Below are 72,089 nucleotides of genomic sequence, written 5' to 3'. Positions count from 1 at the left end.
ATATTTGGCAATTAAAATTTGATTTAATAACATTTAAGTCACTCATATAAACAAGCCATCTCTTATATTACTATGTTCTGTAACATAAAAAAAATATAGCTGTAATTTTGGAAGTTAAACTTTATGGTTAATGATAGGGAACTCATCATTGATGATAAAAGTTCAACAAAACAAAAAATTTTTTACTTGTCAATGTCCAAAAAATTACTAATTGCTTTTACCTTACATGTGATCTGATTTGTTCAAATCTATAAACCTGTCTTATAACGCAAATGCAAGCAAATATCAATTTAATGTTTAAAGTCTTGATTGTGAATATGTTAATGAAATGCCTTTATTAATAGATAAAAATAGTGCTATGCTAAGAAAATACTAATGTATAGGCTGTGAATAGTGGACCAATAACTGGCAAAGTTAATCCTAAAATTAGATAACTGAAATGTAAAAGTAGCTCAAAATCATATGTTGCTTTGTTTCTGAAATTTTTTAAATTATCCAAATTTTTATTTATTTCAAAGACTCACTAAAAAAATTCTATGATTAGAGAAACAAAAATTTTGTTGCTCTTTCTTCTCTAGTTTTTTCATGACTACTGGGAATTTTTTTCATGAGATATCCAATTGAGTTTTACATCTGTGTTCACATAGTATACCTAGAATTATATTTTTTTAATAAATATTGGTTTCAGATAAATAAAGCATCATTATTAGTGAGAAAATCTAGACTAGAACCTATAACTAAATTAATATCATACATGCTATGGGATAAACAGAATTCCACTTTCAGAAGCTCTGAAGTACCAACTAAGAGTAATGGACTCAGGACATGAAAATAGGCCACATTGACATATAAGGAATATATTTGAAATGTACTATGATGGGTTGTCAAATCAGGCTTTTCAGTCAGACATATAGACATTTCCTTCTCTCATTTTCCCTCTACCTTCTCATCTATCAAGCACAATCCTTGGTCTCAATTTCTACCTAAAGACTTTCTTGACAACTTTGAATTCCATTATTTTTTCTCTTCTCTGTTCATTATTTTATTTCTCAATTTTTTGGTGTATGTTCATGCAAGAGATAAATGTTTATTAAATTTCCTCAGAAATAAATAATAATAAAGAAGGACAAGGTAGGTTAGGACACTTTTAGCTACAAATATCAAGAATCTACTAAAAAATGGTTTAAAAATAAGTAGACTGTATTAGCTCACATAGAGGAAGGCAGGGTGATTACAGGGCTCTTTAATTCAAAGATATTATCAAGGATCCAAATGTGTTTGTTATTCTCTTCTACGTCTGTTGGCCCGTTGGCTAGAACCTCTCATTCATTCTAACAGCTGCAAGAATTCCAGGTGTCTTTAAGCCTTTTAAGTCTTTTTACACGGTAAAACCTTTTTCCTCTAACACCTGTAACTTGCAGGAAAATTTCTTGATCCTTCTTAGCTTTGCTCTTAAAGCCACTGGACAAAAGTACTCTTATGAAGGCTTTTAGGAATACCAGTTGCTAACCTTGCCCACGTTTTTCTCAGATCTCTATCCACTGTTCATATCAAACTTTCGTTTCTTGATGATTGTTGATCTTCTTTAATGATTAAACTTAAAAAACTCCATAAGCAATTTGAATGACCAATAGACTTAAGGTTTCTGATTGGTCATCAATGTTTTTAATGTATATTAAATACAATAGATTTCTAGTTGGTGAAATTGAAAGGAGAGATATCTATTAAAACGGTTCCGGGCTTCCCTGGTGGCGCAGTGGTTGAGAATCTGCCTGCTAATGCAGGGGACACGGCTTCGAGCCCCAGTCTGGGAAGATCCCATATGCCGCGGAGCAACTAGGCCCGTGAGCCACAACTACTGAGCCTGCGCGTCAGGAACCTGTGCTCCGCAACAAGAGAGGCCGCGATAGTGAGAGACCTGTGCACCACGATGAAGAGTGACCCCCGCTTGCCACAACTAGAGAAAGCCCTCGCACAGAAGCGAAGACCCAACACAGCAAAAATAAATAAATTAATTAATAAACTCCTACCCCCAACATCTAAAAAAATAAAAAATAAAATAAAATATAAAAAATAAAAAAGAGGTGGAGTCTCTTTAAAAAAAAATTGTAAATGACTTCCACCCCTCTTCTTTTGCCCTTGTTATTATATTAAAAGTGATTCTGTAGCCAATAGGCCACACTAAAAGAACATATTATTCCCTGAAGTAGATTGAGGGCATTATTTTGTATTTAATTATTTTATGTCATCCTTTGCTACCTCACTGAAGATTGTGAACTGTTTGAGGTCAGGCCTCAGACAATTTTAAAATTCTGGTATTTGTTTTAGTAGGATACTCTCTAACACAAAATAAGCACTCATTTAGTCTCATTAAGCTTTCTTTCAAATAATTAAAATAGTTATAATAAGAAGTATTTTTGATGGCAAGAGATAATATACCATGCCAATTGCCATTTAAATAAGATCCTGGCATTCACATACAATTTTCAATACGTTTAGAATAGAATATCCTTACAAGATATTGCTTCCAATGTTACACTTCAATCTACACCTATCTGTTGATATTTTAAGATAAACAATTAGAAGATGCTAAATATCAACATATTCTTGAAGGGTATTGTAGTATTTTTTTTGTGAAAGTGATTGTAAAAATAGATTAAATAATCAGCTCTGTTTTGCAATTGAGACTTTGGATAATATACCCTGGAATGATTTACAGGAATTATTTATGCAAAGTGTTCTTTTCAGCAAACATTTTGTTGATTGTCCAAAACTAACATTCTCTTGAAACAATTTTTAAATGAAATTAGATTCTCCATTCAGATACTGGTTGAACAGGTTTTGGTCCAGGCAATCACTCAGTTTGGAAATTTTACAAAATTAATTGGATCAGTCTTCATATTGTGTGAATTGCTCTGAACACAAAGAGCAGACATTTACCACATTAGAATTAAAAAAGAAAAAAAAAAAGAGCATCTCCTGACATTCAGAAGATGGCCTGGCATTCACATCTAGGCTATGTTATTTTCCCATTAGATATAAACAATCTCACAGAGCAGCAGCCTAAGACAAGGTTATTCTGAAACCATGATAAAATGAGACAAAGAGAGGCCATAATTTTATCTATGCACAGACAAAATCAAGATTATTGTAAAACCTCCAAAATACAAAGCACCTCCCCCACTTTCTAGGCAAAATAAATGAATATTCCTTGACTAATTACAGTGTAATTCTTGTCTTAATCTCTACTTTCTGTAGATAAATTTTATTGAGATAGACAACTACAGAATTGCCTCTGCTTCCTGACAGCATCCAGTCTAGAGGAAACACTTGCTTCCTTACATCCTCCCTCAAATAACCCAGCCAAAGCCCCAAATCATTTAATAGGTCCTTTCTAATACCTTCTTAAGGAGACACCCCATGGTTCACCATTATCTGTGTCTCCCTTGCTGCAATGAGTGATAGATTGAATTTATTTAACTATAGATGTGTTTTTGGTGATCTTTGACTTAAGTATATTAAGGGAAAGTGACAATATTTATGGTAATGTGGCAAAGAGAAAACAGCCATGGTCATCAAGTATCTAAGTTATGCTTGCTTTCTTATTTCAAATTCTCTTATGCCTGAAAACAAACAAACACACACATGCAGAAAACTATCTTTAACATTCAAACCAGAGGAAAACAGCAGAAAATGATATGAATTTACCATCATTATGAGAAATTACAATGAGTAAGAAATAATGAGAGGAATCATATGAATAAAGAGATACTTTTGAATTTGAAAAGTAAAATTAATGGTGTTTTCTTAGTTGTTTTTTCTTCCAAGAACTTGATGTGTGGGTGTGGTAGGATGAAAAACAGCCTCCCAGTATGTCCAATTTCTAATCCTTGAAATTGTGAAAGTGTTACATTATATTTTACAAGGGATTTTGCAGATATAATTAAGGTTATGGACCTTAAAACAAGGAGATTATCCTGGATTATCTGACTGATCACAATTTAATCACATGAGCCTTTCAAAGCAGAGCATTTTCTCTGGCTGGAGGCCAGGGGTGTAGCAGAAGGAGAGGGAGGAGGTATTGGAAGGAGAGAGAGACTTAACTTGCAGTTCCTGGACAGAGGCTACTTGAAAAGCTCTAGAAGGAATGTGGCAACCTCTAGGAACAAAGACTGCCCTTAAACTGACAGCTAGCATCGTAGTGGGGACCTCAGTCCTACAACCACAAGGAGGAACTAAACCCAGCCCACAACTCGAATGATCTTAGAAGTGGGTACAGAGCCTCATGAAAGAAATGCAACCTTGCTGACACCTTGATTTCAGCTTTATGAAGCTCTAAGCAGAGGACACAGTTGTGTGAAGCTATATCTGGACTCTGACCTATGGAACTATGAGATAATAAATGGGTGTTGCATCCAACTGCTAAATTTGGAGTAATTTGTTATTGCAGCAATAGAAAACCAAAAATTCTGCTTGAAGCTCATGGTTAAGGAAAAGATTTTGCTCTGCACCCTTTTGGGAATAATTCTTTTAGCAAGGGTGATTCTCTAGATCAACATCTATTTTTGCTTCATATGCCTCTTTTCTTTTCTCTAGAATCTATAATTCACTTTTATAAATTAAAAAAAAATTACAGTGTATTTTTATTTAGGGAATGGGAGGTAAGGAAGGCATGTGAGACCTGCCTCGAGGAAGTATCTAGGCAACATAAAAGTGTTGTAAAAGAATAGAACGTGCAAGAAATTTATCCAGGTATAAATTAATCTAGTGTATGAATGCAGATATAAATTTTATTACTCTAAAGCACTGAGCACAAGAGAGAAAAATCCCAGAATTGTTGTAATAAGTTGATGAGGAGATGAATGGATTCTGAGAAAGCTATCAAGCATTTGAACATGATGAAGGTAAGAAACTAGGAATAAAGTACTGAATCTTGGTATGTGTGGTTAGAAAGTTATCAAATCTTCAAAGGAATGAATTCATTTTGAAACAGATAACTCTTAAACAAGATGCATGTAATTATTTATGAGTATTAACAAACAAATTAAAAAGACCCAGTCAGCCATAGCTTCCTATTTATTAGGGAATCATATAACTACTTCATAAACAGAAAATATTTCTAATTTGACTTGGCAAGATTTAGCTTTCATCATTTTCTTAAGGATGGCTTTTGAATTTAGTGTGTTTTCTCATGTTCTATATATGGCAAAATTAAAAAATACTCTTTTTCATTAATGATATTAGAATTTGTTTAGCTTCTAATAAAATCTACAAGATCGTAGTCCTTAAGTCTATCTCCAAATTATTTTGAAAATTTCTTAAAATGAGTAAATTCAGCTTATAGTATTTTGAATCATTTAGAGATTTCATTTAACTATAGGTGTATGAAACACCTGACTAGAATGGTTTAATCAACAGTAGATTTTATTTTTCATCTACCATGTCTGAAAGTAGGTGACCCAAGTCTGTTGCAATGACTCCACAATTTCTTAAATGTCCCTGTCACATACTATCATTCAGTTACGGTACCTTTAGTAGGTGTGCTCATGATTGTGAAATGTTCACAAAGATACCTCAATATTTCCATCATTTTTTTGTGTGTGCTACACAGGAAGATGATGAAACAACAAATCAGACGTAGTGAAAAAGCAAAACTTTCCCAGCCAGCTCCAGAAAACTTTTTGTCTAGTTAGTTGGCATTTTGTTACTTGGATAACACTTGTTGCAAGAAATTTAGGAAAGTGCAACTACTAATCTGAGCATATAGCCACATTAAAAAGAGAGAGCAAGCTATGCTTGGTGAGGAAGAACTAAAAAATGGATTTGGGATTGTATAAACCACGTATAAGGAGGCTTAATAACCTCTATTAAAGAGATTCATGTTGCTATCTTTAATATCTAATTCCATACCACAATTATGCATCATTTTTGCATAGATACTAATTATAATGTCATAAGGTAAATATGCAAATACTTTGATACTGTCTAAGAAGTATAACTTTTAGTGGTGGTTATAACCAGCTACATATTTGTCATCTACTTAAAAGTATTTTAAAATATAAACTAGATCCTAGCACTCAAGCTTCAGACACAAGGGAGTTAATGCCTGGTAAGTAAGTAAATAGATATTAAGTAACTACTTAAAATATAAATGTTATATTGTTTTAGATTGGAGTTCTGTCCACACAGCAGTGGGTCAATAATACAATCTAAGGAAAAAAAGTAGGAAATGCTTCTGGTGAAACACTCAAATCCATTTTTTTCCCAGGGAGGCAGTATCGCTAATGTAAGAGTATGGCGTCAAAAAGGCTTGGTGGTTTGGTATTTCTAGAAAATTCAATTCATTGGAAAGGGAAGGTAAAGGAGAGGGAAATTAGACATTGAAGAAGGCTGATGGTATTTGTAAGGTGGAATGTTGAGTTAACTTATGAATTTTTTTATATTAAGTAAGACTTACTTTTAAGTGTTTGGATTTATAGGATTGGAACGGAACAGGGAATGTTGGCTGAAGATATTCAACAGAGAATCAGCATAGGTAGACATGGTGGAAAAGCAACTTTTTATAAGTAAAAAGACAAGAAGAAGTTAAATCTATACAGAATAGCCACTAAAGGAATCTGAGAATGAGTCAGTTAATAATAACAGCCACAACCAAAACAACTAACATTTATTGAGTGCTAATTAAATAACTGGCTTTTTGTTAAGCACATTACATCATTTAACAATAATTAAAATGATTTTAATACATATAATTTTAGTGTGGATGAACAAGAAGTTCATCAAGAATGATGCTTGATGGTGTCCAATATATGAGTGGATTTTAAGAGTGTAAAATATTCAACAATGCCAAAAATGAAGCAAGAACAAAGGAGAAGAAAAATAAAATGTGCTTTTTTTTTTTACTATATTTCTTCACATTTAAGCTGAAAAAATGTTTCTGTAAAACTGCATGACATTCAATGTTTTGAAATTTTGAAAAAGTAAGCAATACTTTTTATTTATTGTTCCATTTTATTTCTCTATTTAATGCCCACATTAGTAAGGCTAAGAGAGACATTTCTGAAATTCCCAGTGTTTAATGAGTACCAAATAATGTCATATATCCAGTTCATCCACAGTTCTTTTTTTCTTAGAGTAAGTATGGGTTTTTAAACTATTGGATTGAGAACTGCAAAAAACACTTGGCACATAAGAATAGGTCCAAACTCCTGCATTAAGAGACTTGACCAGCCCTAGCATGGCTTCTAGCAGCCTAAGGCCAAGTCCCTGGGGAACCTCTGGTCCCTTTTGAGCTGCTGTCTGGCTCAGGGTTGTCAGAAGTATTTGTTTCTTCCATCCAGTACCTGAAGAAAGGGCCCTGTCCTCCTTTTCTTAGAGCATTTACTAAAAAAGACTTATACCTGTGAACCTTTCCTCTGTCCATTTGAGATGCGTGTATATCTTCCAATTCAGGAGTGTCTTTCTCAAAGACCTAAAAGCAATTTTTTGAAATGTAATCATCAGGAAGTATAGGACCTTTAGTTTCCCAGTCTCTGTGGGAGGATAGAATCCTAATTTGATAACTGCCAGCTAGCAGACACAGCTGGTCTAATGGCATCTAACACTGACCAATCGTTTGTAACTTTCCACTTCGCTGACTACCTGAGCCCTGCTTGCTCTCCTTCCCTACTCTCTCATTCTCCTTTTAAAAAACGCCCCTGTCCTCTCTGCACAAATCAGAATGGGGTCAGATTTTTCCCTACTGTCAGTAACTACTGAATAAAATCTGTGAAAACAGATATCCAGCTTCATTTATCATTGACAGGATAAACTTAAAAGTACATTGAGTTTCGAGTGCTACTAGATGCTTTTGCAATCAAGCCATCACGATTGAACAGCTTTAGGTAATCTTGATGTAAAGTCTTCACATTCGCTTCTGGAAGGCATTATTTTCAAATTTCAATACAAATCATTCTCATCAGTTTTCTCCATAATTCAACAAATTAAACTTATTTACATAAAAGAGTAATGAAGAGTTGGAAATATGTGCTTTAATACTTTTTACAAATATATAACTAGATTAACAAAAAATTTAACAGTAGAAACTAGAGAGTTTTTAATTCAAGATGGTAGAAAAAACTAAAGCATTCATTTAGTTCACACAATTCCTTTAAACTTATGGTGAAGGAAGGGAAGCAGGGCAGCTGAAATTGTTGCCTAAATTACTAGCAAAGAGGGTGACACCAAAAGAGGAAGCTTATCAGTTCAGGAGATCCTTGGAGGGTTGGACAGGATGGTGAGATGTAGGCTGATTATAGGAACAGGTGGAACAGAACTCTCTCATCTCAACCCCTATTTTACCCAGTGCACAGAACACCGGCATTTACTTATCTAACCCCAGGTGAAAAATGAACAAACAAGCTTACAAATAAATAAATACTTAAGACAAAATTAAGAAGAAAGTAAAACCACCAAAGAAAGAATATTATTTTCTAATAATGGAAAACAATGGGGAACTGAGAACTCATGTTAGTTTTGGTACTTTCTCCTGGTGGCATTTAGTGTATCCTCAACGTAATGGTATATTCGTTTCTCATGTATCCACAGCTGTTTCACAAATTCTGCACATGTACACAGACCTCCCAGTCATATTTTAAAAGTTATTTTCTGTTCTTATATGTAAATGACAATACAAGAATCACAAAACCTGTATAAAACATAAAACTCAAAGACCCAGAGAAAATATAGAAAAATAAACCCTGGATGAAAGATAGTCAAAGATGATAAGAGAATGAAATAAAATAGACAAAAATAGGAGGAAAAAAAGACACCCAATAATATAATAAAAATAAATATAATAAATATAATAAATAATAAATATAATAAAAAAGAATATATAGAAATCAAACTAGGTGATTAGTGTACTAAGATACAAGAAAGAAGTTTTAAAAATTAAATATAAACTGAGGTAGAAGTCTCTGATCTAGAAAATATATCAATAGAATCCTTGAATACTGAAAAAAGAACAAAGACAAAAAAAAGTATCCAAGGACTGTGAGACAGCTATAAAAGGGGAAATATACATGTAATGGGAATATCAGAAGAAGAAGAAACAGAGAAAAGTACAGAAGAAATAATAATGGCTAATATTTCCCCAGATTAATTTTAGACAACAAACCACAGATCCAGGAAGCTCAGAGAACACTAAACAGGATAAGGGCCCCCTAAAACTACACCTAGGCATATCATTTTTAAACTGCAGAAAGTCAAAGATAAAGAAAAACTGAAAGAAACCAGAGAGAATAAAAAGCCTTACCTACAGAGGATGAATAATAAGATTTACATCCAACTTCTCCTCAGAAGCCATGCAAGCAAGGAGAGAGTAAAATGAAATATTTCAAGTGTTGAAAGAAAAATAAAAATCACGAACCTAGAATTCTGTACTGATGAAATTATCCTTCAAAAGTGAAGGGAAATTAAAGCCTTTAGGGAATTTGTTGACAGTAGACGATAGAAATCTTAAAAGTTGTTCTTTAAAGTAGGAAAATAATGTAGGTCAGAAACTCAGATCTACATAAAGTAAGGAGGAACATCAAAGAAGGAATAAGTAAAGGTAAAATAAAAATTTTATTTTTCTTATTGATTTAACAGAAGTTTGTTCAAAATAATAATACAATGGATTAGGTTATGCATGCCATGTATATATCATACATACTGTCTGGTTCCAACTATATGACGTTCTGAAAAAAAGCAAAACTGCAGAGACAGTAAAAAAACCAGTAGTTTCCAGGGTTTGTGGAATGCGGAGGGATGAGTAGGCAAAGCATAGAGGATTTTTAGCGTAGTGAAAATTCTCCATATGATACCTTAATAATGGATACATGTCTTTATACATTTGTTCAAAACTATAGAATGTACAACACCAAGAATAACGGCAATGTAACCTATAGAATTAGCATGACTATAATATGTTAATGTAGGTTTTTAAGTTGTTACGAATGTACCACTCTGTTAGGGATGTTGATAATGGGGGAGGCTATATGTGTATGAGAGCAGAAGGTATATAGGAAATCTCTGTACTTTCTCTCAATTTTCTTGTGAAACTAAAACTGCCCCCCAAAAGTCTTACTTAAAATAAAAATAAGAAAAGAAATATAGATGGACAAATAATAAAAACTGCTTGAAAATAATCAAAAAGTACTATAAAAAGAAATGGTGTAAAGAAGTGTTGTGAAGAGTCAAAATCACTGTCTTTTGTGGCTGAGAATCAGGGACTAGGGGCAGAAATTCTTATCTATTGGGATTAGGAGTTTTTGGTTAATTGGAAAAATAAATTATCTTACTTTAACATCAAATATATAAAACTATATTTTTTCATAATATTTTGTTATAGAGCTGAGCTTCTGCTCCCTATTTTGAGGATAGGTGCCTATCATTTTTACCTTATAAACCCTACTTGCAGCATGCCTTCCACAATTCCCATTTTCAGTTTCTTTAAGGTGAGGTGAGAACTTAGAGACACTTGCAAAGATATCTAAATGCAGGATCGTCCTTAATACTTTCGGTTTTTTTATTTCTGATCTTTTACAGTTGTCTCACCCACACCTTTTCAGCAGCAAATATTTTTAGTGCCTCTACTTTGTCAAACTTTTAAAACATTCTTACTTTTCATAAGTGAAAACGTTCTTTTTCCAATCATGTTCAGCATGTTTTACAAAGGAAAGGGGCAACAAATGAGTTAAAACAAATGCTATCAAAAAGTGTCTAATGTTTAACCTTGTTTGTATTATTAGAGTTTTGTCTATGTGCATATTTTAGTAAATGTTAAAATGAATACAATATTTTAAAGAAAAAGAAAATATGCCTGATGTTGTGCCTTTATCTTATGCTACCTGGGAAGCATTCATCTCCCTTCTATTTATTCACTGTGATGGTGAACTTGTTCTGGTTCTTTATTGCCTTGGTATTGTTTATCTGATATTTCTTAGTACTTCATTCAATTTCTAAAGAACAGAGATAACCTACAAAGCTTATACTTTAAGGTAATTATTTAATACATTTCAGCAAGCAATGAAGATCTTCAAGAGCCTAAACAAAAATAAATTTCATAATGAAAAATACAATCTTAGATTAAGCTGTACTGAATTTCACCTCATTTTAATTTGAAATTTAGGAGATTTGTATGTTTAACACAGATCCTATTACTTACCGGAGCAGGTATTCATTTTTAAAATGACATTTTTGTCCACTAAGAAATTAGCTCCATAAAATCCATGCTTAATTGTTGTGCCCTAGTTTAATCCTGACCCTTCCCACAGAAGCAGGCTCCCCACGCCTCCCCCTCTTTCCTCCTCTTCCAGCTGCAGTGAGTTTTCAGCACCATTCTAATGGCAGCAAAGCTTCTTGCCACCTCCCCACAGATTGAGGTTGTGGTGCTTTAGTATCGCAGGGGCTCTGGGATTTGCTTTTGACCCTCCCGCTCTCCTGATGTTCCCCTCTTCTATGTCTGCACCACAAGGGACAGCTTTTAGTGTTCTTTCTAAACTTCTGTTCGAGCTCTCAGTGGGGTTTGTGGAGGAGGAATCTGTAAGAGGGCACAGACGCTTCAGTTTCTGCAGCCCCCATGGGTCTCACACTGTTCCACCAGCCTGCACTTGGCCTTCTCCACTGTGTCAACCATTGTACCTAAACTTTTACCTGTTGCATCTTCTCTAGGTAAGGGTGTGCTTCCTTACCCTTTCTCCTGAAGGCCCGAATTTCCTCCTATTTTTAACCTCAGCTCTCTGACGGGTTTGAATAAAGCAGTGAATTTGAAGTTAGTCCAGATTGTTTCCATTGTGAATTTGGGAAGGGAGCTAATTCCATTTTTATATCTAAGAGCAAAACCCAAAGTGGAAAAGCATAACTTAAAAAATTCCTTCGAGCGATTAAACACACACATTATTGCTAAAGATTTTGGAAGTGATGAACATTATTCTTTTTACAGTATTAACCTACTTTGTCTCTCTACTATCACTACATTTTTAACTCAAAGCTGTAAGAAGTAACATATTGTCTTGTTTACCTCCTAAAGAACTCAGGACTGTACATATAAGGAAGATAACTGCTACATGTTTATGTGGAATATTTACAAGACGTATACATTTTTAAAAATGTTTTCACATTTGTTTTTATATTTTAAGTATAAAAAGCAATTGAAGTTTGCAAAATTTTCCAACAAATAGAAAACTCTACAGAGGTGGTTTCTAAAGTAAGAGCCCAAGTATTTCTTAAGCTTTTGGGTATTGCCTTAGTTCCACAAATTGTTGTATGCATATTAGTCTTTTTCTAACTCAGTAAATATTAATATTTTTATTTATTTTATTCAGAATATGCAATGCTATTTTCCCTAATATGACCTCACATTTGACAAAAAAAGAATCATGATTATACTAAAGAAGGGCCATTAATGTATTATTTTGATTAATAAATAAATATTCTTTTAGGGCGTTCTAAATAGCAGGCACACAATGTAGTTCGCCACTTTGAGCAGGCTGGAGTTGAGCAGAACTGGAGTAAAAAAAGGAAGTGGGTTATATTAGTTTATGATAACAAAAGTGTCACACAAGCTAATGACTTTTGGTCAATAGTGGAATTTGAAGGATGAAGTTAGTATGAAGTGAGTCCAAAGAGGCATGCATGGGGAGCAACCATAAGGTACTTTAGGCTGAAATAAGGACTTTGTATTTTATTCTAAGTAAAATATAAAGCTTTTTTTTTTTATAGCAGAAGAGTGGTTATGTGATTCGTATGTGGAACCTATAGAGAATATAATCCAGAGGGGTAAGAAGAAAAGTTTGAAGATCATTAAGAAAGTGCTTTGAGTAGTCAAGTTGAGAAATAAGAAGTATTCAAAAGTAGTTTAAATATTGCATAAAATGAAAATTTGTAGGATTTTAGGATATATTTTGAAATTAAAATTGACAGATTTGCTAATGGGTTGTATATAGGGTGTGAAAGAAACTGAAGAGTCTAAGACTGCTAGATTTTTGGCCTGAAACTTACGTAAATGATGGTGTCATTTACAAAAATTTATAGCAAGAATCAATACTAAGTGAAAATAGAATTCAGTCCCAGATTTAGCAGTTGGAGTCTTGATAGTCTGTCTATATGCCTTTGTATAATCTTGCATGTTAGGGACAGTTGTATCAGGTGGCAGTGTCGGGTATAGACATCTGGGCCCTGAAATGGGTTAAGGAAGTGACGAGAATATAGTATGATGTAGGTACCTACGTTCCACCCCAACTACTCACATCTATGCTTTATAGAGAGGGACTCTATATAGAAAACAAAGAGATGCTTGCATTTGGTGAAATACCTTGTTATGAATATAATTTAGCACAAAAGATAAAAGGGAAAAATGTGTTTAGAGTTTCAGTTGCATTAAGTTGTACTATGTTTTGTTGCAGTAAAGCAAACCAATTCTGTGAAATCCAGAATAGCTAGGGACTTCCCTGGCAGCCCAGTGGTTAAGACCCCACACTTCCACTTCAGGACGTGCAGGTTCGATTCCTGGTCAGGGAACTAAGATCTCACATGCCACATGGCGCAGCAGCCCCCCAGAAAGAATAGCTATAAAAAACTTGAGGAAAAAAAAAGAGTTACTTTCACATAGCTATAATTATAGCTCAAAATTATGGAGATGTGATCTTAAAGACTAAGTAAAAGCCAAGGCAAAGAAGCAAGCATTTGAAATTTCTTTTCAATCAAGGTATCGGCTAATTCCAAAAGAGGTGACATTGAATGAGAGAAGCTAAGAAAATAATTCAACAGTTACAAAGGGCTACTAGATAAATCAGAGTCGACGTTGTCTCTCATAGTTTTGTATTGGGACAAGAAGTACAAGAGAAGTGGAAATAAGCTGGCCTCCCCAGAGACTGAAATTCAACTTAATTTATTACAATATCCATGAACCAGGAAAGATAGTTCACTAGTGACCCTAATAGAAGATAACATCATCTTAGGTCTCACAAGGTTACTACAATTTTTACATATAATTTTTGGTACATACTAATAATAACCTGGGCACAAGGAGACAGGACAATGCAACTGAAAACTAAGAGAAACAATAAAAATGGAAGACTCATAGATGTGACAGATATTGGAGCTTTCAAACACAATTTTAAAATAAATATGTCTAATATGATTAGAAAAGATAAAAGAGGAGATTAAAATTTTGAAAAAGGAACTACAAATCATAAAAAATTCAGATGGAAAATTTAGAACCAGTATTACAATAACAAAATCAACTCAAAATTTATTAGTGATGAAACTCATGGCAATATAGGAATAGAAGGAAAGTCCCTTTACATTATAAAGGCCATCTTAAAAAGTCTACCTACATCATGCATCATACAAATGTTCTCTAACTACAAAAATCTAAAAAAGATGCCTGCTATTAATACTTCTAATCAACATTGTATGAGGATTGTTAAAATGTGATAAATGTAATGCAAAGCAAGAAAAAGAATTATATAAACTGGAAAAGAAAAAATAAAACTGTATTTGCTAATTAATATGATTGTATACATAAAAATTGAAAATAATCTATTATAATTATTAGAATTTATCATCCAGTTTAGATGTTTGCTAGTCAATATATAAAAATCTAAGGTCAATATACAAAAATTGATAAATCAGTCTTAATTTTGCAGCAAAGCAACAAATGACTATATATTAATTATACAGTAATTGAAAATATTGAATACATAGGAATAAATCTAAAAAGAGTTATGTTACATATGATGAATACTGTATTGAGGCTCAATATTGTAAAGATGTCAATTCTCCTCATATTGCTTTGTAGGCTCAATGCAAGCTCAATTAAAATGTAAAATAAAAATCTAGCAAAATGCTTGTATTCTGACATTCACATCTTAAAATTTGTATAAAACTGAGAATGCCATGAATAGCAAAATCAATTTTGAAGAAGAAAGTAGGAGTATTTGTTCTACAGTTATCAAGATTTCTTACACTGCTGAACTCATGTAAAATGTGGATTTTGATATTTGAAACAAAATGATTGGAACAAAACATTGGTGTAAAATATTGATATATGGAAGTGGTGGCAATATAGAGCAGCAGGAGGAAAATGTCTGTTTTAGTCTGCTACAGCCGTCATAACAAAATACCATAGACTGGGTAGCTTATACAAGAGACATTTATTTTCTCACAGTTCTGGAGGCTAGTAGTCCAAGATCAAGGTGCTGGCAGGTTTGGTTTGTTCTGAGGCCTCCCTCTGTGACTTGCAGATGGCTACCTTCTCACTGTGTCCTCACATGGTCTTTTCTCTATGTGCATACATCCCTGGTGTCCATTCGAGTGTCCAAATTTCCTCTTCTTATAAAGACATTAATCAGATTGGGTTAGGGCCCACACTAACAGCCTCATTTTAACTTATCCACTTTGTTAAAGGCCCTATATCCTAATACGGTCATATTCTGAAGTACTGGGGTTAGGGCTTCAACACGTTAATTTGAGGATGGGGGTAACAATTCAGCCTGTAATAATGACCTTTTGAACAACTAGTTCTGGTTCCAGATCAGCTGGATATTCAAATAAAAATAAAACCTGATCCCTAGCTCTCTCCATAATAAAATCAATTTCACATGAATTGTTGATCTAGATATTCCAATTACATGTTATACATTCTGAAATTTTCCAACAGTTCTTTGATATGATGTTGGTTTTTTATTCATTCTTTTTTTTCTCTTTACATTTCAGTGGGAAATTTCTATTCACATGTCTTCAAGCCATGTACAGTCTACTAATGAGCCCGTTTCAGGTATTCTTCATTTATTATATGTTTTTGTGATTTGGGAGGTTTTTTTTGGCCTCTCCATGCAGCATGTAGAATCTTAGTTCCCTGACTAGGGATCAAAGCCACTCCCCTTGCAGTGGAAACACAGAGTCTTAACCACTGGACCACCAGGGAAGTCCCGATTTATTATATGTTTTTAATTGTTAGTATTTCCTTCTGATTGTTTCTTAGAATTGCATTCTACTTACATTTCCCATATGTATTTCATGTTGTCTATTTTTTCCATTATAGCCCTTAATATATTAATCATAATTATTTTAAATTCTCTATTAATTCCAAAATCTGTGTCATTTCTGAGTCAGATACCATTGACTGCTTTGTCTCTTCAGACTGTTTTTTCTTGTCTTTTAGCATGCCTTGTGATTTTTCGTTGATTTAAAAATGTGCAGAAGAAATGAATAGATATATTTCCAAGAAGACATCCAAATGAAAAGATGCTCAACACCGCTAGTCAACTGGGAAATGCAAATTAAAACCAATATGAGATATCACCTCACACCTGTTAGAATGGCTATCATCACGAAGCCAAGAGATAACAAATGTTGGCAAGATGTGAAGATAAGGGAATCTTTGTACAGTGTTGAGAATGTAAATTGGTTGAGCCACTATGGAAAAAGATATGGAGGTTCCTCAGAAAATTAAAAATAGAACTACTATATAATCCAGCAATCCCATTTCTGGATATGTATCCAAAGGAAATGGAAACAGGATATCAAAGAGATACACGCATTCCCATATTCATGGCAGCATTACTCACGACAGTCAAGATTCAGAAACAACCTAAGTATCCCTCATTGGATAAATGGATAAAGATGTGGATATTATTCAGCCACGAGAAAGAAGGAAATCCTGCCATTTGCAAAAACATGAATGGATCTTGAGGACATTATGCTAAGAGAGATAAGTCAGACAGAAAAAGAAAAATACTTTATGGTATCACTTATATGTAGAATCTAAAAAAGCCAGACTCGTGAAAACAGAATGTAGAATGGTAGTTACCATGGGCTAGAGGGTGGAGAAATTGGAGACATGTGGGTTAAGGGTACATATATGCATAGTAGATAAATAAATCCTGGAGAGATAATACACAGCAAAATGATTATAGAAAACAATACTGTATTATAAACTTCAAAGTTGCTAAGAGAGTAGATCTTAATTGTTTGTTCCCATCACAAAAAGGACATGATAATTACTGACATGATAGAGGTGTGAGCTAACACTGCAGTGGTAAGCATATTGCAATATATAAATGTATCAAATCAAAGCCTTGTATACACCCATAAATTTACACTATGCTGTGTGTCAGTTATATACCAATGAAAATAAATAGTTAAAAAGAATGGTGGTTAGATCTATGACTTCAAACCTCAGATGGGTCTCTAGGTTTTTCAGAATACTCTGGACATTTAAGAAAGTAGTTATTACAGCATTCTATAAATATTGGTTTAGGTGTTTGTCTTTTCAATATAATAACTTATTTTCTTACTACCACCCTGGATAGCAGAGTGTGTATTTTTATTCATTTGCGTTCAACTAAAATTTGTTAAATAAACATCCAATCAAAAATTCTGCATTTGACCTCATTTTCACCTTGGATCTGGCCGATTCTTTCATTATGTACTTACTAATAAGCAATCTAAATTTAATGGCTCTCTCCTCTTAACCATTAATTAGATTCTTTTAGGAAAATATGTTCAAGTTGTCGAGTGTGGTAATGGAATACAAAAAGTGTAGAATCAGCATTTAGCTTAGGCATCTTTAGGCAGGAAGTAAGTTAACCACACGCAACAAACTATATTATTTCAAAAAGTACAAGAGCCTGCTTTATTTTGAAGCATTTCACCTTAGTAATTGGGGACATATAGCTCAGGCCAAACAGAAATCACTAGTGTCAGCATCACAGGGATATGTTGGTAAATGGTCAATAATCAGTTGGGTGCAGTGGAGAGGAACCCTGATTTGTAGCATTTACTGATTTATGTACTCTAAATACCCCCAAAATGACTGATTTGAAGATTTCAATGTGATGTCATGAAATGTAGACTTGGGAGGATATTGGCACGATTATTCTTCGAAGGCAATCCCAGCCCAAAACTGCCTCTCATTAAAAAAAGAAAAAAAGAAAAAAAATCAGTTACAGTTGGTGAAATTGACAAAATAAACCTCTCAAATTATTCTACTTCAGATTTCATATTTAATGGCAGTCAGAAATTTGTTATACTTTAAAAATCATTTTTTTGTGTGAAACTAACATTTAAAGTTCACTTCAGAGAGATTATCATACTAAATCATTTTAATTCCACCAACAATTTCAAGTGTATTTGACAAAGGGGCAGATGGCCTAAGTGAGGAAAGGCTCTCCATATTACATAAGGACACACATAAAGAGACAGAAAAATGACCTCAGAAAAGCTATGCTTCTTTAAGTTAGTCTTTGCTTTTAACTACTCTTTTCATAGCTATAGCTTTGTTTCAGATATCATTCATGAGTGCCCTGGGTTAAGAATTACAATAGAATTTAAATGACAAGAATACTGTTTTAGTATGAAGTGTACCTAGGTTTAAATTTTTAATATATATATTTTAACATATGTTTTTGACCAAACAGCTTTAGAAATATTTTGACATTTTAAAGCTTTGCCTTTTAACTGAAAGTGTTATTTGTGGGCAAATAAAAGATATTACAGTTTATTGTTAACAATTTGAAAATTTCCACATCTTGCTCCAATTACATAGTTTTAGCAAATTCTCCAATTACTATGTATTCTCCAATGGGATGACCTGATTTATTGTTGCCTTCCTGTGTGCCTTCCAGTCTTTGGTTTGTGTGTAATTGATTTGCACTGGAACGACACGTATTATGAGGAAGATAATCTAAGGTTAGCTGACAAGCAGTAGGTTTAGTTCTTAAATATTTAAGAACTCCCATAGCACTAATCAAATGACATGACCCCAAGTGCTGAATACAAAATATTTCATTAGCTTGCATAAAATAAAGAGAGATTATTTGGTAGACACTATTAAAAATATGTTATTCTGATATAATCGTGTAGACATTTCTTACTTCTGGTGACCTACATACACTATTTCAATGGAATTTAAATTACTAAATAAAAATAGCTTTGGGGATTTAGTTTGTGCTAGCACTGGGCTCAGTTCTAGTACTGGGTCCCTATAACAACAAGGATTAGTGATTTCAGGCAATCGAAACAATTTATTCTTCAAAAAATGCATGAAACTGCATAACGTGTCTAAAAAGAATTAGCACAGGAGTACATACTTCAATACACCAACATTTAGAAAATTCCATCTCTATCATATTTATCACATATTTTAACTGAGGAAAATTGCACACATGGGAATTAAATGATTATCTAAAGACAACAGGCCAAATTAATAATTGAGGTGCATGATTTGTATAATAAAGTAAATTTATTTAAGGGACTTGATAACCCATATTCATTATCTGCACAGTGTGAAGTGCTCTACTTTTAATTCTGCTTTAACTAATGAGAACATCTTTTTACCATAATTGATGTTAAAACAATCCTGATAGATTTTACTATTTTTTATGTATTGATGTTACATAACTTTTTTCCTAAGGCAAGCATATTTAGGTTTCCTAAATATTAACATATATGACTCTATGATTTTTAAAATATTAACCTCATGTTAACTGCATATTAATATTTTTAACTTTTCTATTATTTTCCCTGAATTTCCTGTTTCTTTGTTCATTTTCAAGTGAAAGATATAAAAAAGAACAAAACTCCACAGGTTGTCTGTAAGTTTGGGGGTTTGATTTCTAAATCCTAAATTCCTAGGGGTGTTTATAAGGTTGTACTAGTTAGTTTAAAAAAGGGGGTGGGGGTTTCCCTGGTGGCGCAGTGGTTGAGAGTCCGCCTGCCGATGCAGGGGACACGGGTTCGTGCCCCGGTCCAGGAAGATCCCACATGCCGCGGAGCGGCTGGGCCCGTGAGCCATGGCCGCTGAGCCTGCGCGTCCGGAGTCTGTGCTCCACAACGGGAGAGGCCACAGCAGTGAGAGGCCCGCGTACCGCTAAAAAAAAAAAAAAAGGGGGGGGGTTGGATTTCAGATACATACAGCATGCACAGAGCCGTTAAGGGAGAAGGATTAGGGCTGGGAATGGGGATTCCTTTATGAATTTGAGAGAGTTGGTGAAAACAAAATGCTGGTGGTTTCCAGCACAGAGATTTGGTAGCAGAATAATGCTCCAACCCCAGGTGTCCTCCTACTTTCCAGAATCTGTGAATGTGTCTACTTTATCTATCAAAAGGCACTTTGCAGATATGATTAAGATAAGAATCTTGAGATGGGATGATTATCCTGTATTATCTCGGTGGGCTCCATGTAATCATAAGGGTTCTTATAAGAGAAAGAGGGATGCAGGATGGTGAGAGGGATGTGAGAAAGACTCAGCAGATCTTTGCTGATTTGAAATCAGAAGGAAACCATGAGCCACTGAATGTGGGTGGTCCCTAGAAGCTGGAAAAGACAAGTAAATGGTTTTGTCCTGGATCCTGCTGATACCTTGACTTAAGCCCAGTGAGATCATTTCTTGACTTCTGATCTCCAGAATTGTAAAAAGATATATTTGTGTAGTTCTAAGTTGCTAAGTTTGTATAATTTGTTATAGCAGCAATAGAAATAAATACAAACAGAAAGTCAGGAAGGTGAGAAGAAAACAGATTAAATGGCTCTGTGGTAGCTGTGCTTAGCAGAGGGAGGATTATAAATAGACTCACAGAGGGACTCTCATGGCCAAGCATGGCACAGAATCACATCAAGGCAAAGGATCTGAAGAGCTATACTATGAGATTGATGAGTATCTCTATGTGGACAGAAGTAAAAAATGACAGGATGAATCTGGGAACCAAAAATCAATTTCTATGCATAGTTCATGATATTATGTCTGATTTTGATATCATACTCATTTGAGAAATAATTATCAGATTCTTTGTTTAACTCATGTTTTATTCATGGACAAAAATTTACGAACGTTATTTATGTTTCTCAACTCCTAGTTCTTTTATTTATTGGCAAATCTCAAAATACTGACTTGATACTCCTTGATAATAAGCAATGCCAAAATAAAAATATCTATAATACACTTAATTTTATTGCAATTCTATTTTAGACAGGAAACCAAATACTCTGTTTTTTTCATTTTTCCTATCTCATTCTTATTTTGTTTTTCCTTTTTTTTTTTCTTGTTTCCCATTTCATTACGATCTCAGTAAAATATGGTTATGGACATGTTAAAACTTTTAACATGTCCATAACTTAATTCACAATATCATAGTGTTTGAAATATTTAGAAACTCATATGAAAAACAAAATACACATAGTAGATGGAGAGTATTTGAGAGTACACACTTAAAAAAGATCAGAGTACTTATTGGGGAAGAATTTTACCAAATTAAAAAACTTCTTTAGTTAATGACTAACCTAAGATTAATATATATAACTACATAGTTGGATTCACTTTTCTCTTAAATATTTTCAGTTTCAGGTTCTGGAATTTTTTTTAACAAAAGATAGATGAAACAAGGTCTTTGGCATTCAATCTGCTGAATTGTTAAAATTGGCAATTATATTAGAAGCATTAAAAATATCATATGTAAATAGCAAGAGCTCTCACTTAGTTTCAGATAGTTAAAACATTTGAAATGATTTCTTAGATGCATAACTTTACCCCACTCTTTCCTTTAATTTTAATAAATTCTTAACTTGATTCAGTGTTTATTTAATGAGGATTTTAATATTAAAAGAAGAATCAACTCTGCTAATGTCAAAAGAAAAACAAGACTTTAAGATTATTTGTAAGGGTGTGTGTGGGGTGCAATCTGCTTCCATTAAATCAATTTGTACAGCCCAAAATATTCTTTTCATTATAATTGCACTTTAGAATTCAGGCAATATTACCAATTTAATATATGGATAACATTTAGTTTGCTCTTGATTGCTAGGCATATAGTATTTTCGATTATCTCTACTAGAGAGAAAATAGAAAAATGGATTCAAATTTCATTTAGTGTCTATTTATTACATGGTTATACCTGCTAGCTATTCAAATTAAGTTGGTTATTGAAGAAGTTCAGGTCTTATTTTTCATACTAGTATAAAATATGAAGGAAATATTTTCACTGTAAGAATAAAGGTAATTAATGGCAACAAAATTATAATTCTATACTGATAGAGTATTAGTGATCATCTGATCTAAATTTTCTTTTTAATAGGAAAGGAAATTGAGATTGAAAAGTTTATTGACTTGCCCAAGGTTTTTAACTACCTAGGAACATTAGAAAATATGAAATTTATCCTCCCTTTGATTTTATTTTCTTCAGATTATTGCAGTAAATACATTGATTTTTACATACAATACTGTAAGAGTTTTATTGCACACAGTTTTTGAGTACTGTAATATATGTTATAAATGAGAAGTGTACATTTTATTAAAGCTGATTAATGCATTTTTCCAATCTTTTACCTTACACTTTGACTGCAAAATCAAAGAAATTTCTTGAAGATGTTGCTACAGATTACAAAAAATGTACACCAAATATCTCTATCTTTTCCCCAGTCCCTCTTCCCACACTTCAACACTGGAGAAGATAAATAGATGCAGAAGAAATAGAATGAGTGGGAAAGAGGAAAGAAATTAAAGATACCATGCTCTGCTTTATCACGTGGGCTGCCTGAATTTTAACAATCAAGTATGAACTGAAGGGATGGATGATAATTCAATTAAATTTAACATTAAAGTTTTAAATGAATTAATGTAGAAGAAGGAAGGTATCCAGGGGAGAAAGCTGGAAATAACCCTGGGACTGCATTAAAGGCACTGGTTTTAATGGCCATGTAGGGAAAAGGAGATCTTGCACTCATTCAACTGGCAGTGTTGGGACTGAAATGACTGTACAAAGCCAGGTCTCAAAAATTCAGCTTACTTAGTGAATGATGGGCTAAGGAAAAAAAAAATTAACTTGAGATAGAGGGTGACCAGAAGGGGATTACTCTATCTTGACTTCTATTGGAGCTGGATAAAATTTGAAAAAGAAAGGAAGGAAGGAAGGGAGGAAGGGAGGGAAGGAGGAAGGAAGAGAGATTTATTATAAGAAATTAGCTCATGTGATTATGGAGGCTGATAACTCCAAGCTTGAGTCCAAAAGCCTGAGAACCAGAATAACTGATGATGTAAGTTCCAGCCCAAGGCCAAATCCAAAGGCAGAAGACCAATGTTCCAGCTCAAAGACAATCAGGCAGAGAGAGAATTCTCCCTTACTCAGCCTTGTGTTCAGGCCTTCACTCAAATGTTAATCTTGTCTGGAAACACGCTCACAGCACACTCAGAAATAATGTTTATCCAACTATCCAACCATCCAGGCCCATGACCCAGTCCAGCTGACACATAAAATTAACCATCACAAGACTTATATAGTCAAGGAAACAATGAGATGGTGTTTTCAGGAAGGTGGCTTTTTCAGATGTATCTATTACCCGTTATTGACTGTGGAGGTGTTTGTAGGTTCACATTTCATGGTTCTAATGAAACTGTGAACATTTCTAGTACTGCATATCTGTATTTTCGTATGAACTTGAAATCTGTGTTGGTGACCTTCACAATTGCCTTAATTAGCTGAGTCTTACTAAGTGAGGGCAGTTCCACTGGTTTACCACATTACTTAAATATGTTCATAGCTTAACATTATTTTCTTCAAAGGAAAACTGCAAACATGCCCTTAGCTTGACCCATTCTATTCCTTTAAAAGTCTGGAAATCAAACAGAATATGGAATTAGGCTTTTGTATAAAATTGGGGTTTAATTAGAAACACATTTAGGTAGCAATGCAATGAAGCAGTGAAACTCTGAGTTTTATTGTTTGCTTTCATGATGCTGAGATCATATCTGCTGCTTGTGTATATCTATATAATATACACAGTATTTAAGCATACACAAAATATTTATGTAGTTTATTATCTGAACTTACCTAAATTGTGGGTCTTATCTTTAATAGTTTACTTAATCCTCTTTTGCCAGGGAGAAGGAGTAAACTGTGATCACTCTAATTTATTTAGAGAAATGCCTGCCTGGTATTTGCTCTACCCTCTCTACCAGGAAGTTAGGATGACACTTTGAACAACGAATCACATGGCCAGTGACAGGCTTATTCTCATGCACCTTATAAAGAACATATTTTCATGAATGAAACCTAAAAAAAAAAATTACCAAAATCAGTTTTAAAGCATTTAAAGTTTCTCTCTCTCCTATTAGGACGTTTTAAAATGTCTCTCAAATAAATTCAGGAAAGCTATTTTTTCATAAACCTAATGTGTACCTTGCACGTTGCATAAGTTTAATGGATATTAGAGAAAACAATATATGTGTATAGTTATTCCTTTGTATAACATTCACCATATGATTATATATATCTGCATATATGTGTGTATATATATATATATATATATATATATATATTTTTAAACTCCTTTAGGGCAGAAACACAATCCCCCGAGTTTCTAGTATAATTACTGACTCCAGAAATCATAATATACATAGTGAATTTTTGGCAATAAATGAATAAATGGGTGAATGAATTCTAGAAATATCAGGACTTATATTTTTTGACTTTCTAAATCAAATATTCCCTGAAAGATAGTCATTAGATGTCATGGGCTAGCTTTATTTTCTTTTTAACTTATCCCTAATCTAAACAAACAAAGTATGATATTTATGAAAAACAATTTAAAAACCAAAGTTTCCAAAGTTAATATTGAGTGAGTAGAAAAAAAATTAAATGAAAACTTTCCCATATGTTCAGTAGTAAAGGAAAAAAAAAAGAAAAAAAACACTTTAAATATGCCTTTGAAAACATGAAGAGAAGAGGAGGTCCTGAGAGCCCAAGATAGAGTGTTTCAAATGGCAGGGGGATAATATGAAAATGTGAAATGTGAAAATGAGTGAGGAACACAGTCCTTCACTCCATCAACACCCTCTGAGATGCTGTAAAAGGGACATATGGGAGCTCAGGCTTAACTAAGAAGTGGGAATTTCCTTGCAGTGATCATAATGATTTTATAACATTTCTTATACTTCTGAGGAGACAACGTGTTTTAAAGATAACAAAAAAATGTCATATTTATTATAAGCTGTTTAAATGTTTTCTTTTAAACATAACATTATTCTCATGGCATATATACATGAATATGAATATATACTTCCAATCATAATTATATCTTATATCTTATATCTTATATCTTATAATTATATCTTATTTAATGTTGCCAAAAGATGTATTTAGATAATAAATCATAAATTCTTTCTTAAAAAGTCTGTTATGAGTCCATTTATTTTACATTAAAAAAATTTGAAGATGTTTTCTGCATCTAGGGCCATCTTACATAGAAGACACTGTTGCATACTTAATTCTTGATGAGAAGTGAATAGGATTTTAACTATGTCTAATCAACTTGGAAGCACATTGTTGACACAGATACCTACAGGGAATGTGGAAGTAGGAGTTGAAATATGTGTTGATATAGTTAGATGATATAAAAAGTTAATAATGCTGAAGAAGACAATGTATATTCACAGATAACATCCCCTGCCACATCTGTTTTGATAGGTGAACTGTGGACATGATATGAGATGTATTTGAAGTAGTTCTACACAGAAGAACACAGAATATGCCAAGCTTAGTGATTTTACTCATGTCAATGATGTAAAAAAAAAGAGTGGCATGTTTAAAAATTATATATATATGATATATATATGACATACATACATATACACATTCTATACATTTAAATCTATACATATATATATATAGATTTGTATTTATATTCTTTTGTCATCCCCAAAATATTGTGAAGAGATTACTAATTGGCTAGTCTGAACTAGATTGAACACACCTGTACTTTTTATGGTTTCACTCTCAAACTATACAAAATGTTTTCATTACTAGAAAGATCACAGTTCTCAAAAATCCAGGTTATATCAAAACAAATTTTGTAAAACAAATCTAGTTTTGTAGTTCAGTTAGTGGATTCATTCATTTGAGATTATCGGGGACATATTCTTTTCACATGCAAACATGGAGGTGGTGAAGAAACCTTTGAAATATTAGGCCATTCTCCTTTTATATTGCATTTTTCCACTTGAATTCCCAAGCCTCTATCTTCCACCCAACTCCAGGCAGCTAGACCTAAGTCACTCACTTCCTCAAGGTAACTGTTGTTTCTGTGGAACCAGTATAGTACAGATGTCAGATGAATTGCTTTATATTTCATGCCGTTAGAAAAAAATACTATGATTAACGCAGTGAATATTACACACTGTCTGAAATCCCCTGTCTAGGGATATTTGGCAATACCTGGACTCATTTCTGGTTGCCATAACTGAGGGCGGAGGGGTGATGTTGGCCTCTAGAGGGTAGAGGCTATATCTGCTATATTCTAAAATGCACATGATGGCTTCTACCACATACAATTATCCAATCCAAAATGCAATAGTATCGAGGTTGACAAACGCTGGGCTGGAGGAAATGAGGAAAGAGGAACCTCTTTAACATGGGAGAAGAGGCAAAAGTAAGAGATCACCAAGTTCTTTGCACCCTTCCCCAGAATTAGGGAGGCCTGTTGGAACCCAGTCTGTTGGCAGAGAGCATGAGTCTCCATTCCTGTGAGTGCAACACCTATGCTAACAATAATTTAGCTGCCTTCTCTTTGCAAGCTAATAAGGATTTTCCTATGGACAAGCAGCAAGCATGTCACCCACTAATTGTGCAAGGAGTTCTGATGCCACTTTTGACCCCGCAATTTGTTGCCTTATCAAACAAACGCTCTATAGGCCACCTTTGTTTCGATGACCAGGACACTAGACACTTTTAAGGGAAATGCTGTGGAAGGGAAAAGCCTCTGCATTTGACCCCAGGGGTATCAGAGAACATCATCTGAAGACTGACCCTTGAGCAGTGTGCTGACCGAACACCCTCCACCTCATCAAGTACACATCTTCCTCTAAAAAAGTAAAAATTTTGCATGATGTTACCCTCCAAAAATAATTTAAAAGTCTCCATCCTAGCAAACAATTAAAAAGAGATTAGAAAATTGTATTGAAAGGAAATATTTATTTGTATTGTTGTTTGCCTTATATGCATATTTCCCTTGTTAAGTCCATCGTAATTTCCAGGAAAAGTCATCGTGATGTAATTACTTTCATGAGATTGACAGCAAGAGCCAATCTATTATAGATTTTTATGACATGCTAATTTCCCATCTGTCCAGGGCACTTCTTTTCATGTGCCAACATTTTAGAGAAAAGTTATAAGAATTGAAAGCTTGCTCTTCTTCTAATTGCAGGTTGACAATTATTAATGAAATATTCTTGCTAAAGGAGAAGCCATGCCTCTTCTTTTTTAAAAAGGTCAATTTTATTTAAAAAATTAATGTTCATTATAACCTCCAAACTGAAAATTATTTTCTAGTCATATAAGTAGGGTCTTATCCCTAATCCAAAAATGACTTCCTTTCTCACATTTATTATTCCCAGTATTGTCTGTGAAATTTAATTGACATTAAGAACCTCTCCGAGAAGACTTCATTGAAACATACCATGTAGAAGATTATAAAATTAACCTAACTCTTTTAAAAAAACATTGTGGATGCTATAAATGAATCAACCAGTGACAAACTGAATCATTTTTTTCCCGGTTATGAAAGAAAGCAAAGCAATAGGCATAGAAATCTTAAGAAATCTCAAGTCAAAGTCCACATTTAATCTACAGCAGAAAGCATTAGGAAAACTTGTTTTTACATTTCACTCAGTGTGCTCTAAGTGGATTACATTTATGCCAATATACTGCTTCTTTGTCTTTCTGAGTGGCTTGGAGGTTCTGGGATCACCAGTCCTGGACTGGTTGCTTCACATCACGAGAAATCTCATACTCTTACTCATGTATGGGACAGATGTTGTTTGAGTGAAACATTTGAAAAATGTTGAGAGGCATTACTTTGTATTCCAATGTTTGAATACATCCTTTTATTATTAATTAATTTGGGGAAAAAAAGCAACACAAGATTGATGGCACTGAAAGGGAAGAGAGGATACATGGAAAACTGGTAGGGAAACCACAGTGAAATACACACAAAAAAGGTACTACAGAAATCATTTTGATTAAAAACTATATAATGTTGTTATAAACTCATGAAGTTTTTGAAAATACTGTGTAAATATAGATTTTAAACAAGATTCCAGAATGAAGAAGAAAGAAAAAAGCTAACACTCCTAAGTACTTCAGAGGGATGGGTCTTGACAAGAGAAGCATGTATTTAAAAATGACCACACACTAGTTTTTCCCACTTAATAAATCCCTCTACAAATAAGGACATTATAGTCTTATTTCTCAACTGATTCAAGGGGAAATCCTCAGTTTGACTAAAATGCCATTAAAATGATGTGACAAAAGAGAAAAGCAATATTAGTGAGAAAGGTAAATTTAGCAGGGCTGATTAGATAAATACTCAGCTGATGTGACAATTATTGAAACCAGCATTTGCAAATTGCATTAGATCTGCACCTTTTTCATTTAATTTATTTGAATGCTCTGAATACAGATTAACTTTCTTAGCCTAATAATTCTTGGTTCATTAGCATTAAAATGAGAACTGCAAGTTCCTTGGAATAACCTTTAAATTGTTTCTTCTAACTTCAGCATAACTTCTGACAGTATCTCTAAATCTCCTTGAACTATTATTTTGTCATGTTCAACTCTTCTCAAGCTCTTTTTAGTTTAGTTTTTTACCAATGGCTAGAGTTTTAAAATTGACTTTTAAAAGCAATCCACAAATTTTGTCTTGGAGACTGGGGGCACACAGCAAAGAACTTCCAAGCCTTTATTTAGATATGCTAGCAAAACTTCAGGCCATATGGTAGCTTTGAGAGTAAGTCCCTAAAATATACCAAGGGGCATAGTCAGGGTGGTCAGACAAAATGTTTTATGCATGATGTTTTCCCCAAATCCTCAGTAGCAGAAAAGAAATTGTAAACAATAAAGTTCTTGTTACCTTCTCTGCTGCTTTTTCGAAAGACTTAGAAAGGAAATTTGCTGAAGGCACTGCACAGTATAGGTTACACCAGATACACAGCACAGAAACCAAATCGTTTCATAGAAAAGTATTTTGAAAATGGAGTAAAAAATAAAGGGAAGAGAGGAGAGAGAAAGAAAAACTAATGAAAAGTCTGAAGAAATATCTACAGGCAATGCTGGACAGAAAACAGTCTCAAGATTTTTCAGTCGACAGGCAGCTTAAAAGTATTATATAGAGTAAATCAACTATACTTCAATAAAAGAAAAAAGTATCATATGGACTACTCTCATTTAAATGCAATGACAGTGAGAATATGATCATATATATATATTTGAATAAGTGTAGTAGGGGTTTTGAAAAAAAATCTGGTTTCCGAACACTTAATTCAAATATTAAAGTGCATTTCAAACAGGCAAGCAAGTCAGATTTTCTAGGTCAAAACAATCTTCAGAAAATAAAAAGGAATTAACTTTATGAATGCCCCAATGTGAAATGGACCAATCTCAAGCTCCATGATTTATAAGTCTGAGAGAGAGTTTTTGAATGCACTTCAGGAAATTTCAATTTTATGCTTCTTTTTCAAATGTGCCAAACTAAAACAATCATTTAAAATATATCACAAAATCAAACGTTTTGACTTGAGTTATCAACAAAATTGAGAGGTAGTTGTATTACTGATATGAAATTATTATATTTTACTAAATCTCATTATATGTCTAGTAGTTCAACAATATTAATTATGTCACCTAAAATAAATTACAAAGATTATCTATAGTTTCCTTAGTTTTCCTATTCCTATTTGCAATAATTTCTAGTTTTTTATAACACATGAAACAGAATTTTATATCTTTTTCTTTTATTAATGATATTAATTCTGAAATATATGATTGATCTGCTCCAAATTAACCATGATACATGAAATTAAAGATTGACTTTTATAACAAATTCAATTTTTTATGTAAGTGAAATCTTTCAGTCTGTATGAGAATAACCATCAGGGTACACATGTCTGTAGTGGCCACATATCCTTTGCAGAATTTTATTACTTAGTAAGAAAACACAGTGAAATAAATAACTTTGTATTGTCACTTCTGGTTTCCCATTATGACGCTCACAAGGGTGTACTCTACTCTAGTCTAGTGCTAAGCGCTCAGAAAAGTTAGACCACAGATTCTACCCATTGAGAAAATGCTTTCGAATAAATTTCAATTTCTACAGAAAGAAGAGTTAACAAATATACATTTCTTACTGACCCTACTTTGAGGGAGAATTAACAGGTTTTTTTTTGTAGCGAAGACGTACTTTTTCCATGCACTACTCCGTGTGTGCTACATTGCATGCTCTACATTTCTATGCATTATATTTCACCCAGACACTTCCCATTTAGGCAAATAATTTCAAATTGATTTTAAAAATAACAGCTTGAAATCAATAAAGCAACTCTGATTTTGTCTGCCCAGAGGTAATAACATATTAGCTTGAATTTTGGCAACAATTTTTTTTTTTTTTGGTTGACATTATTCTGTCATTTAGTTGTTCCACATGTATTTGAAATAATGCAGCAGGGTCAAACTTATTTTAAATATTTTCAGATACTTATGTTAGTCATAGGACAACTTCTATTTAGTGAGTAATAAGATACAATCTTCTTCTTAACAAATAGCAGCATGTTACAAGAAAGTTTTAAGATCTGTGACTAGCAGCTCTTGTTCTGTTTCTGGATATATGAACTTTTACTTGTTGCAAGATCTTCAAACTCTTAGGAGCTGTATATGCTTACTTGAAAATCACATCTGTTATCCTTGTTAGGCAAAGGAGATGTTCATGAAGTTTTAAATCCCTGCCATCTCTTAAAACAAGTGGGCTTTTTTTTTTTTTTTTTTTTTTTTAGTAAAGTCACCCTGGTTTCTTCATTTGTGGCAGATTTGATAATGGATCCAAGGACTCTAGGTAAAAGCCATGAGTTTTTAATTTTGGTTTATTTTTCTTTGTAAAGTGTAACCTTTGATAATTATTATAGTGGCATTCTGCAAGTGGTAAACTCTTTTTTTATAGTAATAATTTAGCTATATTTGATTTTACCTGTAAATGATGGATAATTTAGATGTAAATTCTAAATCAAGAGGATTTTTTTTCCCCAACAGTTTGAATCTATTACTGCATGCTTTCTGGCACCTATATTTGTTAATGGGAAATAATGTCTTGAAATCATGTCTTTGTAGGTAATTTGTCTTTTCTCTCAAAAGACAAAAAATTGTGTTTGTTGAGATATAGTTTCAAAAATTTGTTGAGATATGGCTTCACTTCAATGAATCTATTTGTACATTTATTTTTATAAATTTTATTTAGTAATCCAATGTTTAAGATGGTATAGCATAAATTCTGCCAGTATAGGTATAGCCCACACCCAGGAGAATCAGACTTCATAAAAACTACTCTGGGGGATTATCTAAGTGTTAGCTTAAAAAACAAACAAACAAACAAACAAAAACAGTGGTTATGAGGATGGAGATTGTTGTTCTGGGCAATATGAAACTCATTTTCTAATTTTTTAGAAAGCCCAGTGCTAACAGGCTGGACCCTTGATTCTGGGTAGCTAATTCCCTGTGATAGTTTAGGTGCTGATATATTTATTCATATCACATCCAAAGATTATCTGTACATTTATTTTGCTTAAGAATCAAATAGACCTGCACATTTTCCAATCTAGTACACAGAATCACTGTAAAAGAAAAGTGAAAATATACATAATATGTAATTCCCATCATCCATTCTGTTTGGAGTGTTTTATTCTGATTTCTTTTTTTACCATTAAGTCCATTATATATCAGTTTTGCTTTTCCCAAGAACTAGATGTTAGAGTTTAACAAAATGTTCATTTCTATATTTTAGTCATTTTCATTTCTCTATCAATTCTGTGCTCTACCTCAATAAATTATTTTCCTATTTTTATTAGTCATTGTTTATTTCTATAGTTTGAAAATAATGAATATAACCAATAGACAGTTATTGGTTGGACATGGAACATTTTCATTTTCATGTGATCTCTATATCTCTCTCTGCACCTCCTCTCTTCTCTTCTCTTTACCAACCCTATCATTTTTCTTACGCATAGGGTTGTCTACCATTGTTTCTCTGACTTTTTGTATATCATATCCATTTAGATTTGCCAATTTGTCAACCCTAAAATTGGGCTCAGTCATTTAGAATATCTTAGATAAAATTCCCAAAGGAGAAAATCCAGTTCATCCATTTTTTTTCATGTCAGGCCATAGGCATAATATTCTGGCCACACTACTGTTGGGCTCAATATACCTGGATTAGTCACCTACAGCCTAGGTGACTGGGAATGGTACACCAGTCAAACAGTAATATCCTAAGGTAAGTTCAGGGAGGACAGACCCATCTATGAGCAGAAGGGCAAAAGTGGGCTTGATTTTTGGAACAGACACAATCTGTGAAATCAGGTCCTTGAGATCCTTCTGACCCTTGGGGCCTTAAGCAGGAAGTATCAGAAAAGTTACCACAAGGATAACTGCAATGTGTTGGCCAAGTGTTCATAGCACTTCTGCTTTTTAGTCCTTAGATATCAGCTCTTCATTATGAAGCAGACCTTACCCAGTGTTGGATTGCTCACCTACTAATAAGAACGTGAGGTGGGATCAGGCCATCATGAGATAAAACAGTTTTACCTGACTGATGATGTGTTGTTGACACAGTAACCCTGATCAGCACAAGTGGAACAGCAAGTTCAAGGCTGTGGATAGCACATATGGCCAGTACTATATATAAATAAAATTCAAAGTTAAAAAATTATATTCAAAATAAATTGATTAATGAAATGATCAAATGTCATATTTCTTCAAAAATGTATTTAAAATGTGTGTATACATTTTCTCATGTCTAGATGGGTATGTCTAAAGGAGAACATAGGTGAAACAAGGTTGAATGTACAAAAATTATTCCAGAGAGGAATATCAATAGCTCTTAAATGAGTGGTATGTACATTTAAGATGGAACTAATTATATTAATTAAAATAGAATAATTTTAATAAATGCATGGCAAAGACTGTGTATGTATGTGTGTATACACACTATACATTAAGACTATGTAGAAATTATTTTAGAATGCAACGTGATATAGTTTTTTTTACTATATGAGCTCACTCAATTTAAATCATACATATTAAAAATTTTTATTATGTGCAAGTTACTTTACTACCTCCTGGGGATACAATTGTAAATGTAGTAAGTACTCTTCAGAAAACACATAAATTCAGAAAGGAGTACAGACAAGTACACAGAGAGAGATATGGTGTATTACATGCTATGTTGACGAAAAGAATAGGGATTTTTAAATAGAAAAGTCTCATTAGATCAAATGGCATACCAGACAAGACATAAAATACAAGTAAAAGGTCTTCAGGTGAAAAGGAAGTGTAAGGAAGAGTATTCAAGGAGAAAATGTGATACATGTAAATGTCCCAAAACAAGGAAGAAAGATCATGAAATTGCAAGCCACAAAATATTTATGTCCCCCGAGGAAAAATCATGAAGGCTAGAAGCTAGATGGTAGTAGAGTGATAAGATATGAAGCTAGAGAGACAACAGAAGGCTAGTTCATGTAGAGTTCCCATAGGTTATGTATAGTAGTCTATATGTAAATGTATAATAATCTAAGGCCAATGGCAAGTAAAAACTTGGAAAGTAGTGGGGGGAAGGGGGGAAGAGATACATGATTATGTTTGCATGTTGAAAGCCTTCTTTATTTCACCATGATAAATTGATGAGGAAAACATCTGGGAGAGGCAGGGAGGCCAAGGGGGAGGTAATTGCAGCTTTCCATGTGAGCGTGAATCAGGAGCTTCAGTATTTTTTATGAATCATAAGCCAAATAAACAATCTGCTACGTATATTAAGAAAAGGAATATAAGTGATTTAAAGTCATGCTTTATAAGAGGATCATCTTCAAAAAATTATTCAAAATATTACTGTTTCAGAACACAAATATTGGTTATTAAGTTGAATGAGACTACCACATTTTTATGACTAAATTCAGAGCTGTCCATGTTCTTAGTAGATACCCTGCACTAGTACTGAACACCATTTAAAATACAAGCAGTTGAAAATTTCTTTGTTTATTTTACTGACATTTAATCTAATAAAAATTTCTTCTAAACAGTATTTAGGACTCTTAAGTCTATATAGGATATGTCTGCCCTTACCTTTGCCAGAGGCAAAATGTATTTCTGTTGATAGAGTGAGCATTATGCTTTCCTCTGAAATTCCCTGTTCATGGCTTATTCAGTAAGTCTTCAGTTTGTTCAAAGTACTCTTCTTATCTTCTTATGTTTTGGGGTTTTTTTTTGAATACTGGTGAGAACCTGTATGATTTTGTTTTCTGTGAATTAAGGTGATAGAGGATTCTTTTCAAAAATGAATTAAATGGAATATAAATAGACCCATCTTTTCTCAGTGACAAAGTAAAGCATTACTGGGAAACAATTCATGGGGAGAATTGTATTATGCAATAAAAATGTGTGTGTGTTCTATGACTTTAGAAAAATATAAACTGTTGATTCACAAAATGATATTTATTTTACTTTAAAATACAGTAATTAGACTAAATAGGGCTTGGTGACCCATACTTCTTCCCCTCAAATCTTCTTCCCTCCTCTTTTGTCTTCTTTCATTTTATTTTGGAAGTATTTTTAAGCTATATAAATGTAAAGACACTTGGTTGGATTATTTGTTTAAAGTTATAAAGAAACATTTTAACATTTACATCAAAATAACACTTTATGAAGGAAGTAATTGATAGACTTAATGTTAATTAATATTAAAACTTAATGCTCACCACCAGTGTGTTAATTCCATTGCACCAAATACTAACATATTAAGTAGTAACCACTTAAAAGTATAGTAATTTTCAAGTTTGCTAGTCTTTTGTTGCCATAATTTAGGATCCCTTTAAGAAAGTGAGGATATAGGTTAAGTTTATGTGATAATTCACTAATAAAGATTCAGATTTATATTTACAGTATGTGAAACAGGGAAACTACCTATTTTTCCTTTAAAAAGGAGAGTCAATAAATTTAAAAGGCTTAGAAATAAAGAGAGCATTTTTCAGACCACATTAAGTGCAAGTGAAATCAATAACAAGGGGATATCATGGGAAATACCAATTATTTAGAAATTCAGCATTATTCATATATATAATTGTTGGGTCACATAAGAAAATTAGAAAAAATTCAAACCTGATGATAATGAAAAGAATCATATAAAAATTTGTGATATATAGCCACAGTAGGCTTTAGAGAAAATCGTATAGCTTTTATTTGCTAACAATGGAGGAGAAAAAAATTTCTAGAATATTCAAAATTAATCACCCAAAATTTCACCTTAAAATATATAAAAAAAGAAAAGTAAACTACAGTCAAACCACAGAAATAGGATACTGAATACAGACAAATAGAAAAATTACAGAGCCACACGTTGATTCTTTGAGCAGATTTTTTTTAAATGCACCAATGAAAACAAAAAAAAACCATTATAAGAACCTACTCAGATTGATAAAGAAAAAAGAAAAAGAAATCCAACAAATTATAATAGAATGGATGAGAGAGGGGTTATCACTGTAGAGCCTATAGATAGTCAAAAGATAAAAGATATTTTGTCCAACTTAATACCAACTAATTGGAAAACTCTGTTGAAATGGACATATTCCTTGGAAATGCAACTGAGCAGAACTCACATTCTGTGAAATTGGAACTTGTAATTGCTCTGTATGTACTAATGAAACAGAATTCATCATTAAAAACTTTGCTACAAAGAAAATTTCAGACCCAGATGGTTTCACCATTGAATTTTATCAAATACTTAAGAAGAAAGACCAGTCTTACACAGACTCAACCAGGAAGAGGTATCCATCCCTACTTGCTTTATGAGGCTAGAAAAAGCATAATCTCCCAACCTCACAAAGACAAAAAAAGAAATTTATGAACTAATATTGCTCCTAAATATAGATGCAAAAATACTTTAAAATACTGACAATTGAATCCAACAACATGTTAAAAGAATAATACATTATGACCAAGTAAATGTTATCTCTGTAATAAAAGGTTGTTTTAACAAACCATTTCAATAGATACAGGAAAAGAATTTGAAAAAAATCAATATTAATGTCTGTTAAAATCTCTCACTAATTTCACTCTTTTACATGTAGCTATCCAGTTTTCCCAGCACCACTTATTGAAGAGGCTGTCCTTTCTGCATTGTATACTCTTGCCTCCTTTATCAAAGATAAGGTGATGACCATATGTGCAAGGGTTTATCTCTGAACTTTCTATCCTGTTCCATTGATCTATATTTTTGTTTTTGTGCCAGTACCGTACTGTCTTGATTACTGTAGCTTTGTGTATAGTCTAAAATCAGGGAGCCTGATTCCTCCAGCTCCTTTTTTCTTTCTAAAGATTGCTTTGGCTATTCGGGGTCTTTTGTGTTTCCATACAAACTGTAAATTTTTTTGTTCTAGTTCTGTGAAAAATGCCATTGGTAGTTTGATAGGGAATGCATTGAATCTGTAGATTGCTTTGGGTAGTATAGTCATTTTCACAGTGTTGATTCTTCCAATCCAAGAACATGGTATATCTCTCCATCTGTTTGTATCATCTTTAATTTCTTTTAAAGAACATAGGGGCAGGACAGGAATAAAGACGCAGACATAGAGAATGGATTTGAGGATGTGAGGAGTTGGAAGGGTAAGCTGGGACAAAGTGAGAGAGTGGCATTGACATATATACACTACCAAATGTAAAATAGAGAACTAGTGGGAAGCAACCGCATAGCACATGGAGACAAGCTCGGTGCTTTGTGACCACCTAGAGACAAGGAGGACACTACATAATGATCAAGGGATCAATGCAAGAAGAAGATATAACAATTATAAATATATATGCACCCAACAAAGGAGCACCTCAAAATATAAGGCAACTGCTAACAGACAGCTATAACACAGGAAATCAAGAGTAACACAAAAATAGTAGGGGACTTTAACACCTCACTTACACCAATGGGCAGATCATCCAAAATGAAAATAAATAAGGAAACAGAAGCTTTAAATGACACAATAGACCAGATAGATTTAATTGATATTTATAGGACATTCCATCCAAAAACTGCAGATTACACTTTCTTCTCAACTGTGCATGGAACATTCTCCAGGATAGATCACATCTTGGGTCACAAATCAAGCCTCAATGAATCTAAGAAAATTGAAATCATATCAAGCATCTTTTCTGACCACAACGCTATGAGATTAGAAATGGATTACAGGAAAAAAAATGTAAAAAGCACAAACACATGAAAGCTAAACAATACGTTACTAAATAACCAAGAGATCACTGAAGAAATCAAAGGGGAAATCAAAAATACCTACAGAAAAATGACAATGAAAACACGATGATCCAAAACCTATGGGATGCAGAAAAAGCAGTTCTAAGAGGAAAGTTTATAGCTATACAAGCCTAAATCAAGAAACAAGAAAAATCTCAAATAAACAATCTACACTTATACCTAAAGAAACTAGAGAAAGAAGAACATACAAAACCCAAAGTTAGCAGAAGGAAAGAAATCATAATGGCCAGAGCAGAAATAAATAAAATAGAAACAAAGAAAACAATAGCAAAGATCAATAAAACTAAAAGCTGGTTCTTTGACAAGATAAACGAAATGATAAACAATTAGCCAGACTCATCAAGAAAAAGAGGGAGAGGACTCAAATCAATAAATTTAGAAATGAAAAAGAAGTTAAAACAGACACGGCAGAAATACAAAGCATCCTAAGAGACTACTACAAGCAACTCTATGTCAATAAAATGGAAAAACTGGAAGAAATGGACAAATTCTTAGAAAAGTATAAACTTCCAAGACTGAACCATGAAGAAATAGAAAATATGAACAGACCAATCGCAAGTAATGAAATTGAAACTGTGATTAAAAATCTTCCAACAAACAAAAGTGCAGGACCAGATATCTTCACAGGTGAAATCTATCAAACATTTAGAGAAGAGCTAACACCCATCCTTCTCAAACTCTTCCAAAAATTGTGGACGAAGGAACACTCCCAAACTCATTCTATGAGGCCACCATAACCCTGATAACAAAACAAGACAAAGATACTAAAACAAAAGGATATTACAGACGAATAGCACTGATGAATATAGATGCAACAATCCTCAACAAAATACTAGCAAACAGAATCCAACAACACATTAAAAGGATCATACAACATGATCAAGTCGGATTTATCCCAGGGATGCAAGGATTCTTCAATATACGCAAATCAATCAATGTTATACACCATATTAACAAATTGAAGAATAAAAACCATATGATCATCTCAGTAGATGCAGAAAAAGGTTTTAACAAAGTTCAACACCTATTTATGATAAAAACTCTCCAGAAAGTGGGCATACAGAGAACCTACATCAACATAATAAAGGCCATATATGACACACCCACAGCGAACATCATTCTCAATGGTGAAAAACTGAAAGCATTTCCTCTAAGATCAGGAACAAGATAAGGATGTCCACTCTCACCACTATTATTCAACATAGTTTTTAAAGTCCTAGCCACAGCAATCAGAGAAGAAAAAGAAATACAATGAATACAAATTGGAAAAGAAGTAAAACTGTCACTGTTTGCAGATGACATGATACTATACATAGAGAACCCTAAAGATGCCGCCAGAAAACCACTAGAGCTAATCAATGAATTTTGTTAAGTTGCAGGGTACAAAATTAATGCACAGAAATCTCTTGCATTCTTATACAGTAATGATGGAAAATATGAAAGAGAAATTAAACAAACACTCGCATTTACCATTGCAACAAAAATAATAAAATACCTAGGAATAAACCTACCTAGGGAGATAAAAGACCTGTATGCAGAAAATTATAAGACACTGATGAAAGAAATTAAAGATGATACCAACAGATGGAGAGATTTACAATGTTCTTGGATTGTAAGAATCAATATTGTGAAAATGACTCTACTACCCAAAGCAATCTACAGATTCAATGCAATCCCTATCAAATTACCAATGGCATTTTTTACAGAACTAGAACAAAAAATCTTAAAATTTGTATGGAGACAAAAAAGACCCCAAATAGCCAAAGCAGTCTTGCGGGAAAAAAAAATGGAGCTGGAGGAATCAGACGCCCTGACTTCAGACTATACTACAAAGCTACAGTAATCTAGACAATATGGTACTGGCACAAAAACAGAAACGTAGATCAATGGAACAAGATAGAAAGCCCAGAGATAAACCCACGCACCTACTGTCAACTAATCTATAACAAAGGAGGCAAGAATATACAATGGAGAAAAGACACCCTCTTCAATAAGTGGTGCTGGGAAAACAGGACAGCTACATGTAAAAGAATGAAAGTAGAACACTCCCTAACACCATACACAAAAATAAACTCAAAATGGATTCAAGACCTAAATGTAAGACTGGACACTATAAAACTCTTAGAGGAAAACATAGGAAGAATACTCTTTGACATAAATCACAGCAAGATCTTTTTTGATCCACCTCCTAGAGTAAGGGAAATAAAAACAAAAATAAACAAATGGGACCTAATGAAACTTCAAAGCTTTTGCACAGCAAAGGAAACCATAAACAAGATGAAAACACAACCCCCAGAATGGAAGAAAATATTTGCAAACAAATCAACAGACAAAGGATTAATCTCCAAAATATATAAACAGCTCATGCAGCTCAATATTAAAAAAACAAACAATCCAATCCAAAAATGGGCAGAAGACCTAAATAGACATTTCTCCAAAGAAAATATACACATGGCCACGAAGCACATGAAAATCTGCTCAACATGACTCATTATTAGAGAAATGCAAATCAGAATTACAACGAGGTATCATGTCACACCAGTTAGAATGGGCATCATCAGAAAATCTACAAACAACAAATGCTGGAGAGGGTGTGGAGAAAAGGGAACTTTCTTACACTGTTGCTGGGAATGTAAATTGATACAGCCACTATGGAGAACAGTATGTAGGTTCCTTAAAAAACTAAAATAGAATTACCATATGATCCAGCAATCCCACTACTGGGCATATACCCAGAGAAAACCATAATTCAAAAAGACACATGCACCCCAATGTTCATTGCAGCACTATTTACAATAGCCAGGTCATGGAAGCAACCTAAATGCCCATCAACAGATGAATGGATAAAGGAGATGTGGTACATATATACAATGTAATATTACTCAGCCATAAAAAGGAATGATATTGGGTCATTTGTTGAGATGTGGATGGATCTAGAGACTGTCATACAGAGTGAAGTAAGTCAGTAAGAGAAAAACAAATATCTTATGTTACCGCATATATGTGGAAAATAGAAAAATGGTACAGATGAACCAGTTTGTAGGGCAGAAATTGAGACACAGATGTAGAGAACAAATGTATGGACACCAAGGGGGGAAGCCGCAGGGTGGTGGCGGTGGTGGTGTGATGAATTGGGCAACTGGGATTGACATGTATACACTGATGCGCATAAAATTGATGAGTAATAAGAATCTGCTGTATAAAAAAATTAAATTAAATTTAAAAAACAAATAATAAATAAATAAGCGCCTAAAAAAAAGAGAAAACTTTTCCTTTTCACCCTCTGCCTGTCCTAACAGCATAACAAATTAAAGAGAAAGTTTTCTGATATTTAGCAAACATCATGTAAAAAAAAAAAAAAAAAGAAAGAAATCACCTCTCCTCAAAATGAAAGATAGATTCAATACAATCCCAGTAAGCTTTTTTCTTTTTGGTAGTAATCAAAAACTGTTTCCCAGATTAACATGGAAATACAAAAGACCTAGATGTCCAAATCTTGAAAGAAATAAAGAAAGAAAGAAATCAAGGATTTATACCTGACTTCCAAGATGTGTATAAGTTTATATTAATAAAGACTGTGTGGCATTTGAGTGAGGGAAGACATATAGATCAATGGAATAAACCTAGAAAGTCAAAGTGAAAAGCAAATCAACAACAAAAAAGTGGTATTGCTTTAAATTGCAAATAATTCCCCTGTAAGTAAACCGCTTTCTGGATTTATACCTGACTTCAAGATGCATATAAGTTTTTATTAATAAAGACAGTGTGGCATTTGAGTGAGGGAAGACATATAGATCAATGGAATAAAACTAGAAAGTCAAAGTGAAAAGCAAAACAACAACAAAGGGATATTCCTTTAAATTGCAAATAATATCCCTGTAAGTAAACCTCTTTCTGAATATTTAATAATTACCCATTCAAATACAATACATTTTCATTTTATTTTGTTGTGTTTCCTGTATCCCTTATAAAGAGATATTTATTTATTATTATCTACTTTAATCATGTTTAGAGTAATGATAAATATTTATCAAATGTCTCTTTATTTTTTCTGATACGTTGTTACATAAAATTCATTTTATTCTTACAATGTGAAATGTACCAGGAGATGTATACATATTCTTTCACTGGTTTTATCTCTCTCTTTTTTTTTTTTTTTTTTTTTTTTTGCAGTACCCAGGCCTCTCACTGCTCTGTCCTCTCCCGTTATGGAGCACAGGCTCCGGACGCGCAGGCTCAGTGGCCATGGCTCACGGGCCCAGCCGTTCCACAGCACGCGGGATCCTCCCAGACCAGGGCACGAACCTGTGTCCCCTGCATCGGCAGGTGGACTCCCAACCACTGCGCTATCAGGGAAGCCCTCTCCTTATTTTTGATCTTTTTTCTTCTCTCTAATAGTTTTCAATCTTTAACTTAATCTATAAAAATAAATTATTGGAGACCTTCAAGAGGGCGGAGGAGTAAGACGTGGAGATCACCTTCCTCCCCACAAATACATCAGAAATACATCTACATGTGGAACAACTTCTACAGAACACCTACTGAATGCTGACAGAAGTCTTCAGACATCCCAAAAGTCAAGAAACTCCCCATGTACCTGAGTAGGGCAAAAGAAAAGACAGAGACAGAAGAATAGGGACAGGACCTGCACCAGTTGGAGGGAGCTGTGAAGGAGGAAAGGTTTCCACACACTAGGAAGCCCCTTCACTGGTGGAGACAGGGGGGTGTAGGTGTGGGGGGGAAGCTTCGGATCCACAGAGGAGAGCGCAGATACAGGGGTGCGGAGGGCAAAGTGGAGAGATTCCCACACAGAAGATCGGTGCCGACTAGTACTCACCAGCCCGAGAGGCTTGTCTGCTCACCCACCGTGGTGGGTGGGTGCTGGGAGCTGAAGCTCGGGCTTCGGAGGTCAGATCCCAGGGAGAGGACTGGAGTTGGCTGCGTGAACACAGCCTGAAGGGGGCTAGTGTGCCACAGCTAGCTGGGAGGGAGTCTGGGAAAAACTCTGGACCTGCCTAAGAGGCAAGAGAACATTGTTTCAGGGTGCGCAAGGAGAGGGGATTCAGAGCACTGCCTAAACGAGCTCCAGAGACGGGCATGAGCCGTGGTTATAAGCGTGGACCCCAGAGACCCGCATGAGACGCTAAGGCTGCTGCTGCAGCCACCAAGAAACCTTTGTGCAAGCACAACTCTCTATCCACACCTCCCCTCCCGGGAGCCTCTGCAGCCCTCCACTGCCAGGGTCCCGTGATCCAAGGACAACTTCCCCAGGAGAACACATGGCATACCTCAGGCTGCTGCAATGTCACACTGGCCTCTGCCACCACAGGCTCGCCCTGCATTCTGTATCCCTCCCTCCCTCTGGCCTGAGTGAGCCAGAGCCCCCTAATCAGCTGCTCGTTTAACCCCATCTTGTCGGGGCAGGAACAGAAGCCCTCAGGTGACCTACATGCAGAAGCAGGGTCAAATCAAAAGCTGAACCCCAGGAGCTGTGCAAACAAAGAAGAGAAAGGGAAATTTCTCTCAGCAGCCTCAGAAGCAGCGGATTAAATCTCCACAATCAACTTGATGTACCCTGCATCAGTGGAATACCTGAATAGACAAGGAATTATCCCACAGTTGAGGCAGTGGACTTTGGGAGCAACAATAAAAATATATTTTTTCCTTTTTCTCTTTTTGTGACTGTGTATGTGTATGATTCTGTGTCTGATTTTGTCTGCATAGCTTTGCTTTTTACCATTTCTCCTATGGTTCTATCTGTCCGTTTTTCTTTTTCTTTTCTTTTTTTAATTATTTTTAGTTTTTTAATTTTTAATAATTTTTTATTTTAATAACTTTATTTTATGTTTTTAATTCTTTCTTTGTTTCTACTTTTCTTCTGAGCCATGTGGATGACAGGGTATTGGTGCTCCAGCCGGGTGTCAGGCCTATGCCTCTAAGGTGGGAGAGCCGAGTACAGGACATTGGTCCACCAGAGACCTCCTAGCTCCACATAATATCAAACGGCAAAAGCTCTCCCAGAGATCGCCATCTCAGTGCCAAGAGCCAGTTACACTCAGAGACCAGCAAGCTACAGTGCTGGACATCCTATGCCAAACAATTAGCAACACAGCAACACAACCCCACCCATTAGCAGAGAGGCTGCCTAAAATCATAATAAGGTCACAGACACCCCAAAACACACCAACAGATGTGGACCTGCCCACCAGAAACACAAGATCCAGCCTCATCCACGAGAACACAGGCACTAGTCCCCTCCAGCAGGAAGCCTACACAACCCACTGAACCAACATTAGCCACTGAGGGCAGACATGCAAAACAACAGGAACTACGAACCTGAAGCCTGCAAAAAGGAGACCCCAAACACAATAAGTTAAGCAAAATAAGAAGAGAGAGAAACACACAGCAGATGAGGGAGCAAGGTAAAATTCCACCAGACCAAAGAAATGAAGAGGAAATAGGGAGTCTACCTGAAAAAGAATTCAGAGTAATGATAGTAAAGATGATCCAAAATCTTGGAAATAGAATGGAGAAAATACAAGAAACGTTTAACAAGGACCTAAAAGAACTAAAGAGCAAACAAACAATAATGAAAAACAAAATAAATGGAATTAAAAATTCTCTATAAGGAATGAATAGCAGAAAAACTGAGGCAGAAAAACCAATAAGTGACCTGGAAGATAAAATAGTGGAAATAACTACCGAAGAGCAGAATGAAGAATAAAGAATGAAAAGAATTGAGGACAGTCTCAGAGACCTCTGGGACAACATTAAATGCAACAACATTCAGATTAAAGGGGTCCCAGAAGAAGAAGAGAAAAAGAAAGGGACTGAGAAAATATGTGAAGATATAATAGTTGAAAACTCCCTAATATGGGAAAGGAAAGAGTTAATCATGTCCAGGAAATGCAGAGAGTCCCAAACAGGGTTAATCTAAGTGGAAACATGCCAAGACACATATTAATCAAACTATCAAAAATTAAATACAAAGAAAAAATATTAAAAGCATCAAGGGAAAAACAAAAAAATATATACAATGGAATCCACATAAGGTTAACAGCTAATCTTTCAGCAGAAACTCTGCAAGCCAGAAGGGAGTGGCAGGACATATTTAAAGTGATGAAAGGGAAAAAGTTACAACCAAGATTACTCTACCCAGCAAGGATATCATTCAGATTCAACAGAGAAATTAAAACCTTTACAGACAAGCAAGGGCTAAGAGAATTTAGCACCAACAAACTAGCTTTACAACAAATGCTGAAGAAACTTCTCTATGCAGAAAACACAAGAGAAGGAAAAGACCTACAATAACAAACCCAAAACAATGTAGAAAATGGTAATAGGAACATACATATCGATAACTACCTTAAATATAAATGGTTTAAATGCTCCAACCAAAAGACATAGACTGGCTGAATGGATACAAAAAAAAAAAAAAAAGACCCGTATATATGATGTCTACAAGCGAACCACTTCAGACCTAGTGACACATACAGACTGAAAGTGAGGGGATGGAAAATGATATTCCATGCAAATGGAAATCAAAAGAAAGCTGGAGTAGCAATTCTCATATCAGACAAAATAGACTTTAAAATAAAGACTATTATAAGAGACAAAGAAGGACACTACATAATGATCAAGGGATAAATCCAAGAAGAAAATATAAAAATTTAAAATATTTATGCACCCAACCTAGGAGCACCTCAATACTTAAGGCAAATGCTAACAACCATAAAAGGGGAAATCGACAGTGACACATTCATAGTAGGGGACTTTAACACCCCACTTTCACCCATGGACAGATCATCCAAAATGAAAATAAATAAGGAAACACAAGCTTTAAATGATACATTAAACAAGATGGACTTAATTGATATTTATAGGACATTCCATCCAAAAACAACAGAATACACTTTCTTCTCAGGTGCTCATGGAACATTCTCCAGGATAGATCATATCTTGGGTCTAAATTAAGCCTTCGTAAATTTAAGAAAATTAAAATCGTATTAAGTATCTTTACCGACCACAATGCTATGAGACTAGATATCAATTACAAGAAAAACTCTGTAAAAAATACAAACACATGGAGGTCAAACATTACGTTACTAAATAACCAAGAGATCACTGAAGAAATCAAAAAATACCTAGAAACAAATGACAATGAAAACACGATGACCCAAGTCCTATGGGATACAGCAAAAGCAGTTCTAAGAGGGAAGTTTGTAAAAATACAATCTTACCTTCAGAAACAAAAACATCTCAAATAAACAACCTAACCTTACACCTAAAGCAATTAGAGAAAGAAGAACAAAAATATCCCTGTTAGCAGAAAGAAATAAATCATAAAGATCAGATCAAAAGTAAATGAAAAAGAAATGAAGGAAACAATAGCAAATATCAAAAAAATTAAAGCTGGTTCTTTGAGAAGGTAAACAAAATTGATAAACCATTATCTAGACACATCAAGAAAAAAAGGGAGAAGAGTCAAATCAATAGAATTAGAAATGAAAAAGGAGAAGTAACAACTGACACTGCAGAAATACACAGGATCATAAGAGATTACTATAAGCAACTATATGCCAATAAAATGGACAACCTGGAAGAAATGGACAAATTCTTAGAAAAGCACAACCTTCCAAGACTAAACCAGGAAGAAATAGAAAATATAAACAGACCAGTCACAAGCACTGAAATTGAGACTGTGATAAAAAATCTTCCAAAAAGAAAAGCCCAAGACCAGATGGCTTCACAGACGAATATCATTTAGAGAAGAGCTATCCTTCTCAAACTCTTCCAAAATATAGCAGAGGGAGGAACACTCCCAAACTCATTCTACGAGGCCACCATCACCCTGATACCAAAATCAGATAAAGATGTCACAAAGAAAGAAAACTAAAGACCAATATCACTGATGAACATAGATACAAAAATCCTCAACAGAATACTAGCAAACAGAATCCAACAGCACATTAAAAGGATCATACCTGTTGATCGAGTGGGGTTTATCCCAGGAACACAAGGATTCTTCTATATGCACAAATCAATAATGTGATGCACCATATTAAGAAACTGAAGGAGAAAAACCATATGATCATCTCAATAATGCAGAAAAAGTTTTGACAAAATTCAACACCCATTTAAGAAAAAACACTCCAGAAAGTAGGCATAGAGGGGACTTATCTCAACATAATAAAGGCCATATATGACAAACCCACAGCCAACATCATCCTCAATGATGAAAAACTGAAACCATTTCCACTAAGATCAGGAACAAGATAAAGTTGCCCACTCTCACCACTATTATTCAACATAGTTTTGGAAGTTTTAGCCACAGCAATCAGAGAAGGAAAAGAAATAAAAGGAATCCAAGTTGGAAAAAAAGAAGTAAAGCTGTCACTGTTTGCAGATGACATGATACTATACATAGTGAATCCTAAAGATGCTACCATAAAACTACTAGAGCTAACAAATGAATTTGGTAAAGTATCAGGATACAAAATTAATGCACAGAAATCTCTTGAATTCCTATACACCAACAACAAAAAATCTGAAAGAGAAATTAAGGAAACTCTTCCATTTACCACTGCAACAAAAAGACTAAGATACCTAGGAATAAACCTATCTTAGGAGACAAAAGACTTCTATGCAAAAAGCTATTAGACACTGATGAAAGAAATTAAAGATGATACAAACAAATGGAGAGATATACTGTATTCTTGGATTGGAAGAGTCAACATTGTTAAAATGACTTTACTACCCAAAGCAATCTACAGATTCAATGCAACTCCTATCAAACTACCAAAGGCATTTTTCCCAGAACTGGAACAAAAAATTTCAGAAGTTGTATGGAAACACAAAAGACCCTGAAGAGCCAAAGCAATCTTGTGAAAGAGAAACGGAGCTGGAGGATCAGTCTTCCTGACTTCAGACCATACTACAAAGCTACAGTAATCAAGACAGTATGGTACTGGCACTAAAACAGAAATATAGATCAATGGAACAGGATAGAAAGCCCAGAGATAAGCCCACACACATATGGTGACCATATCTATGATAAAGGTGGTAAGAATATACAATGGAGAAAAGACAGCCTCTTCAATAAGTGGTGCTGGGAAAAGTGGATAGCTACATGGAAAAGAATGAAGTTAGAATACTCCCTAACACCATACACAAAAATAAACTCAAAATGAATTAAAGACCTAAATGTAAGGTCAGACACCATCAAACTCTTAGAGGAAAACACAGGCAGAACACTGTATGACATAAATCAGAGCAAGCTCCTTTTTGACCCAGCTCGTAGAGAAATGGAAATAAAAACAAAAATAAACAAATGGGACCTAATGAAACTTAATAGTTGTTGCACAGCAAAAGAAACCATAAACAAGATCAAAAGACTACCCTCAGAAGGGAGAAAATATTTGCAAATGAAGCAACTGACAAAGGATTAATCTCCAAAATATACAAGCAGCTCATGCAGCTCTATATCAAAAAAACAGGGCTTCCCTGGTGGCGCAGTTGTTGAGAGGCCGCCTGCTGATGCAGGGGACACGGGTTCTTGCCCTGGTCCAGGAAGATCCCACATGATGTGGAGTGGCTAGGCCCGTGAGCCATGGCCACTGAGCCAGCGCATCTGGAGCCTGTGCTCCGCAACGGGAGAGGCCACAACAGTGAGAGGCCCGCGTACCGCAAAAAAAAAAAATCAAAAAAACAAAATCAAAAAAACCCAACCCAAAAATGGGCAGAAGACCTACATAGACATTTCTCCAAAGAAGATACACAGATTGCCAACAAACACATGAAAGAATGCTCAACATCACTAATCATTAGAGAAATGCAAATCAAAACTACAATGAGGTATCACCTTACACCAGTCAGAATGGCCATGATCAAAATATCTACAAACAATAAATGCTGGAAAGGGGGTAGAGAAAAAGGAACCCTCTTGCACTGTTGGTGGGAATGTAAATTGATACAGCCACTGTGGAGAACAGTATGGAGGTTCCTTCAAAAACTAAAAATAGAACTACCATATGATCCAGCAATCCCACTACTGGGCATATACCCTGAGAAAACCATAATTCAAAAAAAGTCATGTACCACAATGTTCATTGCAGCTCTATTTACAATAGCCAGGATATGGAAGCAACCTAAGTGTCCATTACAGATGAATGGATAAAGAAGATATGGCACATATATACAATGGAATATTACTCCGTCATAAAAAGAAATGAAATTGAGTTACTTGTAGTAGGTGGATGGACCTAGAGTCTGTCATACAGAGTGAAGTAAGTCAGAAAGAGAAAAACAAATACCATTTGGTAACACACACACACACACACACACACACATATATATATATATATGGAATCTAAAAAAAAAAATGGTTATGAAGAACCTAGGGGCAGGACAGGAATAAAGACACAGATCTACTAGAGAATGGACTTGACACGAGGAGTGGGAAGGGTAAGCTGGGGTGAAGTGAGAGAGTGGCATGGACATATATACACTACCAAATGTAAAACAGATAGATAGTGGGAAGCAGCAGCATAGCACAGGGAGATCAGCTCGGTGCTTTGTGACCACTTAGAGGGGTGGGATAAAGGGGTGGGAGGGAGACTCAAGAGGGAGGAGATATGGGGATATATGTATATGTAGAGCTGATTCACTTTGTTGTAAAGCAGAAATTAACACACAATTGTAAAGCAATTATACTCCAATAAAGATGTTAAAAAAATCATTTATTTGGTTGCATGGCAGAGTGATCATTTTGAGACACTATTCTAATTTTATTTCTCTCCTACTGTTCCTCCTTTCATTGGACCTGTAGCTTAAAATTGTGTCAGCCTAGGAACATATAACTTTGTCTGTCCTAACTTTTCAGTTAATCACATAAGAAAATTATAAATGGGCAAAAAAATTTATAAAAACATCACTAGTTAAGAAAGATCAGTTATTGTCAGAACTCATGTCCAACGGCAAACAATGACAACTCTGAGTTAATATAAAATGGTGAAGTAATTTCTCTTCAAATGTATTAAATCACTTTAAAAGAAAAAAGTAGAACTTCCCATTTCAAATACTGTATTATCCTTTTTCATCTCATTTTTGTAATAATCAACTTTAGAAAAATTTTTGAGGCACAGTCAACTTTTTTAAAAAAGATTAATTTGCTTTTTGTCAGCATTTCTTTCACATTTGGACACAGTTTTGTTTATAATAAATGCAAGATTACCAAAGAGAAGGCTGAGTTCATGGTAAATATATTGAGTTACTATTTCTGAGTGATTTGCCTATATTTTTATAAACCATTAGCCAATTTTATCATTTTTTACTGTCATTCTTGTTTCTGAAATCTTAGAATGCAACTTAAAGTATACTATTAAAGATACTAACTTTTTATATAGATTTGATCATTAATTTAAATTCACTTTTTCTTTCATCCTTTTTTATGAGACTATTTGTAAGTTCTTATTCACATAGTCTATTTTTTAATGTTCTATATTTTAAATAATAGATTCTTTTAATCTCTAAGAGATGATTCACCTTTCTACTTAGTATTTGAAATAGTGATCAGGATTAAAATATTTCAAGTAAAGAAATTAAATGTGTCATGTAAGTATTTATTTATGATTATCTGCTAAGCAATTTAATGTATAGATTTTGAAACCAGATAAAGCATATCAATAAGAGCCACAATGTTTATAAAAACCATAAATATATTAATATTTTAATGCTTTATCACTTGTTTTTTAAAAGTATGCAGAAGATTATTTGAAACTCACTGTCTTCTGTATGAGATTTCATTAATTTTTCAGGTGAATATTTCTCAGAGATGCTTGACTTAAGAACCGATTAAAATTAAAATGTCCCTAAAACCTCTAAGAAAAGATGCTGCTCTGAGACATGTTCCTTGAACTCGTTTGTCAGTTTGGAACACCTGAAAAATTCTCAAAAGAATATTTTTACTCCACTAAAAAATAACATTACACGTATGACATATATAAAATATGTTTATACATTTTTAAAATCTATGTGTATAAATTTTAAAAGATTAAAATCTTTTATTTAAGATTATTTATGTGACACTTCTGATTTTTTTCCACAATAGGAATTTATTTAGAACTTTCAAAAAATTTTTTGTTTTTATTGAAGTATAGGTGATTTACCATGCTGTGCCAATGTCTGCTGTACAGCAAAGTGACTCAGTTACATACAAATAGACATTCTTTTTTTTAATATTCTTTTCCATTATGGTTTATCACAGGATATTGAATATAGTTCCCTGTGCTCTACAGTAGGACCTTGTTGTTTATCCATCCTGTATATAAAACAGTTTACAGCTGCTAATCCCACACTCCCAGTGTTTCCCTTCCCCACTCCCCTCCCCCTTGGCAACCACAAGTCTGTTCTCTATGTCTGTGAGTCTGTTTCTGTGTTGTAGATAGGTTCATTTGTACCACATTTTAGAATGAATTTTGAATTTAAAATTTTTACATAATATTGTAGGATTAACTCGTTGTTAATGAAAGACTTTTTTTCTCTCCTTTGACTTGTTGTTCATTTCAATTTTCTTCTTTCTGTGACTAGCCTCAAGCATTAGTATTATCATCTGTTTGGAATATGTTTGCACATCATAGATTTCATCAGCTTCTTCATTTGTTCAAGTACAGACTTGGGCAGCAACATTTTAGGGTTTTTGTTTCATTTTGCTTTGTTTTGTTTTGTTTTCCTTTACTTTCTGAGCCCTCTTTGTTTACTCTCTCACTATTTCTCCATTAACTTACATTTTACCCCAGTAGCTGGTCAACACACATCGTTTGGTATTTGGTAGTGATCTACATGGTGAACAATCACATAATACCTTCTTTAAACATTAAACCAAGTATGTGCTGCAGTTATCACCAAACAACATACAAATTTATGTATAAATATAAATACTTTACAGAATAAACATATAGACTTCAAAAATCATATTTTGTCTTACATTGTCTAGGTTTTGAATTACTATAATTAAGTGATCATTTCATTGTTTACATTTGAAATCACCATTTATTTACAAGAATAAATCTGGCTTGGACAGCAAACTAGATCTTGAATCAGAAGTTAAAATTCTGGTTGAAATGTTACTTTTAAGACTGTTAAAATATAATGGCTTTTTTTTTTTTTGCTGTAAGTTTGAGATCTTGTGGATGAAGTCATAAAAAATTTTCATTTTCATTCAGATTTCATTCAGATTTCATTCAGATCAGCATTTTCATTCAGATATAGGCTTTCTGCCCCTTAAGCTCATGAAACACATATCCACTCTTATCATAAGCACACAGTCATTGTAATTCATAGTAAGCCACATTCTTGGTGCTAACTTTGGCTCTCATGAAGATACATTTTTAAGATTTATTTCCTAGAATGTTTTTGGAAGGACTCAAAGATGTTTTCTTAGGGTAAAACCTCTTTTAGAGCTTTAGTTTCCTTCAGACTAGTTGAAGCAGGGAGATGTCATAGGTGTGTTTTATATTAAGGTTCTGAATGATATTCATACTTGGATTCATTATCCCTGTTTCTTCCTTGCTTACAGAACTCCCATTTTATTCTGGTAAAAAGTTCTCTGATAAAGGGGATGGATTATATTATGCTTTAACCAGTGAATCTCATACCCAGGTGCACATTATATTCACCTGAGGAAATTTTATGGAATGCTGATGCCCTGGAGGTTTCGGACTAATTGGTTAGGGATACAAGCCAGTATCAACACTTTTAAAGACCTCCAAATATTAGCTGTTTAATGCTTAAGCCAATACTGGCATCCTTTAGGCTAGAGGTTGAATAGCCATTACTTAGACTTAAAGGGAAAAATTTAAATTTTTGATGATATGCAAAATTGAGATGAGGAGAAAATCTTTATGTTTCTCTAGGTGCCTGTCCCCTCCTTCTCCAAATTCTTTGTTTTCTTATTTTTAGAATATTGAGGTGTGACAATCTCATGTTTGAAAATGTGGCAGTCCTTTTGTAAACTTGAAGTGTGATAACGCCACACCACTAAAGTTGGAAAATTAAAAGGAGTGAGGGAACCAGAATTTGTATGATATTAAATTGCTGAATCAACCCTGAAGATTTCTTGACATATAAGTAATAAATATTCTCTGCAGATAAGTTTTCTGTTACTTACCACCAAACATATCCTAACTGATTTAATTACTGAACCAGGCAATAACTCAATACTTAGTACTTAATTCAGGTAAGTTAAAAGCAATGAAGCTTTTTAGGCAATAGGTTTAAGCTCTTACAATCTTTTATTTTCTTCCATTGAGGCATTCCCTAAAACTCATGTCCTTAGGACTAGCTTAGACTTATTGTTGTGCATTTTGACTAAGTCATTGCTTTAGTTGGACCCACCCTGTCAAATGTAACACAATATATAAAACTAACACCCAGTTTAGACACACTGAGGTCCAACCATATTGTGGCATTTTGTTGTGTTCAGAATTTAGTTATTCAAATACATTTATTGAGAATCATTAATATAAGTCTGTTTAACTCTGTGTATAAATATATGAGACTTGGAATAAATGGTCAAATTCAATCTTTCACATTTATGATTATTTAAAGCACTCTGATAGGGGAAAGAACCTGTAGCCTTTCTAAGGACAGTAAAAAGCATTAGAGAGGTAGAACAACAGAGAAAAATACATGAAGCATATAGGACAAGGCAGTACAAACTGTTGTATATCAAGGAATCTGTAACCCAAGTTCCATAAGGAGAAGTCATTCAAAAGATTGAGAAATATATTATTAAAAATCATTGTTATCACATTTTTTCATATGAAGGCAAGGAGAGATCAGATAAATTCCCCCATATAAATTGGATATAAACTAATGCAGCCAGAAGTGGAATCCTTCTCTAATTTTAACAGTACATAATACTTTTAAAATGTATGCTGTTATATTATTTCATCTTTCTGGTACATGATAAAACTATAATAAATAAATATTGAGTAAAAATGGGAATAACAGAAGATTATCGATAGCCAATGAAACCAAAGCAATAATCAATGAAGTAAAGCTACAAGAAGGTTGAAACCAAGACTGTTCAGGTCACTTCAGGGACCAGACCCAGAATTGAAAAGCCACCAGGATTCATTCTGTTTCTCTCTTTATTCTAACAGATAGCCTTTCTTCCTGAGTCAGGAGCCAGGATCACTCCTCATGTTACAGGAGAAAAAAGACTTTATATTCTCACATCCAATATATAAAATAAAAATCCTTGTAAACTCCTGGTTGTCCTAAATAAGGTCACACGCGTTCATTACTGTGACCACAGAGGGTCAGTCCCATAAGAACCACTAAACTAGAGTTGGAGTTTGGGGGATATACTGAAAAACGTTCAAAAAACAAAGAAAATAGATGTGACGATTCATTTGAAAAGGGAAAGTACACTTGGGAGACAAAATTTAAATAATATTGTATCATGTAAGTATTTTGGATCTTACTCTAATCACAGCAGAAGCTACTGAATGGTTTAAGTAGGAGTTATGTAAGCACATTTCTGTTTTAACAAAATTTTTTGGCTGCCATGTGAAGATTGAATTAGGGAGACGTGTGCATGAAAGTACAATAAATGGGGGAATACAGCTTTTTAAATAACCTTTTTTAAACAAAATTTAAAGGAAAATGGACTACTAGGATGGTAATGATACACATACAAATTTAAATCTTTTATACATTACGTAGTAAACACACTGAACATACCTCCGATTCCAGATGATTCCATGATGTTTTGCATATTCTGTAAAAGAGAAGAGAGTTAGCTGAAGTTAATGATACACAAAATCAAAACATTTAATATCTTATTATAGGACAGAGCGGGGGAAAACAGTAAGTGGAGTAGGGTCAAATAGTTTAGTAGGAAAAAAATGTTCAGTTGATATTGTCAAGGTACCTCTCTCATTATATTCAATCATGTTTTAATGGTGGTAAGTAGTTTACTAAGCAATTTATGTATGTATTTCTTTTTATATTCATCTTTTAATTTACTTGTTATGTATAGTTTTCATATGACACATCCTGACCTATCATTCCACATTCCAAAAATAATTTAAGGTGGGTTATGCCATACAACATTTGTCTAAATAAGAATGGAATGCCTGAAGACTTTGCAAAAATATATTTGCTCTAGACACTGAAAATGCATCTTTTTCATATATGTAGAGCCCAGCATAGACAAACTTGTGAAGAAAATAGGGTTTCATTTCCAAAATTTCTTATCACAGTCTCAATGTTCTCTTTGGAAAACTTCTAACTTCAGGCCCTGTGTTCCTTGAGATGTGTCTTCCTTTTCAGTGTTACGCTGGAACTTTGAGGGAATGAATGATCATCTCAGGCCCCTGGGCAGCAGCTGTGCCTGAAAGGTAGCTGGCTAGGTGATAAATCTAATCCATACCAACATAAAAATAACAGAAAATGACTAAGATTTATTCAATGTCCAATATCATGCCAGCATGCCTCCCTCCATCCACACTATTTTTAACCTCAGAAGAGGTGAAATTACTTTAAGAGTAATGGTTAAGACAAAGCAGGGTCAGAAACGGTGGTGTCCTCATGTCAGAGGTAGAGACTTTTAGGCAGTATTGGAGCCCAATGCTCCTGTTCAAAATACAATATATTAGTCATTGCCTACTGGCACATAACAAAACTCAAAAAGAGAATAAGCTGTTATGAGTGTCATAATATACACAGGATTTTTAAATCTTGTATGTGTCAAATAGGGAACATGTGAATTGAATATCTAACACTCACATAGTTTTTCATTAATCCTTCTACACAATTGTGTGGCAATTTAAACATCAGTTCATTGTGAATTAATTAAACCATTTTATTTCTTGTAAGATGAAGTTTGTAAATCTTGTTATGTCTTTTTGTAAAACAACATTTTGAGTGGTCAGGGATGTTTTAAAGAGAGAAAGTCATTTCTATTACTTATTATGAGTCCTTCGTAGGTGTCTTAAGGGAAAGTAGTCATTGTGGTAATTATTTTGGGGGGAAGAAAAAGCTGAGGCAATAAAGACCAAGCAACTTCCCAAAGCAGACTAGATGAGATCAAGATTTAAGCTCTGCTGAACCTGATTTCACAATTTTCTTTCTTTATATTCTAGGTTTTCTTAAGGTCAATAAAGCCAAGAGACATAAATAGTAAAAGATGATATTATTATAAATCTACATGTGTCAATAGATTTTTAAATGGTAAAATTTTATAATATTTTTCATGCTAACAGATGGTACTACCTCCATAAAATGCTAGCACCAACACAGAAATTAATAGATTTAATTAACATTAATTTATCTGAATTAAAGAACTATTTTTATATCAGTGTTGATTTAGATTTTATGTAAAACACAAAGATGGCAAAATCTTCATGTGTTTATTCTACATCATATATGTTTATGTCTATATATATATCATATATATAATACCACCTATTTATAATTTTAACACAAAAATAGTTTTACAGCCTCGTTAATCCATGAATGCTCTGGTATAAGTAATCATTATGTTCGCTGACAAGTGTATCAGGTCTTATAAAAGGAATCTCCTTCACTGGCTCTAACAAGCAAATTCCCTATTTCCCAAGAACATTCTTTTAGAGACTCTTGAATTTGTATCTGCCTTGAAAGAATGGCCTATCTACATTGCGGTTTTCCTTTTTATCTTCAGTATTTGGAATTCAGCTCAGGTCAAGACCAAAGAGGCAATTCTGCCTTGCAAGTGCTGCAGCTGGTTTCCTCCAGTGCCCCTCCATTCATAGCAAGGGAAGGAGTGCCAGACTCACACAAGATTAGTTTACAAGGAAAATCAATACTGCTTCCTCATCCTCATGAAGTCTTGAGGTACATTGGCCAGGATCCAAAGAAGAAAACCTCAAGTGGAAAAAACCTGGCTGCAGGTGAAAATGATATTCGAAGGTGTTAACCAGGTTATTTGGACTTTTGACAATGAATACATCACTAGAAGCTGAAGGTGGCATGGCTTCCCTCCACCATCTGGCTTAATTAACAAATAAAAATATTGGGAAACAATAAGTCAAAGGTTTCTTTCCCTTAGCCATATGTTATTATTGTCTAGTTGTGAATTGAATTATGTTTTTCAAATATTGAAAGTCTTCCTAAATATATGTATAAATATAACATAAGAAGCAAATAATGTCATTCTTATTATACTAATATTACAAACTAATGGTGAATTCTATCAAAATATCATTGATGAAAACTATTTGGATTATCTCAATAGTATGTTTTCCCTTTTTTGTAGACATAAATTAGGAAATATTAATCAAAACACAAATCCAGAAATTATTTTAATCTCATAGAAACATATTGTTTTCTTCATGTTTTGCTTAGCCATTCTAAATTAAAAGTGCCAGTGTCAAACAGAATCAAAAGAAATGTAAAATTCTATCATTATCAGGTGAAAATTTGACCGATACATATACATTTTCTCAATTTGTGTAATTTTTTTAATTCTACAAATAATTTCCATTATGTGCCAGTGTTGTTTAAAACACTGAAGAGTAAAATAATGAACAAGGTAAAGATCGACCCCTTTCTCGTGGAGATTGAGTCAAATAGAGGGAGTTAATTTGACCATGTGAACAAATCACTAAATGAACAAAAATCACTAAATGAACAAATCACTAAATGAACAAAATATGGAACAGTGTTTCCTTTAACCCTAATACATCTTTTTTCCCCACTAACATAATTCCCTACTAAGTTGAGAATCACATAAATACAATTTAAAAAATATTCTAATCAAATCCTTTTGGGTACAGTGACACAAATGATGCCATTATTTTCCTGGATGAGGGTACACATGGACTCTTAATGTGTTCCACATTTTTATCATTACAAATCATGCAGAAAATACAAAGTGACACGATATAAAAAATTTAATCTAGATTGTCTAGATAAGGATTAGAAAAAAATGAAATTCTACCTGATATAATCAGTCAATATTACTCTAATCACTATTGGATATTTTAATACAAGCAAATTAAACTTTAAACATCACCTTCAGGATTCTAAATATAAATTTAAATGATTTTAAAGTTAAAATACTAGAGCATCAAAAAAAATCCTCTTAACATCAAAGTCTATTTCAGGTAAATTGTTATATATATATGTGTGTGTGTATGTGTATCTATATCCATCTATTTACCTATCTATCTATCTGCCTACCTACCTACATGTCATCATTTGCTAAGCACTGGTAATAGAAATAATACATTAACCCTACCTGGAAGTGGAGATACACATTTAACTGGGAAAACTATAGAAGTTGAATAGATTTTCCCAAATTTACAAAATTAGTGTCAGTAACTAACTTTAAATTACAGAAAAAATGCATTTCCCCTTCCAACATTTTAACTCCTTCCCCTTTCACATATTTATTTCTTCTTATACTATGCCTGAATATTATATAGGATCAGAAAAAATAAGATGTAGAAAAACAAAACTTCCATTAAGTAACAAAATACTATTACCATTAGAAAAGACAGATAATTCACAAGGAAAAAATAAAAACATAAACCCAAAGCATAATGAAAAAAAATGTGTTAGGTTGCTAAGGCTGCCGTCACATGTATCATAGATGAGATGGCTTAAACAACAGGAATTTTTTCCTCGCAGTTCTATAGACTAGAAGTCCAAGATGAAGGGGTTGGCATGGTTGGTTTCTTCTGTACATCTCTTCTTGGTTTGCAGATGGCTCTTATCATTCTGTCTTCATAGGGTCCTTCCTATGTATGTGTCTGTGTACTAATTTCCTCTTCTTAGAAGGACACCAGTCATTGAGTCAGGCTCATGCTAATGAATGACCTCATCTAACCTTAGTTATCTCCTTAAAGGCCCTACCTTCAAGTGCAGTCACATTCTGATTTATTGGGGGTTAGAACTTCAACATATGAATTTTTCAGGGATGCAATTCAGTAAGTAACAGAAAACAGACTATCTTTTAAAATTAAAAATGATCCCTTTGAATAAGATTAACATATAAATTTTAATATAGAAATATAAAATAATTACTATAACATTTAAATGAAACTAATGATTGTTGAATGTTTATGTTAATTATTATATACACATAAACCATGATCACAATGGACTCTACATAGTGAAATAATAGCTAACTTTTATGCAGCTTTATTTTCTAGACATTTTGCTATTTTCCAGGTGCTAATGGTTTTATTGTTCAAAACAATTGTGTGAAATTGGTTCTGTTATTATCCAGAATTTTCTGATACAGAAAATGAGCCTATAGATTTTTAGTAACTTTCACAGGGTAATATAAATACTAAGGAATTCAGCAAAGCTATATTGCCTGTTCTGTCTGATTCCAAGCCCACGCATTTATTTACTATAGAATATGACCTTTTGAAAATTAATTATAACATATCTTGGTTGTATTTGAATTAGGGTTTTAAGAAATAAAGTATAACAACATATAATATATTTTATACTGCTAGTTTACTATAACTTTTAAGGATTCTAATGAAATAAGAAGTACTTTATTTTGCACCTATCATGGAAATATTTTTTTCCACCATTTATTGTACAGCATGATAGCAATGATAAATTCACAAAGCCACATTCTGAATAAACCACTGTAATGTTTTGCTCTCCTGGAATCTGCTTGATTACACAAATGCGTAGCCTAAGTAAAGATAAAACTTCACACACATTTCACATAATTCTCTTCCACCTTTACAAATAAATAAATAAATAAAATTTTACAAAGTTGGGAAATTCATTTGATATAAAGAATTTAGATGCCAGATCTATTTTTTTCCCCACATTATTTCTTTAGACTAATAGGGTCAATAATACCACAAAAACTGCAATATTGACTCTTAGGACCACAGATATGTGTTTTTCTTTCAACTTCTAACTGGAATTAAAAAGCCAGACTTCAAGATCAAATTTAATTTTCTAATGTAATATTTTCTTGGGAATACAACATTGAGGAAGTGTAGCAAAGGATATTCCCCTTTTGTTCAGTATTATATTTTAAAATATACAGACATATAATTGGGTGTTAACTTTGTTTTTTCACTTTTAGCTTGTCAATATTTTTGAAAAAATGTATAACACAGATAATTACCTTGTAAAGTAGAAAACAATTTCAATCTTTCATCCTCAAGGCTACTTTGCAAAGAGTGAATAATGCTGTATAATATAGAAAATTTTAAATAAATCATAATTCTTTGAATTTAGAAAGATGAAGAGCAACTGTTGTAACAAAATTAGATGTCACACTATGCTAAATATGCAAAAAAAATCTTTGTGCAGATGGTGGAAATCAAATCCATTCTCAACTTCACAAGGCATGTCTATATGATGAAAAATATCAGTTTAACAAACCATCCATCTGCCATATTCAACCATCTTAAAACTAAATAAATGAACTATAAATATCGTGTGGCTAATTGTACAGAAATATTTCTACTTTAAAAAAATTATAAATAATAGATATAACTCCATTCAACAATTCTTTGATAAGCCAATTTTATAGTCACTATTAAGATGAATATGTTATTAAGATATTTTTTAGTTGATATTTTTAAAGTGAAGTCATTAATTAAAAATGAAAAAAAAACTTAGTCCAATGGAACATATATATAGATACAAATATCTATTTTGATTTTTATATCTTGGTAGATATAGGTACCTATATAGATATTAATAAATCTATATTTATATATATATACAGTATTGATCTATGTATATACACACATACATATATACCCCATTTCTTCTCTTCTGAAATAATTTTACAAAATAAAAATCATAGAAAACTTAATGTAATGTTAGTTTATATAATACGTGTGATGTTAACATTTTTTAGTTTACACAGTGATTATAATGGTGTTTGTGGTATAAATTTTTAAACTAGTGTACTTGAAATTATTTCTCAAGAAAAAGTTGAGAAAATTAGAATCTAAAATGTTTTTGTTATATATATATATATATATATATATATATACACAAGTAAATACAAGAATATATATAAAAGTATTATACTTTATGTTTTTGCATTACAAGCTCTTAAAATATTTTTATGTAGACATAGATTTCATTTTTCTTGATAGAATGTTTTTTATGTCTTTTGAGCTGAGAAGTGCTCACCTGAGTCAAAGATTATATTACAATGTGATTATCATCTCTCTCTGATCAATTCTATCTCTTTGCTTTATTTCTAAATTGAGGAACAGATCTTTGAGTTTTCCTTTACTTCACTGATTAGATTATATGCGATAGCAACTGTTTTGACTGTTTCTTAAACCTTCTGAAAATTTTATACACTTTTATCTCTGTTACCATCCCAACCGGTTCTTTTTTCATTAGATAGCCTATCTTTTTAGAAAACAAGTATCCAGGTTATGCCTCAATGGAAGTACAAATATTTTCTTGCCGCAGAATTGTAGGGGATTACATTGTTGCTCTTTGCAGATTCCCACTGAACTCTTTTATGTTTCTATGCACAACTTCTGTGGCATCTGTGTTTGTTTCACATGCATCTTATATAGGATTCTCTTCCGATGACTATGCCAGGTTATTTAGCTTGCTTTTCAGAGAGAAGTGCCTAGGAGTTTTCATTTTTGGGGTGAAGGGAAAGAACAAGGATTTAGCCAATAAGTGACTGGTTGGGGTGAATTAAAACTCAACTCCCTTTCCTAGAGTTTGGATACATTAGGTCATGGTTTACTCTCGCGAGATGCCCTGGAGTGCAACAGGAAAGGTGGAAGCTGGGGTGTGGCCTCTTTCTTCTCGACCTTACTCTTCCACCAAACTTCCTGGTAAATCCTCATCTTAGAATCTGATTCTGTGGAACCAGACTTATGACCAGGATTTTCCTCTGAGATTTCACAGAAATGCACATCCATGTTAAACTATATTATATTGTACATATTATTATATAACATATATGATATATATGTATTATATATGAGCTATAATATTATATACAGACAGTCCCCAGCTTACAATGGTTCAACTTAACAGTTTATTGACTTCATGATGAATGGCATGAAAGTGATAATTCATTCAGTAGAAACTGAACTTTGAATTTTGATCTCTTCTTGGGCTGGTGATATGAAGTAGGTACTCTCTCATGATGCTGGGCAGGGGCAGTGAGCCACAGCTCCCAGTCAGCCACATAATCACAGGGGGAAACAACCAATATGCTTATAATCATTCTGTACCCATACGACCATTCTGTTCTTCACTATCTGTATAGTATTTGATAAATCACATGAGATATCCATATTTTAATTATAAAATAGTCTTTGTTTTAGATGATTTTGCTCAACTGTAGGCTAATGTAAGTGATATGAGCACATTTAAGGTAGGCGAAGTTAAGCTATGATGCTCAGTGGATTAGGTGTGTTAAATGCATTTTTGACTTATGATATTTTTAACTTACAAGAGATTACCTGGATGTATATACCTGGATTTGTACCCAAGCATATACAGTCAATTAATATTTGACAAGAGACCCAAGAATAGTAAGTGGAGATAAGGCAGTCTTTTAAATAAATGGTGCTGGGAGAATTGGATATTCACATGTAAAAGAATGAACTAGACCCGTATTTTACACCACTAACAAAAATTAACTCAAAATGGATTAAAGACTTAAATGTAACACCTGGAATCATGAAACTTCTAGAAGAAAACAGCAGTAAAACTCCTTGACATGAGTCTTGGTAATGATTTTTTGTATATGACACCTAAAGCACAAGCAACAAAATCAAAAATAAACAAGTGGGAATATATTAAACTAAAAAAGTTTCTGCCCAACAAAAGAAACCATCAACAATGTGAAAAGACAACCTATGAAATGGCAAAAAATATTTATAAACCATATATCTGATAAGGGGTTAATATCTAAAATATATTAAAAACTCATACAACTCAATAGCACACAAACAAACAAAAATCTAAGGAAAAAATGGGGAAAGGGCCTGAATAGACATTTGTCCAAAGAAGATATACAAAGGATGAACAGGTACATGAAAAGATGCTCAACATCAATAGTCATTAGGGAAATGCAAATTAAAACCACAATGAGATAGCACCTCACACCTGTTAGAATTGCAATCCTCAAAATGACAAGAGATAACAAATGCTGGCATGGCTATAGAGAAAAGAGAACCACCGTGCAGTGTTGGTGGGGATATAAATTGGTACAGCCACTATGGAGAACAGTATGGTGGTTCCTCAAAAAAGTAAAAGTATAACTAACATATGATCCAGCAATTCCCCTTCTGAGAATATACCCAAAGGAAATGAAAACACCAACTTAAATATCTGCACCTTTGTGTTCGTAGTAGCATTATTTATAATAGCCAAGACATGGAAACAACCTAAGTGTCCATAGATGGATAAATGTATAAAGAAGTTGTGGTATATATATATATATATATATATATATATATATACATACATACATAAATATATACACATATATATACACACACACATATATATGCATATATATATACATATATATGTAATATTGTTCAGTCTTCCAAAATGAGAAAATCCTACCATGTGACAACACAGATGGACCTTGAAAAATGCTAAATAAAATAAGTCAGATAGAGAAAATCAAATACTGTATTATCTCACTTATATGTGGAATCTAAAAAACAACAAACCAAAAACTCCTAGAAAGAGAGATCAGACCTGTGATTACCAGAGGTAGAGGGTGGAGCGAAGGGAAATTGGAGTCAGGCGGTTGGAAGCTACAAACTTCCAATTATAAGATAAATAAGTCCTAGGGATATATGCACAACATGATGACTACACTAACACTGCTGTATGAGTTACAGAAAAGTTGTTAAAAGAGTAAATCCTATGAGTTCTTATCACAAGAAAACATTGTTTTTCTTCTTTTCTCTTTTTTTTCATTGTATCTGTATGGGAAGATGGATGTTACCTGGACCCACTGCGGCAATAATTTTACAATATATTAAATCAAACTATCATGCTATATGCCTTAAACTTATACAGTGATATATGTCAACTATTTCACAATAAAAGTGGGGAAAAAAGTCTCATGCTTCTAACAGCTCTTAGCCTTTAGAAAATAAAATGATAGAACAGGAACATTTCACATTTACATAGTTTTAGCTCAGGAGTCAGCAATCTTTTTTCTGTGGCCAGACACACATTTTAGGCTTTGTAGGCAACATATGATTTCTGCTGCAACTACTTTGCTATTATAGTGAGAAACAAGCCATGGATAACATGTAACAAATGTATATGGCTGTGTTCCAATAACATTTATTTACAAAACAAGCAGCCAGTTAGTAGGCCATAGTGTGCTGACTTCTAATGAGATTACAAGATTGATAGATGCCTTCTACATGAGGAGTTGCATATTAAGTATCCATAAGATATAGAAATAATTGTTACAGTTTTTAGTTTGCCTTATCAAAGTTTTGATAGTTTCTATATAACTCACTTACTTGAACAACGAATTGTGAAAGTGGTTCTTTCTGAATCATTCTCTAACATCACTTGGTATTAGGGTGAGTATTCTATTTTCCTTTCTGATACAAATCAATCAACTAACAATAAATAAATAAAACATCCATTCTTCAGGTGGAGAATTACTATCCTACATGGGTATGCCCAGGTGAGTATAGCTTTCTTGCTATAACTTAATATATATATTCCTGAAAATTTCACATTCTGTAAAATTACACTAAAAGTATACAGCTACAAGTATGGTAACCATATAATTTGTCAACTAAACTAGGGCACTCTTGGGAATGAAAGACGATGCTATTCATAATTATGCCAGAGACAAAAAACTTAACTCAGGACTGGCAGGGGCCACCCCGGACTTCAGATCTTCCTATTTATGGGAAAACAAGTTGGAGGAAAGACAACTCAGAACACATACAAATCTGTACCAAAGCTGTAAGGCAAACAGTAGTTGGTCCTTGAGGGAGATAATAATTTGGACCACTTAGGCATCTCAGCCTGTTTAGAGGCTGCCCCCTGCAATATGAAATAGGCACGATAGCAACAATCTAGAAGTCCTGACAGCAGTTTAGTTAGTGCTAAGGCTACTCAGCAACTGTGAGGATGGGCGAAAGTGGAGTCCTGCATTAGTTGAGCTGCCATTCAGGTCACCACAGTGAACTATGCATCTTGTGGGCTGCCGAGAGCTGCTCAAGTTTGAGAGTACGCCTCCCTGTAGAAGAAACCCCAGGACCATTTTTAAGTTTGTTGAAATACAGCCCAAAGTGGTCTAGCTTCAGCAGAGTACATTTGCCTTTTTTTCTGTTGGATATTTAACTGCACCCCTATTATTTTAATTTTTCTTGCTTAGGAGAGACTGTGAATGAAACAATGTGACTTCTACATTTTCCTGATGCTTCCCTATTTAGCAATCAGGCACGGAAATTCATGTTACAAAAAAGGGCTGTTTACAACTTTGGGTAAAACAATACACTAAAAACAATGTTTTAAAGAGATAATTGTAGATTCACACGGGGTTGTAAGAAATAACAAAGAGAGCTCCCTTGTACACTTTGCTCTGTCTTTCCCCAGCTTAATACTTTGTAGAACTATTGTATAATATCATAAACAGGATATTGACATTGATACAATCCACCAGTCTTATTCAGGTTTGCCTAGTTTTACCTATATTTATTTGTGTGTGTTCATGAAGTTCTATACAAATTTATCGTATGTGTGGTTTTCTGTATCCACCACCATAGCCAAGATCCTGAACAGTTACAAGAATCATTTTTGTTGCCCTTATAACCACCCAACCTCCCTCTTCTTTCACTCCTTATCTCTACCATATACCAATCACTAATCTGTTCTCTACTTCCAAAATTTTCTCATTCCAAAAGTATTGCATAAATGGTATCATACAGTGTGCAAGCTTTGGAGGTTAGTGTTTTGTCTTGCTTACCATAAATCCTTTGAGATTTATCCAAATTTTTGCATGTATCAATAGCTTCTTTCTTTTGTTGCTGATTAGTATTCCACTGTATGGATATAACCGGTATATAATAAGGTGTACTTAACCATTCACCAGTTGAAGAACTTCTAGGCTTTTTCCAGTTTTTGTCTATTAGACACAAAACTGGCATAAAATTCTTGTACTGCTTTCTTTGAAAATAAGTTTTTATTTTTCTATTGATCCATGCCCAAAAGTACAATTGTTGGGTCGTATGGTAATTATACACTTAGTCTTTACAAGAAACTGCCAAACTGTTTTCCCAAGTGGTTATACCAATTTTATATTCCCACTGCCCTGCATGAGTGATCTAGTTTCTCTGCAACCTTTCCACTATTTGGTATTGACATGTTTAAAAAAAAAATTAGCCATTTTTGATAGGTGTGTAATGATATCACATTGTGGTTTTAATTTTCATTTCTCTAATGGCTAATGATGCTGAACATATTTTCATGTGCTTATATGCTACTTATACATCCTCCTTTGTGAAGTGTCTATTCATTTCATTTGTCCATCTTCCAATCAGATTGTTTTTTTCTGTTGTGTTTTGAGAGTTCTATAGCTTATTTTGTTCATTCTCTTTACACAAGCTTTCAAAGCACAAAAATGTTTAGTTTTGATTGGGGCTAATTTAACAGTTTTTTCTTCTGTGGACAATTTTTTTTTTTGATAGGGTATTAGAACTTTTTACTTAGCCACTATCCCATGATTTTCTTTTTTTTTTCCTAGAAATGTTATAATTTTATATTTTAAGTGCATGATCCTTTTGCATAAGGTGGGAGATTTGGGTTAAGATACATTTTACCTATGGATGTTGAATTTGCTCTAGTACCATTTGTTGAAAAAACTATCCTCCCTCCATTGAGATGGTTGTGCAATTTTGTAAAAATCAGTTGAACTTATTGGTGTGGGTCTGAGTCCTCTTTTCTGTTCCACTGATCTGTATGTCTATCTCTCCTCCAATATTACATTCTTTGATCACTCTAGATATAGTAAACCTTTAATGTTGGGTAGAAAGCTCCTTCCTCTTCATTCTTCTTTGTCAAGATTGTTTTAGTGATACCAAATTTTTGAAGGAGTTTATGTCAACAGAACGCCTTGCTTTGATTTTGGTAGAAATTACATATTAAATGTGTAGATCAAATTGGAAAGAGTTGGAATCTTTACTTCAATGAATCTTCCAAGCCATGAATGATATGTTTCTCTACTATTTAGGTATTCTTTGATTTCTTTCATCAAGAATTTGCAATTTTCAGCATCAGAATCTGTAATGTTTTATTAAGTATATACTTAAATATTTCATTGTTTTTGTAAATAGTACGTATTAAGTCAGTTGCAGGATTCTCTTACTACCTTTTAATGGCTCCAGATTTGTTAGTGATATACCTATTTCATTCCGATATTGATTTCTCTTTTCTTTATTTTTATGACCCTGGCTAGAAATTTATCACATTATTCATTTTTTTCAAATAATCAGCTTTATATTTCATTTATTTTTATTTTTTTATATGTTCAATTTCATTGATCTCTGTTCTTCATACTTTCCCCTCTTTTGCTTGCTTTGGGTTTATTTTGGTCTCACTTTCTAGTTTAAATGAGGAAGGAACTTAGATTGTTGAACTTAGATTATTGATTTTAGACCTTTTTACTTTTCTAATTAAGAATTTCATGGCATAAATTTCCCTCTCAGCACTGCTGTAGCTGCATCCCAAAACTTTTAATATATTGTGATTCCACTCTCATTTAATTCTATGTATTGTTTATTTCTTTTGAGACTTCCTATTTGACCTATGGATTATTTAGAAATGAGTTGTTTTATTTCTACTTGTTCAAGATTTTCCTATTGTCCTTCTGTAATTGATTCCATTATGGTTAGAGAACACACGCTATATGATTCCAGTTCTTTTAGATGTGTTGAGGTTTATTTTATGGCCCTGGCTATGGTGTCCCTTGGTGAATGTTCTATTGGCATTTGAAAAAAAAAGTTCATTCTGTTTTTTAACTGAATATAAATGTTAACAATTTTTTAGGTGTAGTGTTATATATGTCAATTAAATCCTATTGATTGATTCTGTTATTCATATCCTTTATATCCTTGCTGAATTTCTGTATAGTACTTCTATCAGTTACAGAGAGGCAAGTACTGAAGTACTCAACTGAAATTGTGGATTTGTATAGATGTCTTTCAACTATTAGTTTTTGTTTCATGTATTTTGGGACTCTATTATTTGTTAAATCTTTCTGGTAAATTAAACTTGTATCATTATGTAATATTCCTCTTTATCTCTAGTACTTTGTTTTGAAATGTACTTTATCAGGATTTAAGTTTTTAAAATTTAATGTTTAAAAAAATTCCTAAGCTCCAATTTTCTTTTCCATCATTTTACTGATTTTTTTTTGAATTAAAAAATTTTGGGGGGCCATGCCATGCAGCATGCAGGATCTTATTTCCCTGATCAGGGATCGAATACGTGCCCCCTGCATGGGAAGCATGGAGTCTTAACCAGTGGTCCACCAGGGAAATCTCTCCATCATTTTATTTTGAATATGTGTACTTCCCTAATATTCACCTTGATCTCTAAATTATCTACAGGTATAAAATAAGGTTTATTTTATATTAAACCTTACTTTTAAGTTGTAATGCCACAATACCTACTGGCTTACCTCATGTCTCATTCTTTTCTAACTTTACTACACCTGAACTCAGAAAAGGAGCAAAAGAGAAAAATACATCAAATAGTTTTTTAAAGATTCCCTTTAATCCCACCAAGATATTCCAGAATTGCTTCAAGAATGGCAAGGGCTTTCTAATATTTTTAAGATTTAATTTTGAGCTAGGGCCTGAATATACTGAATATATTCATAAAGAGTTGAAGAGAAACTATAAAAGATGAAATTGAACAGTGACTTCCTATTTCCCTCTGGTTTAAGTCTTTTAGATAATATTTAGAAAAAGTCTATGAAGTTTCAGTATATTAGAATATGGTAACTTCATATTCTGCAGTTCATTTTAAAATGCCTGTTACAAAGTGAAGCAAAAACAGGTCTGAACTACTTAAAAATTTTGATCATTTAAACATCTAATTTACCTCAAAATCACATATATGTGTACTATTGTTATGTTTATATTTCATATCCCAATGAAATGTGAGATTTGGTCTATAAGAAGATTTTGTTTATCACACCTCCTAAATTACCAGCACATTCTTGGATTATTTAGTATTTTTCTTTTTTTTTTTTTTACTTAGTATTTTTCTAAAAACTACTAGCACTTAATACTTGTCACCAAGTTGAGGACTCTGTCTTATTGCTTTTTTTTTTTCTTATAAAAGTCCCTAAAATAATGCTAGAAAAACTTTTATGCTGTTAACCAGTGTAAGAGCATTTATAAGGATAAATGTGTTTGTTTTGATATCAGTTCACATGCTTTTATGATCCCATTTTCAAGTTTAATAAAAGTACTTGAAAACTGTAAATAATAGAAGACAAGAAGTTTTGAAACTTTTTATGTGACATAGGGATGTGGTTAAAGTACTTCAAAGTATGTTTAGAACTTAATTTTTAAAGAGGAAATAAAAGCTATAGTGAGGAACTAAATGAAGGTTTTAGTAAAAAGCAAAAGAAGGAAGACAATTTCATAAGATACAGGTTTGCAGTGTGTCTAATAGAGATTTACATATTGAAGTATAGCAGCATTTGCTTATATTTTCACTGCCAAGGTACTAACTTACCATAAAAATAGGGTTTGACTTCTGGATATAACACTTTTTTTTCATAAAATAATGTCCTGAATTCTAGATGAGAATTTTGCATTATGAATGTACTGTATAGAATATTCTGACAATTATAATAAATCCTTCTTCAAATTTGATTCTGATGTATCATATATAAGGAATGGAACCACAGACATACAAGGAAAAAATAAAATATTCATCTTATGTGGTACTTTTACAAATCTGTCTTGACATCTAAAGATATAGGTTTCCTATCTTCAATCAAACACATTATGTATACAATTATTGTTCTTGCTACTGTACTTTAGAATATATGTTTTTAAAGGTGAATTTTCTTTAAAATTGTGAGAAAAACACCTTTAGAACATGCTAAATGTGTTCTTTTTTATTGAAGTTACATATCATATATATTTTTTATCAAAGGTCAAAATCTCAATAACTGCTAAAAGGATAACAGAGAAATATATGAAAAATATATGTTCATTGACATAAAACTATGAAAATATCTGTATTACACAGTTTAGAAGCTTGAAATTCAAATTCAAATTGCTTATGCCAAAAGTAAAATAATACACATATATGAGGGTACTAAAAAGAGTCATCCACTATAAATTCCAAATTTGCAATACATTTACTGAAATAGGAGAAAACACCTACATAAGAAGAGATGTAGACTATGAAGCAAAACTCAACTTTTATTTGTGACTTTTTACAAATAACAATTTGAAAGGTTTGTGGAAATGATCCAAAGTGATGAATTTTGTCTATAAATGTGATCCAAAAAATGATTTTGCAATTTTATTGCTGTTTTCTAAAATGACATAATGCTCAAAATCCACTATTTTAAATTTATTTTTATGTGAACGTTTTTTTCTCTTTTGTAATTTTAAGCAAGTTACTATAGGTTTTAAAAATTTCAAACAGTGACATGCAACTTAAGCATTACACAATAACAGGAAATCGTGTTCTTTCCTTTTGTTCAGAGTTTTCTGCAAAAGAAGTGATAGGTTAAATTTTTACAAGCAAAGAATGAGAGATTTGTAATCTCCCCTTAATTTCATACAACTTTTAAAAATTTTTCAGGTGTTTGAAATAAGGAACTAAAAACAAAGTAAAACCAAACATAAAAATAAATTTATGATAAAATATCTTGAAATATTAAATATAGCTGATAATATGTTGAAAATGTTTAAATACATTTAAATATGAATAGCTAAAATGTATTAAAGTCCTATCACATTTCAAGAACGAATAAACTATCCTTGGATGAAATATCTGAGGCTTCACAGCCCAGTGAATTTGCTGGTACTCAGTTTACAACTGAAAACTCTTCTCTGTTTCTTTCTGTCTCTCTTTCTGTCTGACTCTCTCTGTCTCTGTGTCTCCATTTCTCTCTGTCTCTGTCTCTCTTTCTATACATATATGTTGCTAAAAAAATAAACTGACGCATATTAAAAATTTTAAGTCTTTTAAGCAAATATGATTGGAATAGGGCAACATCCAATCTAACAGGTAGAAAGGAGCTTCGAGGAGCTGTACAAAATGAGACTTTTTTAGACAGAAGGGAGCAGGAACAAGGAAATTATATTAGACAAAAAAAATGGGTTCATTACTGCAAGATTAATTTCCTTTAGAGGATGACAGGCATCTATCAGGCAGATTACCTAACTAGTGTCAATCAGGTGATTCCTGATTGACTGGTTTAAGATTCCTTTTCTGGGAAAGGTTGAAACTATAATTAAGTCTTAGTTTGGTGATATGGAGTTTAGCATAAATGACTCCATTTGGAGCTTGTCTTATTTTTACCAAGGTGTATATGAGCTTTTGACTTCAAACCCATGTTTTTTAACTTCTCAAGATATTTGATCTTTTCACATTTTATCTATGTTTGTCTATTAATCTTGTGGGTTTCTAAGTCGTAAACTTACATACTCAGCTCAATTTGACAAAAAATATAAATAAGTAGAGATCTTAAGAGATCTTCCTGCTTTCCAGGTCATCTCCATTCACATCACCCTCTCTACTGCCATCAGAGTGCTGTTTGTAAAATGCAAATTTGCGCATGTTCCTGTGCTTGGTACATCTTCTCAGTGGCACTTCATCCTGTTCTCACATTTGTTATCCCAAACTTGCATTTTATAACCTAACAATGTTAAAATATTTGAAACACCAGTATTCTTCCTTCTCCCCCAGCCTCATTCTTCCATCGTCGTCCTTGCCACTTAATAAACACAGGCACCTGTGTGCATATGCTCACCACAATCACAGCTCTGCCGTGGCTGCGCTCACTCTGTCTGGCTCATCTTCCACATTACCTTTTGCAGTATGGTATTGATCTTGGGTAGCCTCGACCTGCAGCAGCTTGAAGCAGGGTTTTGGTTCCCGGCCAGAGACTGAGGTCGGGTTGCAGCAGTGAGAGTACCTAAACCTAGTCACTAGACCAGTGGTCAGTGCCAAGTCCCTGGCCCTTCGGCTTTGCAGAAAAGAATTCCCACAAAGATGGAAAGTAGTGAAACAAGTAAAGTATTTATTAGGAGGAAAAAGAGTACAGTACGTGTGGATAGACACACGGGAGGACTCAGAGAGAGAGTCGTGGGCTCATGGCATTTTAAATCACTTATATGGGGCATTTCTTCTGGGTTTTCTTTGGCCAGTCATTTTGATTTGCCTGGTTCAAAGTCTGTGTTTGGTGTATCTCAGAATCTTCCCATGTGTGTACATGCATCTCTAAGCCAAGATGGATTCCACCGAAGATGCCTATGGGTAGACTTAGCATCACTCCGCTTTTGACCTCCGAGGAGGCTTTCTGCCCATGTGTATTTGGGGAGGTCCCCTGACTTCGAGAACGAGGAATATGTGGTCTCTTATCTTCTATCTGGGCAGGGCCCAGCCTCCTCTCTCAATAGTCCTGCTATTCTTGTCTCAGAGTATTGGTCCACAGGGAACTCCAACTGTTTACCGT

The sequence above is a fragment of the Leucopleurus acutus genome, assembly GCF_964270905.1.
Source record: "Leucopleurus acutus genome assembly, chromosome: 4".
In the NCBI taxonomy this organism is placed as follows: domain Eukaryota; kingdom Metazoa; phylum Chordata; class Mammalia; order Artiodactyla; family Delphinidae; genus Leucopleurus; species Leucopleurus acutus.
Note: the sequence above shows the minus strand (reverse complement) of the source record.